This window comes from Neomonachus schauinslandi, chromosome 6, assembly GCF_002201575.2.
Source record: "Neomonachus schauinslandi chromosome 6, ASM220157v2, whole genome shotgun sequence".
Lineage (NCBI taxonomy): Eukaryota > Metazoa > Chordata > Mammalia > Carnivora > Phocidae > Neomonachus > Neomonachus schauinslandi.
Genome location: NC_058408.1, coordinates 78,950,916 through 79,023,004, shown reverse-complemented (window position 1 = coordinate 79,023,004; position 72,089 = coordinate 78,950,916).

Below are 72,089 nucleotides of genomic sequence, written 5' to 3'. Positions count from 1 at the left end.
TTCCTGATGAGCAGGGAGCCTGATGTGGGGCTAGATCCCAGGACCCTGAGATCATGACCTGAGCCAAAGGCAGACATTTAACCAACTGAGCCACCCAGGCGCCCCTGAAATGGTCACATTTAAAGGAACAAAGAAACTGATAAAGGATGAGTTGATGTGTAATTTGGGAGAAAGGACATTATAGGCAATGTTGGTCCCATGTATGAAGACCCTGCATAGGACAAAAGTGGGACCAGTTCAAGGAACAAAAGGAAACTCTGAGTGGGTGAGGGACAGGGGCACCTTATGAGAAGCCAGTTAGATAGCTGGGTGTATGTTCAAGCAGGGCCTTCTCAGCTGGAAAAGCATTTCAGTTTACTGGAGAACTTTAGGAAAATCCCGTGGTCTTCTTTAGATTTTTAAGAACATTAATCTTGCTGCTGGGTGAAAAAGACCATGATCCCATCACAGAAGTGATGAGAGTAAGTGAAAGGAGGCCTGGAAGCAATCCCTGAAGAGTGACATCACTTAGCAGTTGGCTGGAAAAGAGAACAAAGAAGTTTTAGAAAGAGCAGGAAAAGGAAGTGATATGAATGAACAAAAAGTTAAGACTATTTCAAGAAGGAGAGAGTGGCCGTCCCTGTAAGAGTACACTGAAGTCACATTATTTGAAGACAAAAAAATTAGATCATGAACAGCACTGATCATATTGAAAAGTTTTAGAAGAGGTAGGGGAGGGGCACCTGGGTGGCACAGTCAGTTGAGTGTCCAACTCTTGGTTTCCACTCAGGTCATGATCTCAGGGTCGTGGGATCGAGCCTCTTATCCGGCTCCTCGCTCAGCGTGAGGTCTACTTGGGATTCTCTCTCCCCCTCCCTCCCCCTCTGCCCCTCCCCCTGCTCACGCTTAGGGCACTTTCTCTCTCTCTAAAATAAATAAATAAATAAAATCTTTTTTAAAAAAGAAGAAGAATAGGGGATGTGGAGGATGTCAATACCATCTGCTCTCAGTAGGATGGGGTCCTCTTTACCAGCCCTGGTATGTGATCTGATCCCCAAACTCTATACCACCCCTTGCTTTCTTGGACCACTCCTGGAACGAACTGTGCAGTGTTGAGTTCTCTGGGAAGTAGAAGTGGAGATGAAGCTCTGAGCCCAAAAAGTACAGTGGGGATTCAAAACCTCACCCTCCTAAACTAAAGAGACCACTGAGGAAATGAGAATCAATAAGAAAAGAAGAGAACAAGTTTACTTCTCCATCACTGGTATAATCCAAATCATTCTTTCTTTGCTAGTGCATCATTTCCATTAGTCTAACAGATACTGTAATTTCTACCAATATATATATTTTTTACATTTGGCCCTACATATATGTTGCTTCCTCCACTTTCTCTACTTACACTTCCTTTTGGAAAAATGTCTTTACATGTGTCATGTACTTTTTTTTAAAGATTTATTTATTTTAATGAGAGAGAGCACGTGTGGTGGGGTGGGGGGGTGGGGGTAGGGGGAGAGGGAGAGAGAACCTTAAGCAGACTCCACGCTGAGTGCAGAGCCCATGGAGCCCCACATGGGGCTTGATCCTGCGACCCTGAGATCATGACGGCAGCTGAAACCAAGAGTCGTATGGTTAACTGACTGCATCACCCAGGTGCCCCTATGTGTACTTTTGATTTTCCTCCTGCCTTCCTGAATCTTCCAACTCTCCTTTGCTGGGTCTCCCTCCCCTTCCATCCCTCCAAACTTGAAGTGTCCAATATGGTAGCCACTAACCACATGTGTCCAATTGGACTTAAATTAATTAAAATGATTAAAATTTTAGTTTCCCCAGTCACATGTAAGTCACATTTTAAGTGCTTAATAACCACATATGGTTAATGGTACCCTGCTAGTCATTTCTGTTATCATACAAAGTTTTACTCGGCAGCCCAGAATAGAAGTGACTCAAAACTTTCACTCGTATGTCTACTAAGTATCCCACACCTAATACATCAAAATCAGAATTCTGTTTCCTCCTTCAGTCTGATTCTCATAGTCATCTCTATCTCATTAAATGGCACGGGTAGAAACCCAGTTACTCAAGCCAAAAATGTATGTGTTATTTTTGCCTCAAAATACCTGGTATTTTGCTTACCATCTGGTATTAAATTTATCAGCCGATCCTATGAGCTCTACCTTAAAAATGTGTCCAGCATCCAACTGCATCTCACTGCCTCCATTGCCAAAATTCTAGACTTACCTACCTTCATTCTCACCTACTGAAATTCTAATTTGTGTTCATCCCTCTGCACTTCCCTTCTACACTCAGTATACACCTAGCAACAGAGTGATCTTTTAAAAATGTAAATCAGACCACATCATTTGCTTTTCAAACCCTCTGATGGCTTGCCAGCACATTTGGGATACAATCCAAACTTTTTGCCTTGCTTGTTAAGTCCTGCATGGAATTATCCCTTCCTAAATCTCAAGTGCTGCATGCACCATCCTTCTCCCTCTACCCACCACAACCCCTTCTGCTCAGCCCCACCAGTTTTCTTGGTTTCTCTAACGCTTTCCTGCCTTAGGGCCTTTCCACTGGCCGTCCTCACTCTCTGAACTCCCTTCCCCACGACAGTTATTTCCTTTATGCGTTCACTTCAATTGGGTCTCTGTTTAAATATTGTGACTTCAGAGTGGTCTTCCATGAAAACACTATAAAAAGTAACATTTTCTCCATCCTGGTGGGACACTTCTTATCCATTTATTTTTCTCCTTAGAACTCTTCACTGCTTTAAGTTATATTTCTTTACTTACTACCTATCTCTCCAACTAGAATGTCAGCTCAGTGACGGCTGTACCTTTCTCTTTCCCATTCACAGTGTTGACACAGAGTGTGTGCTCAATAAATATCTGTGGAATTAATAAGTGAATGATGGCATTATCAAGGGATTTCAGGATGTGAATCAAAGGGAAGATGGTCCAAGGAGAGTTGCATCTTTGGGATTTGCTAGACCAGTGAGAGGAAATGAAAAGAAGAATTATTCTGATTCATGCTAAAAGAGATAAAATCCGGCTCCTGTCCTGTTTGCTTGGAACAGCTTTGTGGTTCGCTTTCTAAAATGACGCTGTGCGTGCTGTGGACTCAAGGCTGTGTAAAAAGTGCTGTTTTAAACAACACACTAGGATGTAAGCAGTTGTTGTAACTGACAGCTACTGCATGTTATATTTCTCACTGGCCCCATAGAACCAGGAACAAAGGTATAACTGTGTTTGATTACTTCAAGCCGTACCTGGCTGGTCTACCCGTGAAAGGTAACCTCTATGGATCTCTCTGTAGATGGCAAATTCTTAAATGTACGAACCTGCTAACATTACAGGGAGCTATTTAAAAAATATTTTATTTTCTTGCAATAAATGTGATGATGATGTCTATACATAACTTTATGTGTTATTAGTTGTTTAATAAAGAGCTTTGTGTTCGTAGCACTTAATGGTCAAGTTGGTTATTTAAAATGGTACAAATAATCTAAAACCATGTAATTAGATGGAACCCTACATTGTATCACCTATAGGAAAGTTAACTATATCCATTCATTTCACGTATTTTTATTGGCTGGTAAAAAGGAAATGGAGAGGGGTGTCTGGGTGGCTCATTGGGTTAAGCATCTGCCTTCGGCTCAGGTCGTGATCCCGGGGTCCCGGGACGGAGTCCTGCATTGGGCTCCTTGCGCAGCAGGGAGTCTCCCTCTCCCTCTGTCCTTTCCCCTTGCTTGTGCACACTGTCTCTCACTTTTAAATAAATAAATAAAATCTTCTTTTAAAAAAGGAAATGGAGAAAGGAAAACTGATTTTTAATGCATGAATGATTAGTATTTATGTAGCTGAGGGATGTAAGACTTAGACTCTCATTTACAGTTTTTTCTTCTCTCTTCCTATTTTACCCAATTTCAGAATTCTAGAATAGCTCATTCTCCTTCAATTACATTTAATGAAAGAATATGGGTCTGAGTAATCATTTATATTCACATAGCTCATTTGATAAAGTGGACTTTAAGTATTACAAAAGTCTACTCCCCAGTAAAGCAAAGCAAAGCAAAACAAAAAACAAAACAAAACATGGAGACAGTCTACAGATTCTATAATGTCAATTTTTGAAATTAAGTTTGGAAGATGCTTTGGTATTTACTGCCTGGAAACCTCGTTACCACTTGTTCAGTATGTATGAACTTTTCTTCTGTGTGAGAAAAATCACTCATTTCGTTTAGAGCTGGTTTAATGTAAGGCTTTGACAGTCTATCTACATGATAAAACTTGGTGAAAATAATCCATTTAATATTTTTTAACTGAGAAAATGGATATGAAAATGCAGGGCCAGAAATATTTTAGCTTTGAAATTTAAAATTGGAAAATAAGGATGTTTGTTTTTCTTCCTAAAGGTGATGGTTTAGGGCTTCCATTGTAACAGATGACTCACTGCCTTAGCCATTGGTTCTCAATTTTCCTCCCCAGAATTACACATCTTGAATTATATTAAGAGTTTTATGACTCCCAGTGTTTTTTTTTATTAAGATTTTATTTATTTATTTGAGAGAGAAAGAATGAGACAGAGAGAGCAGGAGAGGGGGGAGGGTCAGAGGGAGAAGGAGACTCCCCGCCGAGCAGGGAGCCCGATGCGGGACTCGATCCCAGGACTCCAGGATCAGGACCTGAGCTGAAGGCAGTCGCTTAACCACCTGAGCCACCCAGGCGTCCAATGACTCCCACTGTTTTAATCTTTGTTTTTAGCTGCACCGTGCTTAGAATATTGAGTTATTGTGATCCAGAATATGAATCTCCAGTAGTAAATCATCCCAGGGCACCTGGGATGTTTGTTATCTATGGTTTACTTACTACCCATGCATGGGTAGCAACTAGAATTGTAAACTAGCAACTTTACCTGTCAACTCTTCCATTTCAGCTTTAAAAACTGAATGATGATGCCGCCTAAGAAGTACAGAAATAAAGCCCAGTGAGAACCACACATAAGAATGCCATTGTCAAGGTTTTCCCCCCTTAACCCTACAGGAAGTGCATAAAGCTTATGGAATGCATTAATTTCATACTTTGGTATGATGAGCAGCATAGTATGTAGGAAAGAGTCCCAAAGAGAAGTCAGGCACCCTGGAGTTCAGTTCCATACCTGCTTCTGAAAGCCTGTGTGATCTGGGTAACATGCTAACCCTGTCTTGCCATTAACTTACACGTGAGAAAAAATGAAGGGGATAACGAGATTTCTTTAACAGTTGTGGTGATTTCTGAAGTCCAGTGTGTACATTTATCTGAGCCTAGAGGCTGTGTCTGCATTATCAGGAACAAATACATATGGCGGAAAGAAGAAAATGAATAGGATAAAGGATACATGAAACAAACATGTATCCCACACTTGGGGAGAGACAAGATGTGTGTTCTGTCAAGGTCACGCATGTACTAGGAAGTCTGCTTGAATCTCATCAGAAATTTATTGTGATGGTTAATTTGGCCAACCATCCTCAGCCAATACATCCTCCAAGGTTAGAATTTAATTTGCAAAACTTTGAAAGATGCTGTGATTTCATGACCATAAGAAGTTAGCCAGTCTTCTAACTAATTTAGCAATCTTATTTAGGTATCCCTTTCAAAACTGCCTATATAAATCTCCACTTTTCAAATCCCTTTTAAAGTAGCTCCTTAATCTCCCTGCTGGTCCATTCATTACTGAGCTAAATAAAATATTGACAGGCACAAACAAATAATGTTTGAGAACTGCACTATCATATTCTTGATCCACTTAGCATGAAATGTCATTCGGAGGCTATTCACCAAATAAATTAAGCTGTTGTTTTAGTGTAATGATGCTTTGGCAAGATGATGCTTGCCTTATTTTTATTGTTTTTTTTTTTTTTAAGTACATAACCTTTGTTAAAATATTTCAGAATCTCAATGTTGCCCCCTAAACACATCAGCATAGCCCAGATGCCAGGGTCACTCTGTGGTTCCCTCAGGCTATGCACTTGACTTGTCTCTTTCAAAGTTGCTTCCTCAGTGCCAGGAACTTGTCTTGGGAGCTTGGCCATGGTTTTGCTGTCGGTACATCAGCATCTGATTTGCAAATGGCATAAGTCCTGTTTTGTTCTCCAGCATTGCTGGAGAAGGACGGAGGTACAGACTTCAAGCGAATCCCTCCTACATGAAGGGGAAGGAGTTAGCTTAGTTTTATGATAATTCCTGCCATGCTTAGCCATCTGTGAAAAGCATTCTTTTGCTGGGTTGTGAAGTGTGCATTTATTATCTGCTTCCCCACTACTGAATCACTTAACTTGATTATACACCAGCAATTCAAGTGCTTTGTAGTAGTCATATGGAGAAGAAATGTTTTGCTTCGAATGTTGGCCTCTTGACATTGGTTTCTGCTCCACAGAATCAGAGCCGGCAACCCTGTTCTGGAAAGTGCATTAGCCTGTGCTCAAAAACATCGTATCTTTGAGAACACGTGTCTCTCTGGCTTCCTCAAAGCTTGACTTGAATTGCCATATGGTCAGTGTGACAGATTGAGTGATCATTGAATATTGACGGGGCCTTGACTCCAAAATCTATGGTGCCCCTGCCAATTTGGTGTCATTCTAATGACATCCTAATGGCACTCCATTCCAGTGTATTTCCAGGCCAATCAGTTTTTGTCTGCCCATCTATAATCACATGGCTGTTTAAAATGTCAAAGGTATGTTCTATCTGGAGCTTCCTATCTTATCTGCCTTATTTCTTCTTACCACCCAATGCTGATTCATCATCCAAGCAAAAATGCTTGCAATATCCTGAGTTGGGCAAATTTCCTCTCTTTCCTTTATACAGTACAATTCATGTTGGCATTCCTACTACCTAGCTGAATGCCTGGTGCATACTGTGTACCTGATAAGGGTGAGTTATGTTGAATTTAACACTCTTTTGTAGACCAATGGTTTTCATTTCCTTACTTCAAAATATACATCAATATCAGATTTCTCTAATTATTCTCTCTCCAGTCTTAGATCTCTTTACCCAGGCACTGTCTGCATGGACTGCAGGCCTGGAAATGTTTTATTATTTTTCTACTTGTTTCTATATTTCCGAAAATATTGCCAAACTTTGCAGTATAGGATGTTTTATACTCAGACCTCTCATTACTTAGTATAGTGCACATCTCATGTATTCTCTGACAGCAAGACATACCGAACCCAACAAGAAATGAAACGCTCAGGAGTTTTCCATATTCTAACTAGGAAATGGAGTGACCTTTATTTTCTACTTTCTACTTCCATTTCCTTTCTGATCGATTTTCAATCCGTAGGATACTCCCAATTCCCAGGTACTATTTTCTGAGGCTGTGGACTTAGTAAGCATCATTCTTCTCTGAATAGAGCTAATTTGATGTGGCCAGAACAGCATGATTAACCGTGGAATGCGCTGCTTTGTATTCGGTTGGTTAATGAGTTTAGTTTTTCAATGCAGAGGAATGGTGCCAGCAAGCAAACTTTAGGAAGCGGTCACATGCTTTTCTATTTGCTGGGTTCTACTGATTCATCAGAATAAGGCATTTTCCTGCAATTCTTCCTGCAGGCTCAAAGCAGATCAACATTCCATAGCTTACTCATTTCAAATTGCCAATTTATCGTTAAGTTCAAAAACTTTCTCTGTGTTACTTTAAAAATGAATTAGAATCTTTAATGTGCCAACATTTGGATGCTTTTGAAGTTGCTAGAAACTTGACAGCATGTTTTCTACAACTCCTAACAGGATTTCTAGAGTCCGGCGTGGTATTGGCACACAGAGCCATTTAACATTCTAACACTTTGTAGCTAATTGAAAGAAGGGGATTTGATTTTGCAAGGAAATACCCAGAAAAGACACCACGCATCAGAAGATAAGCAAGGTTTGGTTGAAAGCATTCCATACAACTAACTGTTAATGGAGAAGTTAGAAGCAAAACTACTGAGCTGATCTCTTAAAGCAGATTTCTAAATTACAAGATATAAAAGTTTAATACCGTGTGAAAGAATAGCGTTATGTTGTATGCATGCAATCAGAAGGCAAACCCCACACTAATGGATTTTGTAGAGAAACTTTTTTAGTTAGGAGATTTTTCTAGAAGTTCCAATTGTGTTCTTTTCTAGTGGTTGCATATCGGTTACGCCGGATCACCCACAGTTGATGGAAATATCTCTTCCCCCCCCCAGACAAGGCATAGAGCGAGCTCCATCCAGGGCTGATGTGAGGGTTCTAGTTCTGCTTAGAGCCCAGACAATTCTCCATCTGCCAGTTTACTAACACATTCACAGAAATGAAATCTTCAGACACAAAGGTATGATGAAGTCGACCTATTTACTAATCCAAGGAATACACAGTATTTCAAAAGTCAGTGAATATTCCTGCCTGAGGAAAATTCTTTCTCATTTTTCCCCTTCTCCCTCTGCTAACCAAACAGAGAATCCAGATCCGAGTAACTGCAGGGCATCCTTACAATTAAACCTTTTCATAGCCTTGACATTTGGCAGAATTATTCTGATGGATTGCTTCTTTGCATTTTTTAGAAGTTATCAATAGCAAATTAAATATCAACAAGTCCAGTTCTTCCTACCACAGGTGAGAAAACGAAATGGGGGAGTTTTGACTTTCCAGAAGACTTAAAAGAAATCTTTTGTACCTTGACCTCCTCCACTGCTGAGTTCTCTGACAATTTTCTAAGGACACAAAGAACTCATAGTTGCACTGAGAAGGGGGTCTACTGTGTGCTCCTGAAATCACAACTTTAATAAAAGAGTTCAGAAGATTGGCCATTTGTAGAGAGTAGGTCCCCCTGCTGCCCAGGGAGGGGGAGGAAAAGCTCACGTGTGCCTCTAGCTGGTACAGAGTCTGATGCAAGGGAGCACCTTCAGATGTCCTCATCCTAAGTGTGTAAAGCTGGCCTTTTTATGGCACAAAGCAGAGTGACAAAGATTTGCATTCTTTCTGTGCTTAGACTCAAAGGCCAAGGGGAGAATTCTGGATCATGTCATGTCACAAAGCTATAGCAGGAAGACTCTTAGAGATAATTCTGTGCCATATTTCTCAAATAGAGAATTAGAATCGCTTGGTTCTAGGAGACTTTCCCCTGGTCACACAATTAGGGACTGTTGAGATCAGTATCCATATTCTCATCTCTCACGCAAGGGTCCTTCACTCTGCCATGTGCTTTTCTTGTCCCGGGAGATAGTCTCATGCATTTTAAGGGAAAAGTCCATTCCAACAATGCTTGTCTGCCAAAGTTACCCACTTCCTCGGGTCAGGCACCTGTAGAGTTCTGTCCACAATGTTTTGGGGGATCCCAGAGGTAAGAGTTGACTTAACTTTAGAGTAGATCCAAGGCCGCCGTATCTCACGCCTACCGGTGATCACAACAGAGTCTTTGCCTGTACAGCCAGCAAATCGGGATCAGGGTTCTCTCTCACACAGCACTTCCTTGTACCCAAATCTTCACCAAATCCCTATGCCTACTGAACAAAGCAGCAAAAGTCTTAAGCTAATTTTTGTTTTTTAAGCTGATTTTTAAGGTCTTCTAGCCTAAAAGGCCTCTCCAATTCCTTTCTTAACTGAACCCTCTTTTCATGAATTGTTTGTTGTACCCCATCTCACCTTACCATCTACGTTCTCCTCTCTGTAAATCCTGTAAAAACAGTAAGGATATATAGTATAAATGGACACACAGGCAGAGAGAGGAGGAGAGAGGGGAGACAGAGACAGACATACAGAGAGCAGGAAAAGCTGCTATAAAATTGTGGGAGGATACTTACACTCCCCTAAACAAAGGGCCTGGCAGGCATGAATGCTTCCTATTTCTCTTACCTTTGTTAATTTCCCTTGAATTTGCACTGCATATTTTCTGAAACATGTAAATATTAACACAAAAATCTTATCCCCAATACACTAAAACTAACAAATATAAAAATGCTGATATATAGGAGCCATAACTAACTGGACAAAATATATAGATGCTCATTTTTGCAATGAATAAATAAATTAAAACTTAACTGAACTTATTACCCAGGAAAAAAGTTGTGACCTACCTAGTTGTTTTTGTTGTTGTTTTACTTTATGGTACAAACAACAAATTGATTTATTTTTTGCATAATTAATAGGTTGTTTGGCATCATGTAAACTGAATATTAGAGCAAATATAACATTTGGGCATTGCTGTGAAAATAACACTGAATTCATTATCTCGCTCTTGGGCTTCAAATTATAAACAACAGCACCAACACTATTCCAAATCCTGCTATGTTCTTATTATCTCTCTTACTGTTAATATTATTAAAAATTAGCAATGATGTAAAAACTCTTAGTATTAGGAATATATCACCATAATTTCTTGGGTGAGATAAAAGTTCCTTGCATTAATTTTGTTAATCTTAGGGGCCTGTGGTACTTTAATATCGAAGTTTTGAGAGAAGTAAGAAAGAGAAGATTTTTTATTAAATCCTTAATTAGACAATTTCTAGACATATCTGAGAATTAAGGAATGCATTGAGCTTAAAACATTGCTACATTTTTTTATTTATCCAATGGTGGAAATCACCGCAATCTTGAGGTGCTATATGTGAGTATAGCAGCTGAACATTACGGGGTCCACTATGCTTTTTTTCTTATTGTCTTCAAACAGCCTCCCAGAAAAGAACAAAGGCAACCCAGTGAAATGTCTAACAGATGGGAACCCAGGTGCAAAACCAAGCCACAGAGGAGTCAAGATTTCAATGGAGATGAATTTGGCTGTGCTCCTGGGGATAGAGATTAAACCACTCAATCACCGCACTTGAGTGCCGAGAAAAAGGAATCAGATTAATTTCAGTTCCACAGAGATGGAGACAAAATTTCAGAATCTACAAAACAGACAGGCATAGAATCAATAAAGAAATCAGATGTAAATGTAATATGCTAAATGCTCTAAATACCTAACTATGAAATTAAAATTTGCTCCTATTTGGAATATATACAAAATATTTTTGTATCATTGTTCTCAAAGGAAAGTAAATGTTCAAAATAGTTTTGTTCAAATTCAATTTCTTCATCATTCTCTACTTCACCATTTGTGAAATGTCTCCCCTATTTATATGTTCCGTAATGTATAAGAAAATGATAGGAACTGTAATATCAACATCCACACCAAGGATCTTTCAATCTCAAATTGAAACAAGTGTTGATTTTTATCATTTAATAGGACCTGAACAATTTCTTTTTGTCTGAAGAAAATGTCTTAGGGGCACCTGGGTGGCTCAGTCAGCTAAGCATCTGCCTTCAGCTCAGGTCATGATCCCAGGGTCCTGGGATCAAATCCCGAATTGGGCTCCCTGCTCACTGGGGAGTCTACTTCTCCCTCTGTCCCTCCCCTTCTACTCCTGTACTCTCTCTCTCTCTCTCTCACAAAAAATAAAATCTTAAAAAAAAAACAGAAAAAATCTCTTAAACTTTCTTTTCTTCCTTTCTTCTTTCCTTGCTTCCTTCCTTTCCTCCTTCCTTCCTTTCCTTTTTTCTCTTTCTTTTAGAAACTAGTACCAGGAGTAAAATATACTTGAAGTATTTAATTCATGACTAGATTTATCATCTCCTGGCATTTCAACACAATGAGGTATTTACTTAGTAATAAATAAGTTGGTCCTACAATTTTTGAGTACCTATTTTAAATTATGTGTAGAAAATGGAGCCCTGCAATGTTTTCATTTAGTTGCATTTAATGATCTCAAGCTAGAGTTGGAGAAAACTCTGGTTTCCTTAAAAGGCCTTAAAATTTAACTTTAGTCAAAATACAACATGAATAAATACAATCTCTGAATAAACATGCTCATTCCAAATGCCCATCACAGTACCTGCTGTGATGTGATAGGTACCTGCTCAGGTATGTGCTCACAGGTGCCTATTAAAGTGGAATTATGGCCTAGGAGTGAGACAAATATGGAGAAGGGTGGGCAATTAGGAAAATACTGGTTACAGAGACGTATGAATTTGTGTGCATATTGATTAATACGCCAATGGGTAAAGCATTTCAGACAGCTGTCTAAAGCCAAAAGAGATATTAGTTGGGGAGCAAGGAGGTGAGTCTTAAGTCTCATAAAAGGAAAGAGTAAAACTCAGGTCTCAGGGACCATAAACTCACATTTAACTAACAAACATCCCTTTTTATGTCGTGTGTGGGTGTGTGTGTGTGTGTGTGTGGGTGGGTGGGTGTATACATGTATAAAAGAGTCCTTGTGCATACAGTTCCCTGATACAAATAATTTAAAATTTATATGCATATATACTGTCCTACTCCTAAATCATAGGGATAGCTTCCCAAGGACTTTTATTTACTACTTATTTCTTTAACAAATTTCATATTATAAATTCCCACTTTCTGCCTTGTTTATATATTACTCAACTTCTCCGAGGGGGAAAAAAAAAGATTATTCTTTAGCTGTGAGCTTAGGATTGCTTCTTTCTCCAGGACTTAGAAGAACTGGAGCTGCACTAAATCTCTCTGAATAAATATCTTGTATCAATTCAGGAATAAATAATGCTGTAAAACTTCTTAAATCCTGTGTAACTGTTTGAAGAGTCACATTAGCATATTACACATTCTCCAAGTGCATCTCTTCTTTGTTGTTCTTTACTGAGAAATAAATGGACCCCAGGCAGAGAACAAAAGGTGTCTCCTTCACCCATCCCTTTCGTATTAGCAAAACCCACCCCCCATGTTTTCAGGACTGGATGTTTCACATCTGTTCTCTTTAATTTTCTGTAAACTAGAGTTCACCATTGCAGGAAGGGGAAGAATTTTAGAAAGGCATTCTGTGACACAAGACAAATTGACATGGGTAATGTGGAGAACCATAAGAGCAGTAGAAAATTAACACAGATATGATTTGATTCTACTAACGTGCAAAGCATTATCGAGTGTTTCCAATTCATTCGTGTACAAAGTAATTCTAGTTCATGCTGTACATTTGCCTCCCTTAGGAACTTCATTATTAGACAACATAAGGTGTCAAATGAAATCAGCATGATAAGAATCATAGATCTAACCACTACCAAATTTTACCATTAATGCAAAGGATACAGGCAATTGTAAGAAACAGGAAGAAACATGGAGAAGCCCGAGACCAACAATGCAGGATTCCTCTCTTCTTCCATTACCACTTGCTCTATTTAAAAATTAACGTGTGAAAGTCTAATAGATGCATCAGGGCATCACTTGCACAATGCGAACCCTTTAGTATGGACCATCTCCTTTTAATGTTCCATTAACCTTGGGGTCCTTGGGTGGCTCAGTCGGTTAAGTGTCCAACTCTTAATTTCAGCTCCAGTCGTGATCTGAGAGTTGTGAGATTGAGCCCCGTGTCAGGCTCCGCACTAGGCATGGAGCCTGCTTAAGATTCTCTCTCCCCCTCTCCCTCCATCCCTATGCCCCCCCACCCTGCTCTTGAGCATGCTCTGTCTCTCTCTCTGTCTTTATATTTATTCTACTAAAAGCATTCCATAGATAAGGATTTTCCCATGGACTCTCCCCTGTCTAATTAATGGTAGAAATACCAACAGTGCCCCATTCACCTCTTTGTAAGGGGATATGACCCTATCATCTCTTCTTTTTTTCTTTTCTGGGCATTCCCTGTAAGGAAGAAATAGACTGCAAACCCTCCACTAATACTTTTCTTTCCAACCATAAAATACCCCTTCCTTCTCAAAACTTTGAATATTCGAATTTTTTATTGTAAAATAAGTGTACAGACATAGCAATTTTGAAAATCGCAAAAAACATTGAAAAACAAAAAGTGAAAACATTTACATGTCTGCGTCTAGTGATAACCTGCATGGGGCTCCTTGCTTTGCAGGGAGCCTGCTTCTCCTTCTGCCTGCCACTCCCCCTGCTGTGTGCTCGCTCGCTCTCTCTGACAAATGAATAAATAAATAAAATCTTTAAAAAAATTATTTTAAAAATCGAGAGTCCATCAATTTGCAACAAGTTGTACATCCCTAAAGGAAAGACTTTGCAAAGGGGAAATGAATAAACCAGAAGTTACCCCTTTAACATGCTTGACTCTCACAAACATAACTTTTGAAAAGAAAAAAAACTGAGATTGCATGTAATATTATCCTCTTTATACAAGAATTAAAACAAAAAATCATATTAAATATAAAAGTATTGTTTCGGACTCATTTCATTTTTTAGTACAAGTTCTTACTTCAACTAAACGCGTAACCCATAGTGGTTACTCGCAAGGGAGGTGATGGAAGGCGGTGGGAAAGCGAACACACAACGAACATATTATTGTGGTGCCATATATTTATTCTTAAGTTCTAAATTTTGGTATAGAATGAGTTTTCCTGACTATCTGGAATCTCTCTGTTCTGATAACATTCTCCTCGGGCTCGATTCACACCGGCTGGAAAGTTCCACTTGGCCTCATCAGAGTTAAATCATTGAGGAATAACTTCCTGTGTGTTTCTCAGGGGAACCACAGAAGTGCCATTTTGTCCATTGTCATGCCAACCAACAATCTGATTTGCTGGAAAGTTGAATGTCACAGTGCTTGAAAAGTAGTTTGCATTCCCAGAACCTCTGCTACATGTCCTCAGTGTCTCCATTCCGCCCCCGCCCCCAAATCCTCTAAAAACCCTTCCCTGCTTGTTTCAAAGCACTTTCTTTAGAGACTCTCTTCTCTGCCAGTTTATAAAGAGAAAACTTCCTTTCCTTCAGGTTTCCTTGTCTGAAACAACTCCTTATACATTTTTTGTGTCTTAATTATTTCAAAATAAATAAATACAGCTTTTTAACTAAAAGAGTCCATTGGCAGTTCCTTCAGGTGCAATACTTTTTTGGGGGGGGGAGGGATGTTAATCATGGATAGATTATAATTCCCTGCTCCTTGTTTACCATCAGGTTTTTCCAAAGCCCTTCCCTCCCTCGCCTCCAGGTAGCCACCTTTGTTTCTCTCCCTCCCTCAGCAAACTGTCACAACCTTCTCCAACTTTGATTCTAGGCCCCAGAAAGCTTTTGATCTATGACTCTGATATGAAGGCTGCAGATGCTCCCCCTTAGGCTTGGACTTGGGTAGATGCTTTAGTGGCTATAAATTCTATCGCTTTCTTAGGGGGATACGCTTCTCTTTCAGTTTTCTTATTCACCCCCCACCAGCTGTTTTCTGTGATCTGCTAGCAGTGGAAGAGTAATGTAGACGAGACAGTCGGAATTGGGGGCCGATTTCTGTAGCTTGACAATGTGGGAGTGGGGAAAATGCGTAATCCTTAATAATCCAAGTATCCGCAGTAGAACTGTTACTGACCAGACCAGTGTGCGAGAGAGAAAATGCATTAATGCCCATGCAGTGTGCATTCTGTCCCTAGATTTCGTTCTAAGAACGTTTCCTACAGGGCTATTCACTGCATTTTATTGTTGAATACTTTCAGCTCCGGATGAAACATATTGAAGTGTGAAATGGTCAATTATAACTGGATAAACAAAATCGCTTGGATAAAATATTGTTGAACTGTGTGGCTGGCTGTTTACAGTTCATTTCTCTTTATCTCAGGACAGGGTGTAGAGAGAGTACAATGATTTGGCACTTTAGGAAGATGATTTTATGAACAAATTCATAGTTGCCAAGACCAAAAGACCTCATAGGTTAATTTCATGCTGAGTTGTTTAAAACCATTTTCACATCAAACATTTCATAACTTTCCTACTTTGCAAATACCTTCCAAAGTTTGAATTCCCGTGAGGTAGACCTTGCATGATTTATTTCTCCTTTAATCCCTTTGGGGAATTAATTTAACCTGTAGAAATACTCTCAAACATTCATACTGATGAAGATAGAGTCAGGAGGGGATATCAGGAATATAATATTAAATGCCTTTCAATACATAACCCTGAACCTTGAAATACATATCACACTTTGATGCATATCCTGTGTTTGCTGAAATATCATTTATAAAATCTGGGATTCCTGCATTGACTGAGGGTTTCACTAAGTTTCTTATTTGAGATTCTCTAGCTGATGGACGTATTAAAAAGTACCTCTCTCACATTGTATTAGAAATAGTTCTGGAGTATTTTGTTCCTTTTAGGTCATAGGAGATCTGCATTCCTGACAGTGTAGGCTGGTATTTTCTGGAACATCTGTTCTGCAATTAGAATTTTGTTTGGGGCTAGTTTCACCCAAGATTGAGAAGCAAATGAACTTTCTTCTTATAAATCTATTCATTCTTCAAGTATAATCTGTCAACCTTCACATATCCTCAGTAACCTTTGTAGGGTTTATTTTTTTAAGATGTTGTTTATTTATTTGTCAGAGAGAGAGAGAGAGAGCACAAGCAGGGGGAGCTGCAGGCAGAGGGAGAAACAGGCTCCCCGCTGAGCAAAGAGCCTGATGTGGGGCTCCATCCAAGGACCCCAGGACCATGACCTGAGCCGAAGGCAGACGCTTAACCAGCTGAGCCACCCAGGCGTCCCCTTTGTGAAGTTTTGTAGAGCTTAATGCCTAGGAGGTCTAGGAATGTAAAAACTTGATGCAAACCATGGCTATTATCTCTTTGATGTTTCAAAAGAAATCGGTGAGCAAGCAGCAGTGGCAAATAGAATTACCTTTCCCACGTGTTGGCTGGTCCGCCTAAACTCCAAAACCCTGGATCTACTACCGTGGCTGGCAGAAACATGGTGAAGATTATTGTGTCTAGCTCAGGCAGAGATGAGAACCAGAGGGTGGAAGAGAGGGGGAGAAAGGAAGAGAGAAAGAGGACACAGAAGCAGAGACAAAGACATAAAATGACCAATGGGGAGAAAGAGAGAGAGAGTGAGAGAGGGAGGGAGAACAATTAGAATTGGAGCTGTTTGTGAAATAAGCAGAAAAGATATTAGTCATTAGTCATACTCATGGTCCATCGCCTAGAATTTTCTTTTTTTTTTAAATTAGTTTATTTATTTGAGAGAGAGAGAACGGGGGAGGGGTAGAGGGAGAAGCAGACTCCTCACTGAGCAGGGGCTCAAACCCAGGACCCTGAGATCATGACCTGAGCCGAAGGCAGACGCTTAACCGACTGAGCCACCCAGACGCCCCACACACCTACAATTTTCTTGAGGTGAAGCCTAGAAAAGGATGAGAAGGACCCTACATGTCCTTTTCCTTAGCTGTCAAAGAAGATCTGTTGAGGATTGTTCAGATGCTAAGATGTTGAGGTAATCTCAGGACTCTGTGTTTATATATGGTGACTTCAAGTACACTAAAAAAGCTTGTGATGAAATGTTTTAAGTATTGAAAAGAAAATGTCTTTTTTTAAAACAAGTTAACTTAGATTGAAAATAAAATCTAGTCCTGAATTTTATGTGATTATTCACCCAGGAACATTTCTGATTTTCAGCCAGCAGCCAGTGTATTATACTTCCATTAACTTGTCACCAAGAGAATTACTTCTGCAAATATTGTGCGCAAAACGTGTGTATGCGTACATTTGCTGTGTGTGTGTACATGAGCAAATACGGTTTGGAAGGGAGAAGAAGAACATTTTGTCTTTTTTTTTCCTGTATCATTTGCTTGCACAGGAAAAAAGGAGATATGTAAGACTGGCCTCCTTAAAGTCTGAAATTGTCTCCCTGGAAATTATCTTTGCTTTTTAAATAGTTGCTTATGCCTTGGTGACTTAACCTTTCTTTAGCTCAGAAAAAATAAAATATGTCAAAATATAAAAAGACTAAAGCTTGGTTTATGAAAAGCTGAAAATTTTATTTAAAAACATAAGATTTTAGAGTTAAATCAATAATTTTTAAAAATAAAAGTTGGATTGAGGTCTGGTTTTCATTCTTTTTTTCCTGTTTCTGGAAATAAGTCTACCATTTACTATTATTTTTCATTCATAAACAAATTTGGTATATTTTAGTAAACTACAAATTTAGAACTTTAACAAATCTGTGTTGAACACAAAGATATTAGTTTTGTCCAACCACAAAGTTAGCTTTGCACTGATTAAGAGCATTCTGGTGTAACAAGTTTAGGGAAATTTTAAAGTTGAAAAATTGTACTTGACAGTACAATTTGACAACTCAGTTTGAGGGGGTTCTAGTTCAACAGAAAGGTAATAAGTTTTCCTGATAGCTAATTGGACAAATTTGGATAATGTACCTCTCCAGATCAAGTAATTTGGCCAAGGCATTACAAATTTCAATGAATATCCAGTTCTGGATCTCTGGGTAGAATTAAGAAACCCGTGTACTATGGAATAAAGTGTTGGAAGGAAGGTTTTATCAAAGAAAAATGTGTGTGCTGCTATCCAAAGAAAGTAAATGAATAGTAGATGGCAAATAAAGCAAATATTCTAAAAAGCATTGATAAAATCTTTTTCATAGCTTCTCCATTTGCTCTTGCTAAAATCAGCAAAATAAAAAATATCACATTTCTTTGTTTGCTGTGGCATGAGGGTGAAGAATGTGCCAGGAGAAATCACAGCAGACTTTACCTGTGTCTCTCCCTGCTTTGATCCAACCTTCCTCCATTTGCCTTAGAAGTAGTACAATTCTGAAATACAGTGCAAAACACATAAGCAGTCGATTGAAAACCAGCGCTTCTGAAGAGCAACTGGAATGAATGAATAGCAAATCTTCTTTTGACATTTCTATTACCTTTCTGTCTTCTGTTAATTTTACTCTTCCTCAGTGTGAGATGATAAATATTGATGTCAACAAGTTGCCATCTATTTCCATCTCCAAAGATGTGCCATTCATCAACCTACTGCTTATGATCCAACTGATGTGAGATCTACACACAAAGAAAAGGATAATTTATCATAAAAATAAAGAATGGAGATCATTCAAAGTAAAACTTTGGGTCTAGTGACTAAGGACTGTTCCCTTAAATGTCTTCAAATAGCTTTTGTCGACCAGAGACTAATATTCTAACAGTTTTAATTTTGAGGACTTTGAAATAAAGTGACAATTCATTGGCAAAATATTTCGAGACACATAGCTGAGGATCCTGAGCAAAAATATAAACTTTGGTTTTATAAGAGAAAGGTTAAGAAAGTAGTAAATTAGAATTTTTTTTTGCTGATTAATTGATCATTAATTCTTTCTTTTTTAATTCTTGAGTACCCTTCCATCTGATTCTGCAAAATTTTTCTAATTTTTGTGTCTTTTTTATGATAAATAGCATGTGATCTCTACTTTTATGGCCCAGAGCCCAGCTGAATGATAGCTGAATGGGGTGGAGCTATCCATATGAATAATGTTCAGAAGAAAAATCCAGAGAAAGCTGGTGAAATAAAATGTACTGGGTCTATAGTATTTTATAACTGAGTTTATCAGACCTTCAGGGAATATTTAGTCCTCATTTGATGTAACCGTTTTAAGAAACAGGGAAATTAGTGAGAGTTTGAGTTTCCAGGGTGGTTCCTTAACGAAACCCTCTAACTATGGCAATTTCTGTTGTATTCTGTTGTATTCTTCCTTATGAAGCCTTTTTAGATTGTAAGGGGGAAAAAAAGGTTGCGGTATGAGTTCTAACTCCCCTAGACTCTAGTGTGGAACAGTCTATACAGACATTTCCTCACATCTTCCAGGACCTGCCCGTGTTCCTCTTTTTATGACCTAGTCAAGGGTGTGTTTACAGCTTTAAGAATTATGTCATTTCCTCTTAGACAAATCTGTTTTTTTGCCTAAAGTCTGAGAAGGCCTATGTTGGGTCCCAGTATCTTGCTTCATTTGGTTCAAAGATAACAGCATTTGGGGGATATGCTTCATAAGTGGATGGTTTCAAGTCATGTTTTCAGCCTTGTTTCATTGAAGAAGGAGGAAGCCTTTTTTTTTTTTTTTTGGAATTTTTAAAAAATTTTATTTTTTTATGTTATGTTTTTTTTTTTTTTTTTTTTTTTATTTATTTATTTGAGACAGAGAGAATGAGAGACAGAGAGCATGAGAGGGAGGAGGGTCAGAGGGAGAAGCAGACTCCCTGCCGAGCAGGGAGCCTGATGCGGGACTCGATCCCGGGACTCCAGGATCATGACCTGAGCCGAAGGCAGTCGCTTAACCAACTGAGCCACCCAGGCGCCCTTTTTATGTTATGTTAATCACCATACATTACATCATTAGTGGTAGCCTCCATTTTAATCAGTTTTGCTGTTTTCGGTGACTTTTTAAAAGGGAAGGCTCTGGAAATCCATAGCAATAGTTTCTCAGTTGGTCTCGATGCTGCCAATTGATTTTTCATTACAGAATTTTCCTTGTCTTGTAAACTTGTATACCAACTCTGCAGTCACTTCTGAGACGTACCCCACACCTCTCAGCTGCTGACAACTTTCATCACTTTGCTCTAGGGATTCTTTCTATTTGTCTTTATCATTTCCTTTAATGTGGCACTGTGACAGTCCATTCACACAATTTTCTTCATCTGTTGGTTAAATTTTCCATTTTTGCCTGGGACTCACTTGCATCTCTAGGAATTAGCATAATGCCTAAAAGAAAAAAAAAACCCAGGAGATCTATGGGAGGAACTCAATGATTTTATGAATTGTTTGAGTGAATAAATTAATTGCAGGGATGACCATGAGAACATAATCATGTAACTTTGCAGTAAATATTTAACAAGTGGCTATTATATGCCAGAGATTTTTCTAGTGGCCAGAGATAGAGTAGTGACCAGAACAAATGTGGTGCCCATCCTCATGGAGCTTGAATATTATGTAGGTATAAGAAAAAATAGGGTGACTGGGTGGCTCAGTTGGTGAAGCATCTGCCTTTGGCTCAGGTCATGATCTCAGGGTCCTGGGATTGAGTCCCACATCGGGCTACCTGCTCAGCGAGGAGTCTGCTTCTCCCTCTACCCTTCCCCCACTGTTCGTGATCTCACTCTCTCTCCGCCCTTCATATTCAGAGGTCTGATTTTGCATCTAAACATTTCTGTCCATTGAAAAGACTAAGGCTGATTGTCTAGGTAGAGTTTATTTTTAAACCTGAGTCAGCTTATCACTGAAATGAACATCAACAACAGGATTCTAGTCACCACATCTAGTTTGACAGGTTAAGAACCAATCCTGCAGTTTTGTTTCAAACATCTCTGGGGCTTAAAACACTTTCATCTGGATTCATGGCCTGAGGAATAGATAACTTTTGTTAGAGGAAGTGACCAGGACAGGCCATCCTGATAGCACCAAATCCCCAGAACCTTCTAATCTTAGTATCATGAACTTTCCACTGCTACTGAAATTATCTTCTTTTAATCATTAAATTGATTTGAAGACTTGAAGACCAAGTTCATGTATGCAGAGGTTTTCTTGGAGGTAATATACAAGTCATTATCTCCCATTGACATGATTATGAATATTCTAAAGTAAGTCCATTCATTATAAATTCCAGAACCACAAAGAACAGTGGAGAAAAAGCTTTCAGTGGGTGGTTGTAGTTTATCATCAAAATTCTGGCTTAGATGGGCTCCTCAGGTAAACTGAGAAAGACCTAGAAGGCTCTGGGCAACTAGACACATTTGGTGCCAGAAATCAGTGAGAAAAGGGATATGGTCACGAGGAAATGATCCAGAAAGTACATCTAGGTGACGTCATAATCCTGTTTCGTCTAGCTCAGCTGTGGCTTTACGTGTATTTTTTACCCTGGTAAAGATGTGATGTATAAACTTAGGTAAATTGAAAACCTGTGGTTTTCATTATTTGTGAGTAATGCAGAAGTTCAGTAACCATAGTAATTTGTAATGTTCCTGAGTCAAGTGGGCATGGGACTGAGACATTGAGAGAGACTTAAGAGACATCCATGCAGCCATCCACATTCTCATGTCTGGGTGGTCACTATTTCCCTTCATCATCTTGTGAGCAGTGACTCTTCTGAAATGGTATTTAGACAACAGTCAGGATTAAAAAAAAAGTTTGAGAAAAGGAGTGATTCTTAGCTGGAACAAAGAAGTATGAGATCAGTTAAAAAGGGAATGCACAGTGGTGATTCAGATCTGTTTTGTGAACTAAACCAATATACGCTCCATAATGAAAGAATAAATTTTAAAAATCCAAAGCATTATGGTCAAGGCAATTTGCTGAAAGTCAAGTAACATGTTTGTTTTTGGTATTAGGTTACATGCAGAAACATAGAACAGTTGCCAGAAATGTAACTGAATGCAGGTCAGAGATCTGAAGAGAGCCTTTGGAGATATTCTGGGCAAAGGTCTGAAATTTTTCTATTCTTACATCAAACTATATTATGTAGGGTGTCTTTTTTCTCCATAAATCCATTTGTGAAGATGAATGCAAATACGTAGGTAGATAATAATTTTTTGTTTTATCTTGACCTGGAATGAAAATAGCTTTGGTCAAAAAGATATTCATAACATTGGCCCTTGGAGTGTTGAATTGGGTGGATGGGGTACTGCTTCTGCAAATCAGAAGCTCATTCTACTCTTCTCCACTAAGTTGGCAAGCACGCCCCCAACGCTGTTCTCAATGCAACACTGTATCCCGAGGGAGAAAAATGATGCAGTGAAAAAGGGGCTGACACTTTATGAATTGCAATACACAGAAGTCACTGCAATCCTAATTAGTCCCTCCACTAATTTCACAGAAAATAAACTGAGCAACTCTCTATGTAGAAACTTCAATCCAGTAATGATTAAATCATATGAATTTGGAAAAGTAAATCAAATCCTTTTTCAGTCAGAGCAAAACCATCCTCAGATAAAAGGAAAATCACCTCCTAAAATAATAGTAAGATTAGTTAGTTATGCCAAATGCAAAACCCTAAAGTATTTGCAAATATGACACCTTCTAAATGTGAAATGAAAGGCAAAGCAATCCCTAAGTGGCCTGGGCTCTTTCTGACTTATTTTTCTCACGGCAGTTTTAATTAACACAATTCCCTGTTATTGTCTGCCTTACGAAAAGAAAAAGGTTACTTTACCAGCTCTCCTTTTTTTTTTTAAAGGTTTTATTTATTTATTTATTTGACAGAGAGAGAGAGCACGAACAGGGGGAGCGGGAGAGGAAGAAGCAGGCTCCCCGCTAAGCAGGGAGCCCGATGCAGGGCTTGATCCCAGGACCTTGGGATCATGACCTGAGCTGAAGGCAGATGCTTAACCATCTGAGCCACCCAGGCGCCCACTTTACCAGCTCTCCTACCCTAATTCGGAACATATGAAAAGTTTTACTCCATAGCAGTAACCATTTAAAGAATTCATTTCACTTTTAAAAACTTATTTACTACTTTGGCCAGTGAGACTCTTATTTACTGACATTTAATTACTGGTATTTAATTTTTTCTTCTCTTTGGAAGCATACTTTAAAAGAGCTTACATAAAACTAGTTTTTAGGTATGATTACCACCGGAATCTAGTATGCTGTTTTTGTACTTAAAATACAAAATAAGGATTAGTAAAGCAAATGCAATATGGTTTTCTCCATCATCTCTTTTGTCTTAAGCATTTATTATGTGTTTATTTACATACATAGTTTGTTAGTAAAAGTCTTCTTTCCCTTGCCTATTCCCTGCAATTGGGTATAATTAATAAATAATGGAGAGAATTTTTAATTTAAATTCTTTTTAATTTTTTTAAAGATTTTATTTATTTATTTGAGAGAGAGATAGAGAGAGCACAAGCAGGGCGGAGAGGGAGAAGCAGGTTCCCTGCGAGCAGGGAGCCCAATGTGCGACTCCATCCCAGGACTCTGAGATCATGACCTGAGCTGAAGGCAGACACTTAATTGACTGAGCCACCTAGGCACCCTTAAATTATTTTTGGTAGACATCAGGGAGGGTATGTGCTATGGTGAGCACTGTGAATTGTGTAAGACTGTTGAATCACAGACCTGTACCTCTGAAACAAATAATACATTATATGTTAAAAAAAAAAAAAAAGAAGAAGATAGTAGGAAGGGAAAAAAAAGGGGGTGAGGAACTCGGAGGGGGAGACAAACCATGAGAAACTATGGACTCTGAGAAACAAAGTGAGGGTTCTAGAGGGGAGGTGGTTGGGGGGATGGAGTAGCCCGGTGATGGGTATTAAAGAGGGCACGTTCTGCATGGAGCACTGGGTGTTATACGCAAACAATGAATCATGGAACACTACATCAAAAACTAATGATGTAATGTATGGTGATTAACATAACATAATAAAATAAAATAAAATAACTTAAGGTTGAGTAACAAATGCATGAAATTAAATAGTTTCTTTTACACTTTAGCCCAACACCACTTAATCTAGGGATATTTTCTCAACGGGAGATAGTGTTATCTTAATGTTTAAACAAATGTTCTAGAAATCCCTTAACATGTCATTTTTTAGAAATAAGAATATTAAAAATAATAGTCCTCATTACTTTTTATTAGATGGTTGAATCCCTATGATGTCCAAAAGCTTTATATAGTTCCTCCAGTTCTGAGTGTTCTAGTTACAGTATTGCATGAGAATTAAAAGCACAGGTTGAAATTCTGTGTGCACCATGCACACTCGTGGACAAGTTACTTCCCTCACTTTTCTTTACACCCATACCTGCAGCCTCCCCACAGGCCATGATGTTACCACCAACACTCTCTTCAAGGTCTGTTTGCTGCTCATTCTGTCTTCATCATCCTCTTCAAAGTTTACCCAACTTTCGCTGTTGCCCAGGGTCAAAACAATGCCAACATTTCATGAGTTTTTTTATGGCAGCACCCAATTTCTGGCTTCTAAGCTCTGTATTAGTTAGCGATCACTGAATAAAAATTACCCTCCAAATTTAGCAGCTTAGAACAATAAACATGAATGGTCTCATAGATTCTGTGAATCAGGAATTGGGGCATGACTCAGCTGGAGGTTCTGGACCAGAGTTTCTCAGGGCTGCAATCATCTGATAGCTTGATTGAGGCCAGAGGATTGTCTTCTAAGTTCACACACGTGGCTGGAAGCCAAAGGCTGCAGATCCTCACCATGTGCACATTTCCATGGGTCTGCTTGAATGTCCCCACAGCACAGCATCTAGCTTTCCCCAGAAAAAGTAATCTGAGAGACAGAGACAAGAGAGACTGAGAGAGAGAGAGAGAGAGCCCAAAGAGGAATCTGTAACCTTTTACATTCTGGACTGGGGAATTATGCATCACCACTTCTACCATGATTTATTTATGAGAAATGAATCACCAAGTACAGACCATACTCAAGAGGACAGGAGTTAAGCTCTACTTCTTTGAAGGAATCAGAATCAAAGAATTTGTGGACAGACTTGAAAGCACTAGAGAAGGATTAAAAAAATGGTATGAACTTTAAGAAAGACAGTTTGGCATACGTATGAAAAATAAAATGTACTTTCTTTTGACCCACCATTCCACTTCTAAAAATTTTCACATGGAGATCATGAAAAAAAAAAGGAAAAAATGAAACATATATATTTTCCATAATATACTGTTATGTAAAAACATGAAAATCAGCATTTTAAGTAGAATCTTATTTAAATATGTATGGAGTATGTATATATACAAAAAGATTTCTGGAAGAACGTTTACAAATGCATTTACGTTTATGAATTTTAAGGTAAAAAAGGGAGGATTTTAGGTAATTTTTTTACCTCTTCTTACATGCTTATTTTTTAAAATATTTTATTTATTTATTAAGGAGAGACAAAGAGCATGAGCGGAGAGTGGGGCAGATGGAGAGGGAGAAGCAGGGAGCCTGATGTGGGGCTCGATCCCAGGACCCTGGGATCATGACCTGAGCCAAAGACAGCCACTTAACTGACTGAGCCACCCAGGTGCCCCCACATTTATTATTTTTTAATTTTTAATTTAAAGTGTTAAACACTAAAATTTTAATTTAAGTGTTAACCATTATAGTCAGAAGATAAAACCAGTTTCATTTTGTTAAAAACAAAACAAAATCAAAATGGCAAATAATCTGTATGTCTACAATGAAAAGTTTCATGTATGTCAGTAAAACAATGTAAAGATAGAATAGTGAATTGTTAAAATTACAACAAGGATTTAGTATTTCTAATTAATAAATAAAATTAATTAGGAGAATCAAGGCATTAGACCTCAAAATAAATACAAACAGGCAAGTAAAAAATATTTATAGTCAAGGACTTACAAGTTGCTAACCTCAATGAACATATATAGGTCTTATTTTAATGATCAATCAGCTGCATGTGACAGAGTTCATAATGCCTTCATCCTTGAAATTGTTTTTCCCACTGATTTCCGATGCATCATATTCTTGTGGTTTTGGTTTTGTGTTTTCCTACCAAACTGGTAGCTCCTTTTTCTTACATGGGAACTTTTTTTTTTTTAATTTATTTTTCATTTTAAACAAGATCAAGTTTCTCCAAAACCAGTGTGCTTAATAATGCCCACAGTGGTGTGAGGGGAGATGTTAAGGGTTTAATTTGTCCAAGAGGTAAAGAGATGACAGAGATAGGAGCTTTATTTATTTTTTTATTTTTTAAAAGATTTTATTTATTTATTTATTTGAGAGAAAGAGAGAGCATGAGTGGGGGAGAGGGGTGGGGGAGAGGGAGAAGCAGACTCCCCACTGAGCAGGGAGCCCCCGACACGGGGCTGGATCCCAGGATCCTGAGATCGTGACCTGAGCTGAAGGCAAACACTTAACCAAGTAAGCCCCACCAGGTGCCCTGAGACAGGAACTTTAAGTGGAATGGTTCAGGTGGGTTCACTGTCTAATTCTTAATTCAGCAGTGTTCCTTTGGCAAGTCACTTTTCTCACGTGAGAAGTATTTGATATAACGCTTGAGAAGATAGGTTTGAATGATCAATTTTCAAACTTCAGGTACATCACAATTATTTTGGGATCCTAGAAAAAAGACCTATTATTTGATTTCACCACCCAGAGATCTGATTTAATATATTTGAAGTGTTGCCTGGGGATGTTCACCCTTGGCAGGCTTGGGCACCCAGATGGCTCTCCCTATGATTCTGAGCTATTCATGTGCCTGAAGGTCAAGTTTATCATGACTGGCAGAGCTGTTTCAGAAGATGTAGCTTAAATGGCCCTAGCCCTCCACATGGCAGGAGAGCCTGTTATAGCAGGGAATGAAGATTAGATGGAAAGGAAGGTGAATATGACAACTTCTTTTCCAGTAGGGGGTAGGTAGAGCAGAACTGACGTAGATCTCTCAGCGCTCTCAACTGGGAAAAGAAGGAAGAAGAAAGCTAGTATATACTAGCTTTCTGGCTGTTAAGATTTATGAAAATCCATGACTCAAGGAGCCAGACAGCGAAAGCAAGAACAAGCAGAAACAACAGAAGACACCAAAACACTTCACTTGTTGGAATTCCGAGATAGAGTTTATTCCATTTGCTTACTTGTTTTAAAGATATAAATGAAAGTTGTGAACTCACTGAATACATGTGTATATAACCAGATGAGAAGGAGATGACAGAGATAATAGGGAAAAGAAAATATTTCACCGATGATGACAAAGGATTTTCCACTTGATTTAAAAAGTAGGCAGGCAAACGAAATCCAAAGCAGGGCAAGCATGGAGAAATCCACATGTAGAAACATCTTGGTGAAATAAGAATTTTACAGTAACAACAACAAAACCTTAAACTGCCTTTTTTCACTCTTTTTTTATAATTGAGATATAAATGGCATACATTATATTAGTTTCTGTTGCACAACATAATGATTTGGTATATGCATACATTGGCAAATGATCACCACAATAAGTCTAGTTAACACGCATCACCACACATAGTCACACATTTTTTTTCTTGTAAGAACTTTTTTTTTTAATTAACATATAATGTATTATTTGTTTCAGGGGTACAGGTCTGTGATTCATCAGTCTTACACAATTCATAGCACTCACCATAGCACATACCCTCCCCAGTGTCTATCACCCAATCACCCCATCCCTCCCACCCCACCCCCCACTCCAGCAACCCTCAGTTTGTTTCTCAGAGTCCATAGTCTCTCATGGTTCGTCTCCCCCTCCGATTTGCCCCCCTTCATTTTTCCCTTCCTACTTTTTTTTTTTAGACATATAGTGTATTATTTGTTTCAGAGGTACACGTCTATGATTCATCAGTCTTACACAATTCACAGCGCTCACCATAGCACATACCCTCCCCAATGTCCCATCACCCAGCCACCCCATCCCTCCCAACCCCCACCACTCCAGCAACCCTCAGTTTGTTTCCTGGGATTAAGAGTCTCTTATGGTTTGTCTCCCTCTCTGGTTTCGTCTTGTTTCATTTTTCCCTCCCTTCCCCTATGATCCTCGGTCTTGTTTCTCAAATTCCTCATATCAGTGAGATCATATGATACATGTCTTTCTCTGATTGACTTATTTCACTTAGCATAATACCCTCTAGTTCCATCAACATCGTTGCAAATGGCAAGATTTCATTTTTTGATGGCTGCATAGTATTCCATTGTATATATATATACCCCATCTTCTTTACCCATTCATCTTTTGATGGACATCTAGGCTCTTTTCATAGTTTGGCTATTGTGGACATTGCTGCTATAAACATCGGGGTGCACGTGCCCCTTTGGATCACTGCATTTGTATCTTTGGGGTAAATACCCAGTAGTGCAATTGCTGGGTCATAGGGTCTTGTGAGAACTTTTAAGATCTACTCTTCCAGCAACTTTCAAATATACAATACAGTATCATTAAGTATAGTCACCATGGTGCTGCATGTTACATCCCCAGGACTAATTCATCTTGTAACTGGGAGTTTGTACTTTATGACCACCTTTTTTTTTTTTTTTAATTAGATTTTCTCTACTTAAAATAGTCCCCAGTGGTCTATTAATTTCCAAAACACCAGTGTTTGCAATGAATTCTCAGAAACATTTTTCGAGAGTGCTCATGACCTTACAATTTAGCACTAAGCCATCATTATGTAATTACTCCAAGACAGTTGTTTCCTGCTGAGTTACAGCTATGTCCACTTTCAAAAAGTCAGGCAGTCTCTGAGATGGTAGGAAATAAAGATTGGCTAGCTTTCGAATAGCTAATCAGATGCTGTCTTGCAAAACAGGCTTTTTTCTTAACCTAGCTCACGATATTATATATCTAATTATTACATTTCTAGGTGGTGTATTTTTGATTGAGAGGTACATACTTTAAAATGTCTAGCTGTGTGAACATCGTTCAGACTCTTGGCAGAGAGATGCATATTTATTTTACCCTGGATTCCTGTGCTTAGCATGCCCACCACTCAGTTTCCAGGTGATTTGAAAAATACCCTGTGGAATTTTATTTTCCCTTTATTTACACAACAAATTCAGGATGTCGATCTTTTGGTATTGTATACAGATTATTACTAACATGTACGTGAATATCAGCCAGTCACAATAAAAGGAGTATTATGCTCTAAATGCTGTGGATATTACATTTTCTGATTAAAAATAGTCTGATTAAAAATGCCATTGAGATAATTTCTTTAAATTAAACCATGGCCTGAATCATGAAGTCTTCGGAACACAGCTGTTGTTACGTGTGAACACTGGGGCAAAACTTTTCCTGACTTTTGAAAATTTTTTTAAAGATTTTACTTATTTATTTGAGAGAGTGAGAGAGAGCATGAGAGGGGAGAGGGTCAGAGGGAGAAGCAGACTCCCCACTGAGCAGGGAGCCCGATCCTGGGCTTAATCCTGGGACTCCAGGATCATGACCTGAGCCGAAGGCAGTCGCTTAACCAACTGAATCACCCAGGCGCCCTGACTTTTGAAATTTTTATACAGTTACATTGACTATAACTTTACATGTCACTTTTCTATTTTTTTTTTTTTTTAAGTTCTGAATATAAACTTTTGATTACAAGCCTCCTCTTTAAAGCTCTCCTCTTTGGGAGCTCTAAAGGCTAAGAGGCCCTGCCAGTCTTGCTGAAGGGCCTCCAAGGGTAGCTTCAGGGGTAGAAAAATCACAGGCTTGTGGAGTTTGGGGACTGGTACCATTTCTTTAATACTTAATAGGTTTCCAGGAAATTCATTTCCAGTAGTAATATGGTAAATCAAGTTATTTACCAGTTGAAAACAACTCATTGTTAAATGTTGATAAAAGCATCAACAAATGAACTTGTTTGGATAATAAGAGTCATCATGCCTGAGGTTAAGGTACCCCCAGAAGGGGTGAGCTCCTCCAGGCAATTAAGAAAAAAATTACCCTGGTAATGAATAGGAAACAAGAAAAAGATCCATCCAGTGGGCTCTTATGTGAATTCATATCACCTGGATTTTGCATGACCTTCGATATCTGTCAGAAACAAATGTAAATCCTCATTGGAAGAATACAAATAATTCTTCTTTGGTTCTAAAAATATACTATAAATAATTGTACAAGGAGGCTAGTCAGTTGTAGATGCTGATTGGTCCAATTGTGCCTGCTAGCTGGCAATTAATGAAGTTAGGATTCCATCTTCTCACAGAGGCCCCTTTGCTGATGGTTACATTCCAAAGGAATGGTTTTCAGGTCCTCGAGAAAAAACTACTGAGTGGTGGGAGATACAGCCCAGAGAGATGAAGGAGTCACAAATGCAAGTCCTTTTTAGAAAATGCTCTAACAAGCAGTGATCAGAGGGGCCTATCCTTAGGTGTTGGCTAGAGCAAACAGTAAATTCTTTTGACAACCTTGAGCTTTCTGGGGCAGGCACTTTAAGAGGGGCTGGGTCATGTGCAATGTTAAGCTATTGGAAACTATGTATTATTTTTAAGTCTTTTAATGGGGGAAGAAGGGAATGGATAAAATCACTTGTGGTTTTTTTCCCAAATCATTTTGCCTTTTTATTAGGCCCTTGTTGGACCCTAGGTGAGAAGATTCAGAGGACCCTGGTTATAGAGTTTGTTAAACAGAGAATCTCTGCCAGTGTATTTCAACAGTTATAGTAGGTCCACTATATATCTTTGTTTATGTTTATGTTATAAATAATCTATCTTTAAATAATAAATCTATCTTTAAAACATAACTTTTAAAGTATTTTTGATGGTTCCTAAGACCTCTCTTAAAATCTTTTGTATTTTAATATGCTGTGCAGACCTTGTGGATGGTACACGTCACGGAGCCCTGTCAAGGTTTCTTCATAAACTTTAGGATTCTGGCGGCCCCTGCGGAAATCTACTCCTCCTGAGTCTACTCCAAGGAAGACAGGCCTCCTAATTCCACTTATGGGATTCCATCCTAAAGAAACAAAATCAGAGGTGTACACAAAGATGTATGTATTTGCGTATTTACCATGAGCTTTCTTATAATTATATAAAATTAAGAAAAAAGCCCTGGGGGCGGAGCAAGATGGCGGAGGAGTAGGAGACCTGGATTTCGTCTCCTCTCAGGAATTCAGCTGGATAGGGATCAAACCATTCTGAACACCTACAAACTCAACAGGAGATCGAAGAAAAGAAGAGCAACAACTCTCTCATCAGAAAAGAGACCACTTTCTGGAAGGTAGGACGTGCGGAGAAGTGAATCCGAGGCGATATTCGGGAGGATAGACGGCGGGGGAGGGGCCTCCGTCGGCCGCTTCTGGCAAGTGATAGAGCCGCGGAGCACAAAATCGGAACTTTTAAGTCTGCTCCGCCGAGGGACGTCACTCTGGTGGCTAAGCGGGGGGTGGAACCCTCCGGGACAGTGTGGTCTCAGGACCCTCGGGGTCACAGAAAGACTGGGGGTGCCTGAGTGTGGCAGAGCTCCCAGGTATCGGAGCAGGGAAGCCAGCTGCAGAAACAGAGCCCAGGCGCGGGCTCTCAGCTCGGGGTTGCCATAAAGCGTGATCCGCGGCACAGTCAGGCCCCTGCTCCTCCAGCAGGGACCCAACAAGCGACAGATCCGGGGAGACTCACCTTCCTCCCCTGGGAGGAGCCGCGCGGGAGTGCACCGCAGGGATCTGCTGGGTTTGGAGACTCCACCCGGGGTCGGGTGCCGGAGATAGAAACGCGCGGTCACAGGCCGGGTGAGCACGGAGTGCGGCCGGAGACCGGGGAGACGGGAGTGACGGACGGCTTTTCTCTGGGGGCTCACTGAGGAGCGGGGCCCCGAGTTCTCGGCTCCTCCGGGGCAGAGATTGGGAGGCCGCCATTTTCACTCTCCGCCTCCAAAGCTGTACGGAAAGCTCGCAGGGAACAAAAGCCCCGGAGAGCAAACCCGAGCAGATTACTTAGCCGGGAGGGGGCAAGGGCGGGGCAATTCCACCTCCAGCAAAGACATTTGGAAACCACGGCAACAGGCCCCTCCCCAGAAGATCAGCGAGAACAGCCAGCCAAGACCAAATTTACCGATCCATGAGAACGGCAGAACTCCAGCGCTAGGGGAATACTGCACATAGAATTCATGGCTTTTTTACCATGATTCTTTAGTCTTTCAAAGTTAATTTTTTTTAACTGTCTTTTTTTCTTTTTTTTTCTTTTTGAAATTTTCTTTTTCCCTTTTTCAACCAACGTTTTATCAATCCCTTTTTTTAAAAAAAACATTTTTATTTTTCATTTTTAGAGTCATATTCTATCCCTTCATAGTAGTTACCTGTATTTTTGGCTTATATATATAAGTTGTTCTCTCTTTAAAATTTTGAGATAGTTTCTTCTAACAGATTAAAATATACCCTAAATCTCTAGTATATGGTGTTTTCTATTCCCCTGCCTGATCACATCCTCTCCCTTTTTTATTTCTTTTTTTAAATCCTCTTCTTTCTTTTTTCAAACAACTTCTTATCAATTCCTTTTATAAAATTTTTTATAATTTCCATCTTTACAGTCATATTCCATCCCTTCATCATATCAACCCTTATTTTTGTACATATATAAGTTTTTCTTTCTTTAAAATTTTGGGAGGCACTTTCTTCTAAAAGACCAAAATACACCCCAAATCTAGTGTGTGGCACTGATCTATATACCAGCCTGATCATATTGATCACATTCTGGTTTTTTTGTTCTTGTTGTTTTGTTTTGTTTGTTTTTGTTTTTATCTTTATCTTTTTCTTTTTATTCTTTTTCTTTTTTCTCTCTTTCCCTTTCTTTTCCCACTGCTTCAGGTCTTTTCTGATTTGTTTAGAGTATATTTTCTGGGGACGTTGTTACTCTGCTAGCATTTTGTTCTCTCATTAATCTATTCTCCTCTGCACAAAATGACAAGATGGAAAAAATCACCTCAACAAAAAGAACAAAGGTAGTACAGACTGCCAGGGACCTACTCAATACGGACATTAGTATGGTGTCGGATCTAGAGTTCAGAATCATCACTTTAAAGATACTAGCTGGGCTTGAAAAAAATATGGAAGTTATTAGAGAAACCCTTTCTGGAGAAGTAAAAGAACTAAAATCTAACCAAGTAGAAATCAAAAAGGCTATTAATGAGGTGCAATCAAAAATGGGGGCGCTAACTGCTAGGATAAATGAGGCAGAAGAGAGAATCAGTAATATAGAAGACCAAATGATGGAAAATAAAGAAGCTGAGAAAAAGAGAGATAAACAACTACTGGATCACGAGGGCAGAATTCGAGAGATAAGCGATACCATACGACGAAACAACATTAGAATAATTAGGATCCCAGAAGAAGAAGAAAGAGAGAGAGGGGCAGAAGGTATAATGGAGCAAATTATAGCAGAGAACTTCCCTAATTTGGGGAAGGAAACAGGCATGAAAATCCAGGAAGCACACAGAACCCCTCTCAAAATCAATAAATATAGGTCAACACCCCGACATCTAATAGTAAAACTTACGAGTCTCATAGACAAAGAGAAAATCCTGAAAGCAGCTCGGGAGAAGAGATATGTAACCTACAAGGGTAGAAACATTAGACTGGCAACAGACCTATCCACAGAGACCTGGCAGGCCAGAAAGGACTGGCAGGATATATTCAGAGCACTAAATGAGAAAAATATGCAGCCAAGACTACTATATACAGCTAGGCTGTCATTGAAAATTGAAGGAGAGATAAAAAGCTTCCAGGACAAACAAAAACTAAAGGAATTTGCAAACACAAAACCAGCCCTATAGGAAATCTTGAAAGGGGTCCTCTAAGCAGAGAGAGAGCCTAAAAACAATATAGACCAGAAAGGAACACAGACAATATATGGTAACAGTCACCTTACAGGCAATACAATGGCACTAAATTCCTATCTTTCAATAGTTACCCTGAATGTAAATGGGCTAAATGCCCCAATCAAAAGACACAGGCTATCAGACTGGATTAAAAAACAACACCCATCGATATGCTGTCTGCAAGAGACTCATTTTAGACCCAAAGACACCCCCAGATTGAAAGTGAGGGGGTGGAAAACCATTTACCATGCTAATGGACACCAAAAGAAAGCTGGGGTGGCAATCCTTATATCAGACAAATTAGATTTTAAACCAAAGACTGTAATAAGAGATGAGAAAGGACACTATATCCTACTTAAAGGGTCTATCCAACAAGAAGATCTAACAATTGTAAAAAAAAAAAAGAAGATCTAACAATTGTAAATATCTATGCCCCTAACATGGGAGCAGCCAATTATATAAGGCAATTAATAACAAAAGCAAAGAAACACATCGACAACAATACAATAATAGTGGGGGACTTTAACACCCCCCTCACTGAAATGGACAGATCGTCTAAACAAAAGATCAACAAGGAAATAAAGACTTTAAATGACACACTGGACCAAATGGACTTCACAGACATATTCAGAACATTCCACCCCAAAGCAACGGAATAGACATTCTTCTCTAGTGCCCATGGAACATTCTCCAGAATAGATCACATCCTTGGTCATAAATCAGGTCTCAACTGGTACCAAAAGATTGGAATCATTCCCTGCCTATTTTCAGACCACAGTGCTTTGAAACTAGAACTCAATCACAAGAGGAAAGTCGGAAAGAACTCAAATACATGGAGGCTAAAGAGCATCCTACTGAAGAATGAATGGGTCAACCAGGAAATTAAAGAAGAATTAAAAAAATACATGGAAACCAATGAAAATGAAAACACAACTATTCAAAATCTTTGGGATGCAGCAAAGGCAGTCCTAAAAGGAAAGTATATAGCAATACAAGCCTTTCTCAAGAAACAAGAAAGGTCTCAAGTACACAACCTAAGCCTACACCTAAAGGAGCTGGAGAAAGAACAGCAAATAAAGCCTAAACGCAGCAGGAGAAGAGAAATAATAAAGATCAGAGCAGAAATCAATGAAATAGAAACTAAAAGAACAGTAGAACAGATCAACAAAACTAGGAGCTGGTTCTTTGAAAGAATTAACAAGATTGATAAACCCCTGGCCAGACTTATCAAAAAGAAAAGAGAAATGACCCAAATCAACAAAATCATGAATGAAAGAGGAGAGATCACAACCAACACCAAAGAAATAGAAACAATCATAACAACATATTATGAGCAACTCTATGCCAGCAAATTAGATAACCTGGAAGAAATGGATGCATTCCTAGAGATGTATCAACTACCAAAACTGAACCAGGATGAAATAGAAAACCTGAACAGACCTATAACCACTAAGGAAATTGAAGCAGTCATCAAAAATCTCCCAACAAACAAAAGCCCAGGGCCAGATGGCTTCCCAGGGGAATTCTACCAAACGTTTCAAGAAGAATTAATACCTATTCTTCTGAAACTGTTCCAAAAAATAGAAATGGAAGGAAAACTTCCAACTCATTTTATGAGGCCAGCATTACCTTGATCCCAAAACCAGACAAAGACCCCATCAAAAAGGAGAATTACAGACCAATATCCCTGATGAACATGGATGCAAAAATTCTCACCAAAATACTAGCCAATAGGATCCAACAGTACATTAAAAGGATTATTCACCATGACCAAGTGGGATTTATCCCTGGGCTGCAAGGTTTGTTCAACATCCGCAAATCAATCAATGTGATACAATACATTAACAAAAGAAAGAACAAGAATGATATGATCCTCTCAATAGATGCAGAAAAAGCATTTGACAAAGTACAGCATCCTTTCTTGATCAAAACTCTTCAGAGTATAGGGATCGAGGGTACATACCTCAATATCATAAAAGCCATCTATGAAAAACCTACAGCGAATATCATTCTCAATGGGGAAAAACTGAGAGCTTTCCCCCTAAGGTCAGGAACGCGGCAGGGATGTCCACAATCACCACTGCTATTCAACATAGTATTGGAAGTCCTAGCCACAGCAATCAGACAACAAAAAGAAATCAAAGGCATCCAAATTGGCAAAGAAGAAGTCAAACTCTCACTCTTTGCAGATGTTATGATACTTTATGTGGAAAACCCAAAAGACTCCACCCCAAAACTGCTAGAACTCATACAGGAATTCAGTCAAGTGGCAGGATATAAAATCAATGCACAGAAGTCAGTGGCATTCCTATACACCAACAACAAGACAGAAGAAAGAGAAATTAAGGAGTCGATCCCATTTACAATTGCACCCAAAACCATAAGATACCTAGGAATAAATCTAACCAAAGAGACAAAGGATCTATACTCAGAAAACTATAAAATACTCATGAAAGAAATTGAGGAAGACACAAAGAAATGGACAAACGTTCCATGCTCATGGATTGGAAGAACAAATACTGTGAAGATGTCAATGCTACCTAGAGCAATCTACACATTCAATGCAATCCCCATCAAAATACCATCCACTTTTTTCAAAGAAATGGAACAAATAATCCTAAAATTTATATGGAACCAGAAAAGACCCCGCATAGCCAGAGGAATGTTGAAAAAGAAAAGCAAAGCTGGCGGCATCACAATTCCGGACTTCCAGCTCTATTACAAAGCTGTCATCATCAAGACAGTATGGTACTGGCACAAAAACAGACACATACATCAATGGAACAGAATAGAGAGCCCAGAAATGGACCCTCAACTCTATGGTCAACTCATCTTTGACAAAGCAGGAAAGAATGTCCAATGGAACAAAGACAGTCTCTTCAACAAATGGTGTTGGGAAAATTGGATAGCCACATGCAGAAGAATGAAACTGGACCATTTCCTTACACCACACACAAAAATAGACTCCAAATGGTTGAAAGACCTCAATGTGAGACAGGAGTCCATCCAAATCCTAAAGGAGAACACAGGCAGCAACCTCTTCAACCTCAGCCACAGCAACTTCTTCCTAGAAACATCGCCAAAGGCAAGGGAAGCAAGGGCAAAAATGAACTATTGGGACTTCATCAAGATAAAAAGCTTTTTCAAAGCAAAGGAAACAGTCAACAAAACCAAAAGACAACCGACAGAATGGGAGAAGATATTTGCAAATGAGATATCAGATAAAGGGCTAGTATCCAAAATCTATAAAGAACTCATCAAACTCAACACCCAAAGAACAAATGATCCAATCAAGAAATGGGCAGAAGACATGAACAGACATTTTTCCAAAGAAAACATCCAAATGGCCAACAGACACATGAAAAAGTGCTCAATATCGCTCGGCATCAGGGAAATCCAAATCAAAACCTCAATGAGATACCACCTCACACCAGTCAGAATGGCTAAAATTAACAAGTCAGGAAACGACAGATGTTGGCAGGGATGCGGAGAAAGGGGAACCCTCCTACACTGTTGGTGGGAATGCAAGCTGGTGCAGCCACTCTGGAAAACTGTAGGGAGGTTCCTCAAAAAGTTGAAAATAGAGCTACCATATGATCCAGCAATTGCACTAGTGGGTATTTACCCCAAAGATACAAACGTAGGGATCCGAAGGGGTTCGTGCACCCCGATGTTTATAGCAGCAATGTCCACAATAGCCAAACTGTGGAAAGAGCCAAGATGTCCATCGACAGATGAATGGATAAAGAAGAAGTGGTATATATACACAGTGGAATATTATGCAGCCATCAAAAGGAATGAGATCTTGCCATTTGCAACGACGTGGATGGAACTGGAGGGTATCATGTTGAGCAAAGTAAGTCAAACAGAGAAAGACATGTATGATATGACCTCACTGATATGAGGAATTCTTAATCGCAGGAAACAAACTGAGGGTTGCTGGAGTGGGGGGTGGGGTGGGAAGGATGGGGTGACTGGGTGATAGACACTGGGGAGGGTATGTGCTCTGGTAAGCGCTGTGAATTTTGCAAGACTGTTGAATCTCAGATCTGTACCTCTGAAACAAATAATGCAATATATGTTAAGAAAAAAAAAAAGAAGAAGAAGAAGGTAGCGGGAGGGGAAGAATGAAGCGGGGGAAATGGGAGGGGTAGACGAACCATGAGAGACGATGGACTCTGAAAAACAAACAGGGTTCTAGAGGGGAGGGGGGTGGGAGGATGGGTTAGCCTGGTGGTGGGTATTGAGGAGGGCACATTCTGCATGGAGCACTGGGTGTTATGCAAAAACAATGAATCATGGAACACTTCATCTAAAACTAATGATGTAATGTATGGGGATTAACATAAGAATAAAAAAAATTTTTAAAAAAATCTTTTGTCTTTTGGGGTGCCTGGGTGGCTCAGTCAGTTGAGCATCTGACTCTTGGTTTTGGCTCAGGTCATGATCTCAGGGTTGTGAGATCGAGCCTTGTGTCAGGCTCCATGCTCAGTATGGAATCCGCTTGAGCTTTTCTCCCTCTCCCTGTCCCTTGTCCCTCCCCCCACCCCACACCCAGGCTCTCTCTTTCTCTAAAATAAATAAGTAAATCTTAAAAAAAAAAAAAAGCTTTTTGTCTTTTATATTCTCTTATTTCACCAACGATGACTAAGGAATTTCCACTTAATTTAAAAAGCAAGCAGGCAAATAAATGAAATCCAAAACAGGGCAGGCATGAAGAAATCCACATGCAGAAACATCTTGGTGAAATATTTTCTTTTCTCTATTATCTTTGTCATCTCCTTCTCATCTGGTTATATACCCGTCCATTCAGTGAGTTTATAACTTTCATTTATATCTTTAAAACAAGTAAGCAAATGGAATAAACTCTATCTCGGAATTCCAACAAGTGAAGTGTTTTGGTGTCTTCTGTTGTTTCTGCTTGTTCTTGCTTTCGCTGTCTGGCTCCTTGAGTCATGGATTTTCATAAATCTTAACAGCCAGAAAGCTAGTACACGTTTTGTGGGCTTTCAGAGTGGTAAACTTTCATTATAAGATATCGATGGTTACCTGTAACTAAAAATGTTAAGATTTTTACAAAAGTAAAACCTACGAATACCTGATATGTATGTATATGTGTATCTGTGTGTATCATACGTGCGTAACAGAGCAGAGTGTATTCTGTACATTACAGAGCCACTTCCAAAATAAAAATCCAACTTTCCCATTTGAATTCATTGCAGCATAAACGTTGAGAGCATAAGAGAAAACTCTTTTGCTTGGGAGTTTTATGATTTGCAAACTCTTCTACTCTGACATTCCATGAAACTATTAAAATAATTATCTCCACGTTGTTGATGATAAAATCAAAGCTCATGGAGGTTTAGTGTTTATCTATGTGCAATAACATGAATGATCAATCCCATTGTTGCACAGAGAACCAGCTCGTCTATACAAGAGAACTGCATGGGTTACAGTAATGAAGCAATGATAGTCTATTATATCGGAGGGGTGCTTTCTCCTTCTGTGATACTTGTAAATTTCCACCCCAAACTGCCAGAGATTATAAGACATTTTAGCCTTCTAAACATACTATTGAACCAGTCTTGTGTACCTTGCTTAAACTGTGTTGGTTACAAGACCTTTCAAAGTGCCTATAACTGAGATCACTTACATTGTCTCACCCCCAACGGCTCTGCTCAGCTCTTCTTCCAGTGCATCATCCCGGGTTGCTCTGTCTCCTAGGAATTGCACCAAAGTCATTTTCCCCACCTAGTTTCTTACCATAATTGTTTTCTAGCCCCAGAACTGTCAGGAGTCATTGAAGTGTCAAGGGGAAGAACACGGAGTGATAAATGTGTAAATCTCCACTCTGTCACCTGCAGCAGGGGTATTATAAGGGAGACCTGTGGGCAGGTCAGATCCATTCCAATGACTAAGAACACATAGATTCGTCAAGGAGATGCTGAAAAGGAAATAGTTCTGGCCGTGAATAACTGAGATGCTTTGTGAAAATATTTAGTAATGCCCTAGAGATGTATTGGCCTGACTTTAATAAGTAAGAGGCTCAGCTTTTTAAACTGATATTTGTTTGCAGTAAAATGTATCATACCATCCTGTCCTTGAATTTACAGTTTATTGGGCCTCTCTTCTTTCTGAAGAAAAATCTGAAAATGCTGACAAAAGCCTCTGTCTCAGAGCAATTTACATAAGAGAAAAATAAATATTCTTCGGTTTTATTTAGGGATTCCTTAATTAAATTGCATTTGATAAAATTGACTCGAAAACCAGAAATTCTTAAAATGCTAATATTTTTTTACAGGTGTCTTTTTCTACTGGGCTGTATTTTTTTAGCGGTTTTAGGTTTATAACAAAGTTGAGGGGAAGGTACAGAAATTTCCCACTTATTCCTGCCTCTACATATGCATAGCCACCCTGAATGGTACATTTTTTGTAACAAGGATGAACCTACATTAACACACCACAATCACCACTGTCTGTAGTTTACCTTTGAGTTCACGCTTGGTGTTGTACATTCTGTGGGTTTGAACAAAGCGTAATGACATGGATCCCTCATGAATCCTCTGTGTTCTGCCCATTTATCTCCACACCACCTCACCCCCACAACTACTGATCATTTTATTGTCTCCATAGCTTTGCCTTTTCCAGAATGTTCTATAGTTGGAATCATGTGACATATAGGCTCTTTAGACTGGCTTCTTTCACTTAGTAAAATGCATTTCAGTCTCTTCGATGTCTTTTCATGGCTTTAACAGTTCATTTCCTTTTAGTGCTGAAGGAAATTCCATGGTCTAGAAGTATCTACCACAGCTTATTAATCCATTCACCTACTGAAGGACATCTGGTTGCTTCCAAGTTTTGGAAAAATATGAATAAAGCCTTTTATAAATATCCACTTGCAGGTTTTTGGTGGATGTAAGTTTTCAACTTCTTTGGGTAAATACTAAGAAGTGTGACTTCTATATTGTCTAGTAAGAATATGTTTAGCTTTGTGAGAAACCACCAAACTGTCTTCCAAAGTGTCTGTGCTATTTTGCATTCCCACCAGCAATGTATGAGAGCCCCCATTGCTCCATATCCTTGCTGGTGTTTGGTGTTATCATTGTTCTAGATTTTGGGCATTCAAACAGGTGTGTAGTGGTATCTCATTGTTTTAATTTTCATTTCCTTGATGACATATGATGGGGAGCATCATATGCTTATATGCCATCTGTATATATTCTTTGTGAAGTACCTGTTAAGATCTTTGGCCCAATTTTTTGAGTTTTTGTTTTCTTATTGTTGAGTTTTAAGAGTTCGTTGTGTATTTTTGATAATGGTCCTTTACCAGATGTGTCTTTTGCAAATATTTTCTTCCATTCTATGGCTTGTCTTCTCTTTCAATTGATACTGCCTTTTGCAAAGCAGTTTTTAATTTTAATTTTAATGGAGTCCAGCTTGTCAATTATTTCTTTCATGGATTTATCCTGTCTTTGTTGTAACTGAAAAGACATCACCATACCCAAGGTCATCTCTGTTTTCCTTATGGTATCTTCTAGGAGTTTTACAATTTGTTTTTTATATTTAGGAGTGTGATACATTTATATTACTTTCTGTTAAGGGTATAAGATCAGTGTCTATATTTATGTTTTTGCATGCAGATGTCCAGTTGTTCCTACACCATTTGTTGAAGAGACTGTCTTTGCTCCATTGTATCGTTTTTGCTTCTTTGCCATAGAGTAGTTAACTATATTTATGTGAATCTATTTCTTTATTATACTCTAGTGACCTATTTGTCTATTCATTTGCTAATAACATTTGCTTGAGTACTTGATTACTATATTCAAATATTGACAAACTAGAATTAATACTATCCTAATTCTTCAATTGTTAGCTGTCTTAACATTGGAGATTGCAAAAGTATGCTGTGCCACCTATTCTCTCTTTTTTTTTTTTCTGAGAGAGAGAGAGAGAAAGGGGGAGTGCATGTGCAATTTAGGGGGTGGGAGGGACACAGGGAGAGGGAATGAGAATTCTGAGCAGGCTCCACACCCAGCATGGAGCCCAACATGGGGCTTGATCTCACAACCCTGAGATCATGACCTGAGCGGAAACCAGGAATCAGACACTTAACCTACTCAGCCACCCAGGCACCCCTGTACTACCTCTTTTCTGTATAACAAAGATGCCTTAGAGTATTTAGCAAAAAGCTTTGCATAGAGGAGGTTGATACTTTGGTACTTGAATTGGAGACATCAGGTGGATGTGCTTGATAACATTTAATTCCCAGATTATTTGGTAATTTCTCAGTATTCCCCTTCTCTTTCTAGCAGTAAATAACTTCACTGGCCTGTAGACCAGGTAAAAATTTGATCTAAGATAGAGGCCCTCCTCAAGAAATGCCACCGTCTCACTTCCTTTAATCTAGACCAATAACTAAGGTCAGGTCTCAGCATGATCCACCAGCAGAAGTACTATCCCTGCTTGTCTCAGGCACACTATGAAGGCACACACCATGAGCTGTGTCTTTCCACAATGTCAGCTTTATTCAGTCATAAAGTTAACCTAATTGTAAAGCAGATTCAGAATTCCAAACTCAATGACATATCACTACACATTGAACTTGGCTCTGTCCACATCACACATAGCAAAGTACAATACAAAGCCACACAACAGATGAGATACAACAAAGGGTAAGTTAACAAACCAAACATGAAGTCAGTCAATGGATGTGCAGTTGAGATGAAGACTTGGTCCCATTGGCTCAGCTCTTGGAGTGTGCGCTGCTTCTCATGCTCAAGCAGTGGAGGATCTCCGTTCTGTTCAGAGATCAGCTGGGCAGAGCCTTTGGTGGCACTTGCCTTTCTGATGCACTCAGACATGGAAGGGTCAGCGTCCGGAGAGTCCGACGGTTTGCTGGAGAAGTCCTCCCTTTTTAAAGGAGTTTAATCAGTCTTGCGCAAAGGCCTCTGGTTAGCAGATCTGAGTGTCATTAACCAGTGCTACTACCAGCAGTATGTGGTCTTGGGTGCAATGTCCTTGTCTGCTTACATGACTGCTTGACATGAAGGACTCCATCTTGCTCTCTGCACTGCTACAAGAGAGAAAAAAATGTTCACCAAAACAACTGCAAATTCGAGCAGATAGATGCCAGGAGGAATTGGGATCCTGGGAAGTACCTAGAGTGTGCTGCTTCAGGCGCAGTGATGAAATATCAAATTCTACGTGGGGTGGAACTAGGAACTAGGAAGTGTGGCGATGGCAGTAATGCACTGCTAGAATGGTTCCTTAAAGCTTGTGAAGACGATCCTCTACAAAAATGAGGTGGAGGGACAAGGGGTCCTGTAGCAGGGTACTGAGGGAGAGGTGAAAATGCTCAAAGATCGAGGCACTGTAGAATAGATCTATTATGTAATATCAGAGAACTTTCTAGATAATTCTTCCCCCCCGCAGAGGCTCAGAATATGCTTACTCAATAAAGCATTAAAGAATTCCCTAGCACAGGGAGCATATTACTGTTGAGAATCTCAGCGATAAGTATATTCTGTAGGCCAGGATGGCTGATGGGAGATTTTTCAATGAAACTGCTCTTCCAAATGTCAACAGGAATGATAGAATTCCACAATAGCAGCAAGTCACTGTCAGAAGAAGAGCGGGTACATTTGCTGTAAGAGGACATAAGACCAGAATGGAAACCAAGGTCCTGAGGTATAGGCTTGTCACTTCTCTTTGGACTGGGGAGAAAACATATATGCAATGCTTGAGCATATTGCTTTGAGTAAGCTTTATTGAAAGTGAGCTCTTCAGCAGGTTCAAGCTAGAGAAAAGCAGCCCTGCTGCTAGGACCATGTGAACAAGTACATCCCATGGTGCCAGAGCTATCTGGGATAGGTAAGGATGCTGTCTGGACTCTCTAGGAAGCCCCAGTAAGAGAGCCACAGCATAGATGGAGGAATCTGAAGCAAGGCCATGTCATCTACAGCACAAGACTGTTCACCATTCAGAAAGCAGCTCCTGGCTTTGGTGGCATCAAACACACCATTTCTGATCATGGACTTTCAGAAGACTATGCAACTACAGCTGCCCATCTTGCAAATGGTAGAGTCAGATCTATAAATTTATGACATTGGATAGACACAGCAACAATCCATCATGTGATGAAAATAGTACCTTTGGAATTGGCTCAAGTAGGTTCTAAAAGCACTAATGAGGACACAAACAGGTGGGCCTTGCCCTTATGTCACCTACCCCATTGCACAGACATCTCTCCCCTAGCTTACATTTAAGTCCCTTTGCAAGATTACAACAAATTGATCATGATGAAGAAGGAAACCTGGTTCATAGAAAGATAAGTTCTGTAGGTTGGTGTGATCAGAAAATGATTGTTACTATAAAATAGCCCAAATCAGAAATGCCCCTTACAGAAGGAAGTAAAGGGGAAATCCTATTGTGGGCAGAGATTTGAAATGGACACATAGTGTAAAGGGAGAAATGGCTTGAAGAAAGGAAATACCCCCTCGGGCAGGGGGAAATTGCTCTGGCTAGTTTATCAGGCTCTAAAAAGGCAAGATTGGGAGATTAGAGACAAGGAAGACTGGGGGAGAGTCCGGTAGATGGAGCCATGGAGTTGTTGGCACAAACTGTGTGGATCTTCCTACTTCCCATCAACGTCCACCAAAAGGTACCCTCCACAGTGGGGCAACTGAACAACCTTGTAGATAGAATGAACTGAGCAGAGGAAGTCATTCAACCTCTGTCCTCAGCCAGCTTCATGCTTGGTGTTTATTTAAATATTTATGATCCATGAATGATGTAACCTTGGGGGCAGAGTTGGAGGCTACAGATGGTACCTGAACACAAGTGTTAGCAGTGGAGACGATACTTAAATGGCTGGTAGAACATGGGGGGTGAGGACTATCAATTACATCCTGGGAACCTGTATCCTTTTTATTATAGGCCACTTTTTAAAGGAACTAAGACCAGCTATTAATAGGAAGACTTCTGGAGAGAAGAGAGTGGACTTACATGAATGGACCTGAGCTGTACAAGATGTGGCCTGGGGCAGATGCTGTGGGTGCTCAGTCCCGGGCTCCTCAGCATTTGTCTCTAAAGCTGAAGGCTCGACTGAAAACACCTCTGACTGAAGACATTTTGTTCTGGCCGCAGGAACAAGCTGAGCTTAAGTACAGGGTAAACGGTAAGTGCCAGAGATTTAAATGTAGTAATGGCCCTCAACTAAAGAAATACGGTGACTGGGTAGATAAAACCTGTTTCTTCATCACCCATTAAGGATCACTCCAAGGCATGAGCTCTCTGTTCCCCAGAACTCCCAGTGCTAGTGAGCTCCCATTGCTCAGAGTGGCTTGATAAGGCTTTTTCATGTTCTTCCCTTTCCTTCCTGGATCACTGACCAAATAAACCATGAAACCAGTCCCTCATCTCAAGGTCTTCTCACAGAATCTAACCCAAGACACATACTTGGGTACAAGTTACCCTTTATAATTTGAAGAAATATCTATTCTAAATTTTATGTAGAAAGCCTTATTTCATACCTGGGTAATTTATCTATGTCCTGATTTTCCCATCTAGATCCTTGTTTTCCACTACAACCCTCCTCAGTGACATTAGAATAAAAAAAGACTCAAAATACAAAATAACAGTGTAAGAATTACCAAAATCACTATAGTGTGTCAAACCTGCTGCATGGAAAGTGCAGATAATAAATATTTATATAAATTTTCCTCAGTTGTGCCCTTTCAAAGAATGACTTTTTTGACGCAGAAGTATTTGCAAGCCTACTAAGTACCATTCTCTAAAGCCATGTTCAATTACAAGGTAATGTAATTAGGTTTTGTGCACAGATATGGAAATGGATGCTTGAATGTATATATATTTATTTGAAAGCTAAAAAATAAAAAGTCTGTTAGATTACAAAAAGTGTCCATAGAGTTAATTTTTTTCTAGTTCAATCTTCCAAATTACATTTTCACCTCTTGAAAACTTTGAGAGAGAACTTGATAGTATTTATATGTGAGTGGCTCTTCAGTTTAATGCTTTTAAATGTGCATTTGCCCTCTGTAAAATGGAGTAGTTTATTTTATGGAGTAGCAATTAAAATACTGAACATGATTGAAAAACTCCTACTTTTCATGAATTTATGCAAAATTGGGATTGCAATTAGTTTCAGGACTGTAAAGTTAAGTGCCACAGTCCATTAAAACTTATGAAATCGTGTCAGCTTGACTAAAATTGAGCCACCAGGGACTAGAAATGAGGCGCTGATGAATTTCACACATAGCATTTGAGAAAAGTTATGAGCTATTAATTTTACATCATATTTTACTAAGCAAATAGAATTACTAATAATAAGGAATAAAAACCATTGATCTTTTGAGCATATGTTGGATTTTGTTAATGAAATCTGACAACTTCTTAGAAAAAGCAAAAACTTTGAAATACATGTCCACCAAGTAGTTCTTGTATGCTCAAAGTCAAAATCATTTTCTGCTAACCATAATAATTTGACTTTTGAAAGAAAACATCATCATAATAGTGTAGGGAAAAGTCTATTCTACATCATTTTCTGTTTGAACCTGTAAAAACTTCCATATGGGTACTTTTTAACATGAAGTCTTTCCATCTTGGGAGTTTATTTTATTTTATTTTTTTAAGATTTTATTTATTTGAGAGAGAGAGAGAGCGAGAGTGTGTGCCTGAGTGGGGAGAGGGTTAGAGGGAAAAGGAGAGAGAGAATCTCTCAAGCAAACTCTGCTGAGCGCGGAGCCTGATACGGGGCTTGATCACACAACCCTGAGATCATGAACGGAGCCAAAACCAAGAGTCGGACATTTAACGAACTGAGCCAACCAGGCACCCCATCTTGGGAGTTTAAATACAGTTTTTCTTTCCTATTTTCTTGTTTCCCTATACATTTCCATAGATTTTGCTTGCAAAGAAAGGTCAAGGTGGGGTTTTGCTCATCAAATGGCTCAAGTGGGTTTTTGCCCTCATTAAGACCTACAGAACATTTTCTCTTTCTCTCAATCCCCTCTTAATTTCACTTCTTCTTATAAATTATAGATTCCATGATTTATAACTTCAACTACTCTCCTGTTATTATCATCACCTCCCTTGCCTCATTGTTTCAATGGCGCAGGCACCTCGCAAAAGAAACCTGAGGAGAAAATTCAGACAACTGAATTAGATTGTATCTAAGCAGACTTGACATCCTTGCTGTCTCCTTAGTTAACTTCTTTCTCCATAATCAAACTCCCCTCTGATCATTGAATCTGTACCTCTGCTGCCTCTGTTATCTTCCTCAGAATGTGATCTTACCTAGACCCTCACACAGAAAAATAGAACACCATTTCTAATCATTTTCTAGTGGCTAGAACTGTTTGTTATTTAGAGGGAAAGTATATGTAACTCATATACAGAAGATGAAACTAAAGAAAAAATACAGTATTTTATATGTAGAATGTTCTTATCATGGACCCTTGTTATGACTTTAAAAATTAGTATTTCTTAAGGCAACCACTAGCAAAATGTGGCTTTTTTTTTAAGATTTATTGATTTATTTATTTTTGCAAGACAGAGAGAGAGCAAGAGCACATGAACTGGGGGGGAGGGGCAGAGGAAGAGGCAGACTCCCCGCTGAGCGGGGAGCCCGATGCGGGACTCGATCCCAAGACCCTGGAATCATGACCTGACCTGAAGGTAGATGATTAACTGACTGAGCCACCCAGGCACCCCAAAATGTGGCTCTTGAGATCCTGAAATGTGACTAGGTCAAGCTGAAGTATACTCTAAATGTAAACTAGACCATGGAGTCAGAAAATGTGATATAAGGAATACAAACTAGTTATGTGAATGACTGATCTCTAAATTATTTCAATGACCAATACTGGAAGTAAAATCTTCATTAACTCCATTCATATGCTTCAAAACGCACATGTTGATTTTGTTCAATATTCAAGAGGTAGCAGTAATGGTATGATTATAGGGAACATTCATTAAGTTGAGCTTCCTTCAGTATTTTTTAGATAGATTGGATTTGACCTTATTGAAGAGATTAGGATCCTTCGTACTAGCGATCATTCATAACCTCAGAAATTGATTTAGCATTCAGTCCTTTCTTTTCCCTAGAATATAGGCAGCTACATTTGAATTGTAATTTCACCTTTGAATATATTCTGCCAATAGTCCTAAGTAAAATGAAATAAACATAAACGTGTAGTCCAAAGTTATTTAAACTACAATTCAAGATTTTTTTATTAAATATATGCATGTGCACTTCTATTTGAACACCACCAACTTAAGGTGAAATTAATTATTACTTAATGGGAAGTCTCTTTGAGACATTCTAAAGAAAATTTATTTATATCTGCATGTCTCTGTGTGAGTGTGTGTATACAAACATTAATGTACGGGTATATACACCTACATGTGTTTTTATGAGATCACACTGAACATATTGCTTGCTCCAAGACTCGGTGTCTTCACTTTACAGTGGAATAGCATAAGCTATTTCAATGTCAGTACACCCACATTTACTTCATTCTGGAAAATGACAGCTTATATTTCCTGAGAGTATTCATGGGAAAATAACGCCAAGTGCAGTAACCCCCAAAGTTCAATAGCTCAAAGAAATAGAAACTTTGTGCTGGTCACAGAAAACCCAAATTTTTGTGAATGAGCAGGTGACCCTTCTCCAAATGTGATTCAGGGACTTACGCTCTCTCCACTTTGGGATTTTGCCATCCCTGGAGACTCACTGATATGTTGATGCCAATAAACATCTAGATTATCTTCAAGATGTAATATTGGGTTTTATAAAAGTGTTGAACATTGACACAATATTTACAAAAAAGTGTGAAGTAATACGAAGTTTAGAAAATTCATAAAGTATAATGGGGAATAAAACTATTATTATTTCTATAATTTACTTCCATATTTAAAGATACATTTTCTATGCCATTTTCAACAACATGTATAATGGGGCTCAAAGCATATTTAACATTTCATATATTTCTAGTACTCTGAATCTGCCTTTTTCACTTAAACTTACGATGGGAGCATTTTTTCTCTTAATATCATTTGCATTCATGATTTTATTTTTTTTATTTTTTTATCTTTTTTGAAGCAGACTCCCTGCTGAGCAGGGAGCCCGATGTGGGACTCGATCCCGGGACTCCAGGATCATGACCTGAGCCGAAGGCAGTCGCCCAACCAACCGAGCCACCCAGGTGCCCTGCATTCATGATTTTTTTTTTTAATATTTTATTTATTTATTTGAGAGAGAGAGAGAACACAAGCACGGGGAGCTGCAGACAGAGGGAGAAGGAGAAACACACTCCTTGCTGAGCAGGGAGCCCAATGCAGGGCTGGATCCCAGGACCCCGGGATCATGACCTGAGCCGAAGGCAGACGCTTAACCGACTGAGCCACCCAGGCGCCCCTGCATTCATGATTTTAATGCATGCTTAGCAATCCACTTTGTGGGAGCTAAAATGATTTATTTAATTAGTATCCTTTTGGTGGTGATTTAAATTTATTTTGGATTTATTTTCTAACACTGATAAGAGGAACATCATAAATAATACGCCATGTTCATCATTTATCACTAATGATAATTCTAAATAATTGTTCTATTGGTACGTCTGAGACAAAGCATATACATTTCTTTTCCAACCAAACAACTTCCCTCCCTCTCTCTTTTCTTCCCTCTTTCCCTCCCTCCCTCTTTTTTTCTGTCTCTCTCGCCTTTCACAGATATTTTAGTGCCTATTATATCCGAGGCACTGAGGATTAGATCGTGGAAAGACATACTTCCTCCTAGAACCGCAGATTTTGCAACCTAATTTTGGAAGCAAAATAAATGTTAACATCTCAAAGATTGGTCCACGTTTTAAGGTTGGCGAGAATGAAGGTGCAGGCACAACTGACGGTTGTTTGCCTTTTGTTTACTATCAATCTCGCAGTGGAGTGCAAGGGATATGTGTAATTTTAAGAACAGAGGGCGCCTGGGTGGCTCAGTTGGTTAAGCGACTGCCTTCGGCTCAGGTCATGATCCTGGAGTCCCGGGATCGAGTCCCGCATCGGGCTCCCTGCTCGGCAGGGAGTCTGCTTCTCCCTCTGACCCTCCCCCCTCTCATGTGCTCTCTCTCTCTCATTCTCTCTCTCAAATAAATAAATAAAATCTTTTAAAAAAAAAGAACAGAAATAAGTAGCTTGGCTTCCCCAGTTGCTCTCTTTCCCAGAGGCAAGTCTAAGACTGAGCTTCACTTCTGCTGCTGTGCGGAGGACAGACTGGAGGGTCTATCCGCTCTATCTAGACACAAAATGATAGCCATCTCTACAAACTCTCTAACAGCAGAGGTGTTGTAAAGAAAGAATATTGAACACATGTGTATTGAAGATAAACAATGGGCTTTGCAGAAGTTTGCTATGTGAGAAAAGGAAGAAAGCCAGGGCACTTCCCACATTTCCGGTTTGACATACTTGGTGGATGGTGGTTCCAACTGCAGAGATAATGAGGATTGACTTGTGAGTTTAGGAAAGAACACTGAAAGTTCCATTTGGACATTTTAAATTAAGGTGTCTTGGAGATAGTCAACTGCAGATGCAAAAGAAGTCGCTGGATATATGGATCTAGACCTCAGGTAAGTTGATACAATTGTGATAAAATTATGAGAATCATAGCAAGTTGTGGATGCTTGACATCATTTAGAGACTGAACATAGTAAAAAAAAGAGCTCGGGATTTCTCCAGGAGAAATTTCATGTTGTGAGAGAGAAAAGCATGGGGGAACTAACAAATGAAACAAGGAAGTAACCAGTAAGAAGAAAAAAAAACCCAGCAGGAATAAACGGTTTTATGGAAGTCAAGAGGAAGGAGTCATTGATATCAGTTTTACTAGAAAGTTGAGGAAAAGCAAAGAGACAAGCACTCACTGGTTGGGAGACAAAAATATATCACCTGTGATTGTGCAGTTGCATTTTCAGTGCTTCACTACAATGTGTGATGAAAACTACTAAGGACAGCTTTTCTGTAAGGAGACAAAAAAAAAAAAAAAAAAAAAAAAAGGCAACGCAAGACTTATACACACAAGAAGAAGGGGAAGGTAAGTTTTTGGACCATGAATCCAATAATTGTAGTAAGACCCAGATATTTGGGTGCATATTAATATTTCCTATGATATTACTGAGGCCATCTATCCTCGGAGAGTATGTGGCATTGTGCTTAGATACAAAGAATAGTTTTCTGACAAAAAAGATACCTACCACTGAAGTGGCAGAAAATTTTGAATTGGTTTATGGGTCAGTGAGGCAATTAGCTCCCATGATTTGATGTATAATGAACTACGTTAAGTTTCTTCTCCACCCCAAACCTCACCACCAGATGTTTGAAGATATTTGAGGAACACATTGGTGGGGGGGAATGTTAAAACATGGGAAATGGGGTTGCTGAGCAAAAACAACATTCTAGATATTCCCTAATATGGGGAGCAGGACTTAGGTTTACAAGAGAGCCATTTAGTTAGTTATTCAGAATACTAATGAATTTATCCTAATAACTTCACTAAAACACAGGATTTTTTTGAAATATTGTAATCTATGCAATTATCCAAATTGCAAGGAAATATCTAGCATTTTTGTCGAAATTTTTCTGCCATTTTTCAGGATTAGTCTCTAATAAAGAAATAAAGTAAAAAAAAAGTCAAGCAGGCCAACTCAAAATGAAGAAAGATCTATGTGTAATTTAGGGGAAAACATTATAAGGCACCTCTAATTTGGGCAATTTGAAAGTGTATGAAAACACCATCTACAGTATACCCATGTTTTGGTCTGCAATATGTCTCAGAACTTGACTTCAGTAATCCAGATGTCATTACATCCCCAGGGTTGTTGGTTTACTGTCCTTGAATCTGACACCATGAGTGAGTGATACAAAAAAGAATCTTAATTACAATCACTTCACACCTTGGACTCTTACCTACAGAGAGAAGAAATTAAAATCTCTTATTTGGAATTTCTTAAATAGGTGAAACCAGATTTCTATTTTTGTTCATATTTTCCTCCAGATATTATATATCATGTGACGTATTTAAAATTCATAGACCCCATAACAATCCCTTGGCCCAAGACTGGCCATTGCTTCCCCCACTCTACCAGAAGCTGCGTGACGAGAGCTCCACGCTCAGCTTAGCAGGGCACCCATTGTTAAGTGTTCTCTGGTAACTGAGAGCCTAGGAGAGTCATTCCTAGGGGAGTCTTTAAGCCATTTGATCTTGAAGAGCTTGGTTCTGTGGCTTTATAAGTGCTGTTAACCAATTGGTGAAAGCAGGTATTCTTTCTTGTGGAGAGAAACACAAATTTTTCTCACTACATGATTATCCTTGACCATTTCAAAACAAAGCCCACATTCTGCGGTAGAACAATAATAGCTTTGCGTATCAGGGAGTACTAAGACAAGTCATCACTGTAGCTTACCTCCCTTAGATTGAGAGAATTCTGTAATTTTTGGAAATCAGATCTGTATTAACACGGTTATAAAGACCTTGGGTCCTTTTATGATAAAACCCAGGGAAAAGTAACAATCCTGGAGCAAAAAAAAAAAAAAAACCTCCACTCAAATTGCTCTCATCACTGCCACTAGAAATGTCTTCGTGGATGAATCTCACAGTGCCTTTGTGCCTTTAACTCTCCTGGACTGCTTGATAGCATTTGACACTACTGTGCTCTTCAAAACTTCCTTTTCTCTCAAAAAATCTATACCTTGTCCCTTGTTCTCTATTTCAATTAATTATGTGGATTTCTCCATCGATAAAATAGGAGTTGCATGAATACCTTCCTCTCTCACATTTCCCATATCAATCATGTTCATTATACTGCCTAACTAGCTCTAAAATATATCTGCTACTCTCAATCGCTAGTATCATAGACTATACTATGATAATAACTGCCAAGTTGATCTTGTTGCATTTAATATGGTCTCCCATTAATCTGCCCTTCAGTCTGCTGCCAGAGAGATCTTTAACAAAATCACATCTGATGACCTTAGCGCCCGCTTATAACACTCTGATGGCTTTGCATTTCCTTTGGAAAGGAAATATCCTACACATGACCTTTACCGCTTCTATTTTCACCTCTGATTATCTGCTCAAATCCTCACCACTCCCCCTTTGTACTCTCTAGCATTCCATTTTGAAGTTCTTTGATTCTCCAAAATGTGATAAGCTCTATCTTGACTTTGAATGTATCGTTTCCCTGCCTACACCATTTTCATATCCATTTTTAAGTTTTTTTTTAAATAGTCAGATATCAGCTAATAAGCAGTAATATTCAGTTCCTTAGAGAGGGCTTATAAGATCACTCAGACAAGGTAAAATATTGTTTCTCTTGACTTGAACCCATCACACATGGCATTATTTGGCACTCTCTTCTCCATTGCAATAGCTAAAAGCTGGAAATAACTCAGATATCCTTCAATTGATGAAAGGAGAAACAAACTCTGGTATATCTACACCATCAAATACCACTAAGCAGTAATGAAAAAGAAAAATATGCAACATCTTTGTGATGATGGATATGTTCTGTATCTTGAGTATCTCAGTGTCATTATCCCAGTTTTGACATCGTACTATAGTCTTGTTAGGTGTTATCATTGGGGCAAATTGAGTAAAGACTACATGAAATCTCTCTGTATCATTTCTTACAACTGAATGTGAGTCCATAATTGTCTCAAAAAAAAAAAAGCTTAACTTAAAAAATCAATGACATTTTCAGACATGTATAAACCTTCCCACCCACAGAAAACCTATTAAGATAAACTGTAAGAAAAATAAAATTAAAAAACTATAATAGGTTGTGCTCCAGACAAGAGAAAAGAAATCTAGAAAAAAAAAAGTAAAATAAATAAAGGGTCAGAGCTTAGGACAGAATAAATTTTACCACATTCTAAAAATTATTCTTTAAAGCTAGCATGTTGTTTATACCAAATCAAGAAAAAGCAGTAATAAAAAAGGAAAGCTAATGAGCATATGGCAGTCTTATTTATCAAAGTATAGAGTATATCAACCCAAACTAAAGTATTAACAAATAAAATCTAGCAGTATATTAAAAGAATAATATACCAAGATTAAACATTCCAGGTGTGGAAGAAAAAAAACAGCATTAGAAAATTTAATTTAATTCATTATAGATATATGAAGAAGAAAAATCACATACGTATTTCATGCAAATGTCAGCACATTTTTGTTATACTTAAAAGTGATCTTAACAAGCAAAAAAATAGAAATGAACTAAAAAGAATTAATGATACCCATCTTCCAGAAACCAACACTAATGATTATATTAAATGATAAAATCATAGTTCTCATGTTTGATTCCTAGTTTTAATGCAACTAGCTTTACCCATTGTGCAAAATTATGGTAAAGTTTCAGTTAAAATTGCGAGATACTATATAATGATTAGAAAAAGAAGAGACGTGAATTGTTATTTGCAGATGATAGAATTTTCTACATGAAAAACAAAAGGATAAAATGACAATTCAAAATAATCATTGAAAAGTTTTCCTGAATAAAACTAAAAAATCAACAACTCTTCATAGATTTATCAGAGAACTGAGGTCATAGGGCAAATCACTGACCAAATATTAGAGAGACAGACAGGCAGATACTCGGAGAATCAAAACGTCCTGTAGTGGAAACTCATGAGCAGAAATCTTCATTGGAAACGCCAGCCTAAGAAAACCTTAATATAATTGATGAATTGCTAAAGGCTCAGATTGATCAAGTATGAGAATTAAAAATTGCAAATGATCACAGAAGACTGAGACCTAATCATAGGACCAAAGAACACTTTCCCTCTGCCCACACTTTACCATCTCTTTACTAAAGACCTATTTACCAGTTTCTCTTACCCAGTACATCACGTCTGCCTTTCAACAAAAAATTATAAGTCATGCTAACTGGCAAAAAACAGAGTTTGAAGAGATAGGAAGAAGCATCAGACCCAGATTTATTTATGGCAGGAATGTTGAAATTATTTGATCAGGTATTTAAAAAATAGCTCAAGACCTATGACTGTTATGCTAAGAGATTTAATGGAGAAAGTAGACAATATGCAAGAACAAATAAATAATTTAAGTAGAGAAATGGAAATTCTAAAAAAGGATCAAAAGAAAATGTTAGGAGATCAATAATACTCTATAAAATCAATAAACTGTAATACTGCTGATGGACTCTTTAGCTGATTATGACTGAGGAGAGAATCTCTGAATTTGAGGATATGACAGTAGAAACTTCTAAAACTGGAAAGCAATGAGAAAAAAGAGTGAAATAAATAGAACAGAAATATGCAAGAACTGTGAAACAACTACAAAAGTTTTAACATACACAGAAGGAGAACATCAGGGGAAGAAGGGGAGAAAGGAATAGAGCCAACATTTGAAGCAATAATGACTGAATTAATGTCAGACACCAAATCACAGATCCAGAAAGCTTAGGGAACACCAAACAGGAGAAATGCCAAAAAACACGACACCTAAATATACCATATTCAAACTTTAAAAAAGAAAAAGTAAGAAAAAAGAAAAAAAAAATCCTGAAATAAGCCCAAGGGGGAAAAATACCTTACATATACAGGTATTATAGTGGAGAAAAGGGAAAAATCATAGCTGACCAATGCTCAGAAACCACTCCAAGCAAGAGAGTGGAATAAAATGTTTAGTGTTGAGGGAAAAAAAAAAAAAAAAAACCTAGAATTCTGTACCTTGAAATCTGATCCTTCATAAGTGAAAGGAAATTGACTTTCTCGGAAAAAAAAATATTGTGGGAATTTGTTGTCAGTAGGCCTACCCTGCAAGATATATTAAAATAAGTTCTTTAGAAAAGAAAGATGTTATAAGTCAGAAATCTGGATTTACATAAAGAAAGGAAGATCATCAAAGAATAAATCAGTGAAGATAAAATAAAAAATTTATTTTTCTTATTCTTAATTGATCTCACAGATAACTATTTGTTCAAATAATAATAGCAATGATGGGTTCAGATAGATGATAGATAAATGGATAGATAGATGATAGATGATAGATGAGATGATAGATAGATGATGGATGATAGATAGATGATAGATAAATGGATAGATAGATGATAGATGAGGTGATAGATGATAGATAGATGATAGATGATAGATAGATGATAGATAAATGGATAGATGATAGATAGAGCTATACATACAAATATACATAGACACACACACATATACCTCCCTCTGCTCATCTGTAAGTGACATGAATGACAGCAACAGCACAAGGGATAGGAGGGAGGAGTTAGGGATAGTTTGCCATTGGAGGCCTGAGTGGTGCGGTCAGTTGAGTGTCCAACTCTTGATTTAGGCTCAGGTCATGATCTTGGGGTCATGGGATTGAGCCCCATGTCGGGGCCCCGTGCTCAGCAAGGAGTCTGAGGATTTTCTCTCTCTCTCTCTCTTTCTGTCTCCCTCTGTACCTCTCCCCTCTAAAATAAATAAATAAATCTTTAAATATATATAAAGAAATGGATTTTTTAAAGAAATAATTAAGATTAAATTAAGTCCTTAGAGTGGGTCCTAATCCACTATAACTGACATCCTTATCTGAAGAGGAACACAGAGGGAAGACCATCATGCAGGGAAACAGCCAGAAGGTGGCTATTTGTAAACCAAGGAAAGCGGCCTCAGAAAATAAACCTGCCCGCATCTTGACCTTCATCTTCTAGTCTCAGTTTGTGAGCAAATAAATTTCTGTTGTTTAAGCCACCCAATCTGTGGTATTTTATTTGGGCAGCCCTAGCAAACTAATACAAAAACTAAGATTGAAAAAAACTAAATTATAATATTTTTCAAATAAAAATCAGTATTTGCTAAAAAAGACACGAATAATATCTAAAGGAATTTATAGACTACTTATATAAATATTAAAAATTACTGTGTCATGAAAGAAAAATGTGAGAAAAAAAATCACAGAATTTTATACTAAAGCCACAAAGAATTAGTATGCTAATAATAAAAGAAGTCCTTAAAATCGCCAACATTGTTAAGACTAGCACTGAAATTACTTATGGTGTATGTATGGAAGAAATATTATTATGCAGGCAATTCAAAATCATATATATACACACATAATTTCCTTTTTTTAAAGATTTTATTTCTAGGGACAGAGAGAGAGAGAGCACAGGCAGGGGGAGTGGGACTGGGAGAGGGAAAAGCAGGCTCCCCGTGGAGCAGGGAGCCCAATGCGGGGCTCGATCCCAGGACCCTGGGATCATGACCTGAGCTGAAGGCAGACACTTAACGATTGAGCCACCCAGGCATCCCTATACACATAGTTTCCTAAACTTTGTGTATTTTATTATTTTTATGACCAGACTGGGTTCTATTTGATATGTTTTGTTTATATGTTCTGTTTTTGGTTTTTGTTTATGTGTTTAACAAGAACAGAAGTCAGTTATAATGAGTGTTTTGTACTGCTTCTACTAAGGAGTAGACACAGCAGCTTGGATAGGTCAACTATTAAGCCATCTATTTAATTTTCTTTTACTATCCAAGACTGAGAACTTTTTCCCCCTAATAACATGACAAATCAACATTTAAAACTTCTCCTCTTTTCCAGGTCATATATACCAATAGTAACTAGTAGTACAGATTTAACAACATCTATTTCAAATGATGTTTTATAATGAAAAATAACAATTTAGTTCTAATGAATAGTTACCAAAAGTAATGTTATATGCAAATTATTTTCTTTATAAAATATCAATATTATTTTATTTTTTATTTACTCAAGAATGAATTAAACACTATCCAGAGAGAATCATTAAGTTGAAAATTCTTTTTTTAATTTAATTTTATTATGTTATGTTAGTCACCATACAATACATCATTAGTTTTTGATGTGGTGATCCTCGATTCATTGTTTTCGTATAACACCCAGTGCTCCGTGCAGTACGTACCCTCCTTAATACCCATCACCGGGCTAACCAATCCCCCTCCCCCCTCCCCTCTAAAACCCTGTTTGTTTCTCAGAGTCCATAGTCTCTCATGGTTTGTCTCCCGCCTCTGATTTCCCTCCCTTCATTTTTCCCTTCCTTCTCCTAATGTCCTCCATGCTATTCCTTATGTCCAAATGACACTACAGATAAAGGGCTGGTATCCAAGATCTATAAAGAACTTCTCAAACTCAACACCCCCCAAAAAAATAAAGTCAAAAAATAAGTTGAAAATTTTTTACAGATACAACTTATTTTGGAATATTTTCAAATCTCAAATTGGCATAAGCAAAAGCATATGACTGGAAATTCCAGATTCCAAATTCTTAACCAGATGTAAGATTAAAACAAAATAACCAAAGAAAACACCAACCAAGTGAGCAAAACAAAAACCACATAAACCCAGAGATGGTCAAATTATTTATCTCTATATAAAGAGACTCCAACTCATCTCAAAGAAGGGTTTACTTTTATAAATTAAGATCTAAACCAAAACTTTCTAAACTTGCCCCAAAATATCTGATTGTTTCCACTATTACAATTGGATTATCCTTTGTACTATATGTTCAGATTAAAGGAAATAAAGCATTTGGTTCAGTATATTTTGTAAGGAACTAAATATATATATATATATATACACACACACACACACACGCACATACATACACATATATATGTAATTATAAGAAACTAATTTTATGTATATATATATACTATATATATAAGTAATATATATAATTGAATTTTCCTTAATACCATTTTCTCTCAATTTTTCTCTCCATGAAAACAATCCTGATCACCATTTCCTAGGATATGATAGTGCTATGTTTTTGTTTATCAATGTGTATAGGAAAAAATGGCATTGCCTTGAGACCTTTTTTTATAAAGCAGTTTAAAATAGTGAATATGTTTAATTATAAGATATTTATTATGCAACTTATTTTTCCTTCTTTCGTTTCCATTTCATATACTAATAAAGCAAATATATCCAGACAGCAAAAGGAAAATCCCTTATCATGGTGTATAAAATATGTGCAATATGATAAAAATGATCCAAATGATGTACAGATTTGGATATCACCAAGCATCAATAGGAATGAAAATATTTGATACTTGGATACAAAATTAAGACTAGATGAACCCCTCTTGGCTAAGAGATTGAAAAGGAGTTTTGAAAATTTGTGGCTGAAAAAGGAGTTTAGAATGTCTCCTAAGTCTTCAGATTACACAATCGGTTAGTTACTAGAGCCATTTACAAGATCAGAAGATGCGGGTCAGAGAAAAGGTGGCTATGCTTCTGCCAAGCTCAAAATTGGGTAATTGCTGGGCTCTCTAGGAGCACTCCATAATTTAAAAAAAAATTTTTCCTGAGGTTCTTGAGAACCTGCTCCCTGCTATGTGTATTCACACACTCACTCACTCAATCACACCCCAATTCCAAAATAATAAAAAGAAAACATTACATAGGGAAAAAGAAAGAAAGAATGAGAGAAAGGAATGAAAGAGAGAAAGAAAAGAAGGAAGAAAAGAGAGAAAGAAACCAAGAAGCAAAAACATAGTGAGAATTTTGACTGTGCCCTTAGAAAGATTAAATTTATTTCTCTTCCCAAGAGGGTATTTTCTATCTTGGGGGAAGTTGAGTGTCCCAGAAGGAAGATGATAATTCAAATAATAATTTAAAGGGTTTTTTTTCCTCCCTCTATCTCCTAGAATCCCAAATCATTCAGTACTGTGTTAAATCCATCTGTATTTACAGCTTCCAATAAAATATAAGCAGTATAAACATTTTATCTGCCACATCCCAAGATTTAGAGTGACTTCTAAAATGTATATGTCATGTCCTACAGTACACAAAAAAATGCCCATTCGCTCACAAGGAGAAATCTTCCCAATAAAAACTTAATAGAGTAAGTGGGTTTACTTTCCCCAAAAGTCATTTAAAGTTATTTTGGAAAGAATACTTCCTAATTAGCATTTCAATGGTTTCCCTTTGAAACAAAGCACTTCATAGCAACTTTCCTATTGAAAGCTGTAGGAATTCCTAATTTATATACAGACAGCTGAGACAAGGTTGTCATACCCGAACAATCTCAGTGGAGTTTGTGGGTTACAGGGCTGTCACTTGTGCTTTACTGAGATTTCAGAGTGCTACACCAGGTTGCAGTAAAACTGTCATGTGCAAGAGAGATGCTCTCTGAACCGGAGGAAAGACAAGGAAATAAGCTGATCTGCTCTCACTCCAAAACTCTCCTTTCTCTCCAGCTCATCTTTATTTTTTTTTTCAATTTTTTAAAAAAGATAGTTATTTATTTGACAGAGAGAAAGAGAGAGCACAAGCAGGGGGAGTGGCAGAGGGAGAGGGAGAAGCAGACTGCCCGCTGAGCAGGGAGCCCGATGTGGGGCTCGATCCCAGTACCCTGGGATCATGACCTGAGCCGAAGGCAGATGCTTAACCAACCGAGCCACCCAGGCGTCCCTCTGTAGCTCATCTTTATACATCTAGCACTTAGTACCTGAAACCAACAGGAGCTCCATAAATGAGATTGACTTGAAGAAGACTGAACTGAGCTGACGTATATAGAGACATGAAAAACCCAGAGATCCACCAAAACACGGAGACTGTAGGACTTTTGACTGCACACAGCATCAGTGGCTAAGAAGTTACATCTGGCAACATTTGATGAGGCAGTGTAGCCCTGGACTAAGAGTGCCCTGTTTTGAACCCCAGCTCCGTCACTCCTGTGACGTTTGGCAAATCATCTAAACTCTCTGACTCTCACTTTTCTCCCTGATGTGAGAGGAAGAAAAGGAAAGTTAATTTTCCAATTGACACCATTCAGGTATGACATTTTATTTCCAGACTTCTTGCTTATAAAAGTTATTTTTGCTAAATCATTGGAGAAATTGGGGGACTTGATGGAAACTGCACTTCAAAAATGTTAAAACATAATGACCATGGTAGAGGCTGCAAAATCTGTTATTCTGAAAATGCAAAAGTTGCTTTTGAATATGACTTTAGGGCAGAGTATCACTATTACTGTGTTCTTTTCTGAGTAGTTGTTCCCAAATTCAGAAACCAAGATCTTGGAAACTCTAAGAAGAATATACAGATATTCATCTCAACCCAATAATGGATAAAAATGTATGAAAATAAATTGGATCAGGTCAGAAATAGAAAAAAATATATATATATATACACATGCACATATGTGTATATATATTTTCAAAATGGGCTTGAAATCAGAAAGAGAAGCAGTATTAGTTTACTGTTCTGATGGGATTGCCTAGTAGGGTTGCAGTGTCAGAACACATGAAATGACATTGAACCCTAGCACAGAAAATGACAGTGAAGGTAATCATGAGAGTGTGTGAGGCAGGATTACATTCTTGGCCCACCCTGAGAAGCAGCATGAGGGTCTTCCTGAGTGGTACATATAGTTGAGAGCATGGTGGAGAAGTTGTCTCTATGTGGAGTAAGGATTATTAAAACCCTTCAAAACAGGTAGATTATGGCTGAGCCCTGAGGGATCTAAGATCAAATCTTTATCTGACTCTAAATTTATCTGGGCTCTAATGCAACTGTTATGTTTTCTTCAGATCTTTTGGAAAGTAAAGATTTTAGCCAGATATAATTTCTACTATGGTTAGTAGTTATCTTTGGGTCAAAGAGGTAAAAGAAAGTGAACCACTTCTTGCCTCATTGTTCTTCCCTACCCACTTCACTCCCATCCCAAGCAAGCGGTAACACAATAGAGGTTGAAGGTCCCAGAATGACAGATTATTGTAATATATGATGTCATAAGCAATTCTCACTCATATGAGCCAGGGAATTGACGAAGCATGATCTGATAAGATAGAAGATGTGAAGCCATCACATACTAAAGATGAGGAAACATCAAAATAAGGACTTTCAGTCATACTATGTATTCCCTTGTCTAAAACTTTTTATATGAATTTTATGCTACAATTAATCATCAAGTTATGTTCCCCAACATTCCTAGATTCTTTCCTGTAATTCCAGGGTAACTATTTTCTGCCACAATATCTTCAAATGCAGAATGAGGTGCCAGTCAGAGCCCCATTGTTTCTTAGCATTCCATTTAGAAGCCTCTTAGGTAAATTCTACTAAAAGTAACACAGATATTGTTTAATGAAACTGTTGTTTAGTTCTCCCCCCAAATGAAAACTTCAAGTATTCTATACAAAATTAACCTTCTTTTTTAAATTTTGGAATTAAATGAAAAATAGGTAAGGTTTTCCTCATGCTTGCACTCTGGCTCATGTTCTACTCACAAAAAACCTGGAATATAATGTTAGTATCCCAAATTTTCAGAATAATTGTCTTTTCCAGGTTTATGTACCTCACATATAGTATAAATACATTTTCAACCAAGGTTTGATGGACTCCTCTCAATCTTGTATGTTACACATATTCATTCATCAATTCCTTTCGAGTACTTATGTTCCCTTTCATTTGCTAAAAGTTGGAAAAGCATATGGACACATTAAAGGACTTCACTTTTGCAAGAATGACTATGGAATATCTTAAGATATTCTTTATCCAATGTCTTCCTAGGCTCCCTGATTTGTTTTACTAGATTGGTATCTCTATCTAAGCTGATAACCTCTAACAACAACAAAGTAAGGATCAATTTATTAGGTGACTCTGATATTTAAGGGTATTCTAGAAATGGCGCTAATTATTCTTGTTTCCATTTTCAACTCCCATCAAAATGCAGACAATACTTGGAGAATCTCCCTCAGTGGGATGGAAGCTTCACTCACCCCTCATGGACTATGAACTGGCACCTGTCAATCCCATTTTCTGCTGTTTCATTTGTTCCAGCTGGGAAAAAAAAAAATTACAATCAGCCTGGAACTCAAAGGAAGATAATTGCATTAAAGGGGTTTGGGAAATCAAAATTGAACCAAAAATGAGATACCACTACACACCCATCAAAATGACTAAAATTTTAAAATATAACAATTCCAAGTGTCATCTAAAATGAGAATTATAAGGAACAAATTATGAATACCTCTCAATTTGAAGATGAGAATGGAAAATAATATAACTCCTTTGGGAAAAATATTAATTACTTTAAAGATATGCATGCACTTACTGTATGTCCCAATAACTCCACCAATAGGTATGTACTCAGAGATACCATATGTCTGCACAAAGATACACACAATTGTTCATAGCAGTTTTATTCATAGTAACAAAAACTGGAAACAATTCAAATTTTCATCAGCAGATGAATGGATAAATGGTGTTGAAATACTATTCACAATAAAAATGAATAATACTTATATCCACTACAATGTGAATCTTGAAAAAAATCATGCTAAAAGATTTCTAGATACAAAATAGAACCTATGATAGATACCATTCATAAGAAATTTAGAGGAGAAATAATTTATAATGGCAGAAAGCAAATGTTTGGTTCCCTGTGCCTGGGGAGGTTAGGGGAATTAATAGACTTCAAAGAGGCCAAAAAAATCTTTTTGAAAGTAATAAGAGTGCTTTATATCTTTTTTGTGATGGTGATTGCGTGACTGTATACATATACATTGAAAATGGGGTACATGTTATGTATGTAATTTATGCCTAAAATATACATGCAATTATCTGATTTTCAAAGAAATAGCTGGTCTTTTTGTCTGAAATTTTTGTACTGCTTTTCCATCATCATCTCTAACAAAGAAATCAAGGAATCAAGAGCCAATCATGTCAACTCAACTTGAATTCACTTATCATTTGTAATTGGAAAACAACAACATTCTCAGGCATCATTAATTTGGAAAAAAATGAAACTTGTATGAAAATATCATCTACAGTTTATGCATAATTTGGTTTGTAATATGTGTTGGACTTTGACATCAGGACTCTAAATGTCCTTTAACCTTAGGTTTTTTGGTTTACTCTCTCTCGTTTTGGAATCATGAGTGACTACAAGCTAGAGGTTAAAAAAAAAAAGAAAAATGACAATCAATCACTTCAAAACTTAAGCTCTTTCCCCAGAGAAGAAATTAGAACTCTTTTTATGAAATTCTTACGTAAGTGAATCTGGGTTTTTTTTGTTGTTGTTCATATTTTCTCTAGGTGTTATTATAATTAAAAATATTTTAAAAGTGCATACCGCTTAGTAATCCCTAGGCCCAAGACTGGCCATTGGTTTCGACCCTCCCAGATACTGCAAGGTAGAGCTACATGTGCAATAGAAAACAAATGTAGAGGGGCGCCTGGGTGGCTCAGTCGTTAAGCGCCTGCCTTCGGCTCAGGTCATGATCCCAGAGTCCTGGAGGGTCCTGGGATCGGGCTCTCCGCTGTGCCGGAAGGCTGCTTCTCCCTCTCCCACTCCCCCTGCTTGTGTTCCCTCTCTTGCTATGTCTCTCTCTGTCAAATAAATAAATAAAATCTTTAAAAAAAAGAGAAAACAAATGTATAAAATACATATTCTAGGTGCAGAATTTCAAGAGGCTGTACATTTCCAAATTTATTAATTAATATTCTTAAATTTAATGTTTATTCAACTAAATCCACCTCCATAAATGTATGTATCACGTGTTTGCCCCCAATGCCAAGCTTCAGCTGGACAAATACGCTCTTGGTCTAACTGTCCCCATTCCTCTGAATCTTGGCTTTAACTCAAGCTGCTTCAACGACTCGAACAGTTAAGAAATCTGAAAGAATCCTATTTGACAGGAAACTACGATAATGAGACATCACAGATATCCAGTTTGCATTTTTATTTTTTTCCTGTCTTTTATTACCAGAAACATTTGCAAGAATATAGAAAAATTGTCTCAGAAAAATCATTTGTTCTTGCTGTTGCTTCACTAACTGCTTTTATGCAGAGTGGCAACATAATTGGTAGCTTGGAGGAGATTCATAAAGTCACGAATGGGATGTTACCACTTGTGAAGAGTTAAAAACCAAAAAAGCAGAAGTGAATGAAAAGAGCTAATTTGGCACACAAGTATGTGCATACACACACACACACACACACACACACACATTTCTCTGGTGTTCTGGGAAAGGAAGACCAGACAAACTAAACTAAAACTCCATGTTTTGGTAAAATTATCGTTTTAATAATGATGCCTTAGTTAAATTATTAGTGATGCCTTTAGTTAAATTATTTTTAAAGGCATATTAGTATTTTTGTTATAGCTGCATAGTGTTGTAATATGCTATTTTCTGAAGTGTATTAGAAGATATTTAAGTATTTCCTGATTGATTAATAATGTGCTAAATATTCTTATTATTGAAGTACAGTGGACCTACAATGTTATATCGATTTCCCATGTACTGGATGGTGACTTGACAATTCTATAAATATTCTTTCTTATAATCAATCTAAGATTATTTTTTAAAAATTTAAAAAAGATTTTATTTATTCATTTATTTGAGAGAGAGAGAGAATGGAGGGAGAAGCAGAGGGAGAGGGACAAGAAGACCCTTCACTGAGTGCAGAGAGGAGGTGGGTGGGGCAGGGCTCGATCCCACAACCCTGAGATCATGACCTGAGCCAAAATCAAGAGTCAGATGCTCAACCAAGGAGCCACCCAGGCACCCCATCCAATCTAAGATTATTTTTAAAGACATCTTTGTGGAGAAAAATACACATTTTTTTTCTTTTTTACTTTAGATATTTTCTTAATTAAATGAGATTTGGAAACTTGAAGAGATGATTAAACCAATACTTAAAAACAGCTCTTTTTTTTTAGTATAGAATTCTATCCTGATGGGTTCCAAAAGGTGTTTGGATCACTACCTTCAAATAGCATGAATTTAACTAGAAACTCAAACATGGTTATCATGGATAATGAGAAAAGTTTTTTAGTTGAGCAGCATGGTATTAGTAATTTATATATTCACTCAAGAAACGTTAGTTAAAATGAAAACAATAAATAAATAAATATTAAGCTGGAAAGATCTATTTCTAAAAAAGAAGCATTAATTGTAGGCAAATGTATTAAATATAAAGTATACCATTACTATCAACACATGTCATTAGTACAAACTCCCAGAAGATTATTAGGCCAGTGATTACACTACAGACTGAAAGATGGTAGATCCTTTTACTATCTTATTTATTGTTTTTTTTCCCACTGCCCAGCACAGATCCTACCTATAGTAGATAATCAACCAATATCTTGTGAATGAACAAATGGATGTAATGTAAGCTTTATGAGTCTACACATTTAAAATCTTAAGGCATGATATTTCCACGAAGAGTATGATTTAAAATTTTGCATATTTTCTGATAAACATTTTATGTTCCAAAGGACCCTTGGGTCTAGTAGATTTTATGTCAACACAACTAATTGTTGCATTTGACATATAGAATTTTCCTACATAAACAAATTGCAAAAGGGGGAAAGAAAAACAGAAAAAGAAATGTATAAAATAAATATATATGGTTTAAAGCATTCCAGTAAGATGACTGTCTTCACCATATGCCTTAAGACTCTCACCCATTTGCTTCTCCTTTCCCATACTTACTCTTTCTGGAAAACCAGTTTCCTAAATTTTTTGTTAACGGTTCCCATGAATCACTGTACAGCTATGTCACTTGTCTTGTATCCTTAAATAATATATTGTTAGGTTTTGTATGCTCTTCTGCTTTATTGGAATGGAATTATATTGGATTTTTCTTTATAAGATTTATCTACATTAATGCATTTTACTGTAGTTTATTCATTATCACTGCAATATAAAATTCCTTTGCAATGGGGTCCCTGGGTGGTGCAGTCGGTGAAGCGATGCGACTCTTGGTTTCGGCTCAGGGCTCAGGTCATGATCTCAGGATCTTGAGATCCAGCCCCATGCTGAGCTCCTTGCTGAGTGTGGGGTCTACTTGAGATTCTCTGCCTCTCCCTCTGCCCCTCCCCCCTTTAAAAAATAAATTTAAAAATTCCTCTGCATAATTATAAACAACTTTTATTCATTCTATTATGATGAACAATTACTTTGTTCCCAGGTTTTTGCTATTATAAATTATATTGTAATTTTGCTAGTGAGTACAGTGCTGGAACACTTTTTTTAAAAAAACACAAATATATATTAGTTTTATTAAACAAATATTAATTTGTCAAATATATATTCTAAGACGTAGAATTGCTGGTTCATTTGTAATGTCAATGTCCAAGTTTATTGGAATCTGCACAACTGTTTTCTGAAGTGACACAATTAACTTCTATGACCTCACTGGACAAGCATATCCCTGGCTCCACATCATTGTCAGTACACAGTATATAGGATTTCCGCATTTTTTTTATATGTTGAATGCTAAATGGTGTCTCATGGAAGTTTTCATTTATATCCCCAGTGATCTGTTTAGCTTTTAATTCCTATTGAATTTCCTTAAGTTTTCTGGATACTAAACATTTGGGAGCCATATAAAATGCAAATATCTCAGTATTTTGTTTTATCATACTTCCAATGTCCTTTTGATGAGTAGAAATTCTTAAACTGAATGCAATCAAATCTACCAGTCTTTCATTTCAGATTTTTTATCTTTTATAATTTTATGGTTATGCTTTCCACATTCAAGACTTAAAGCAACATGGAAGACTTGTGTGTGTGATAAGAAGTAGGAATTCAGGGCGCCTGGGTGGCTCAGTCGGTTAAGCGACTGCCTTCGGCTCAGGTCATGATCCTGGAGTCCCGGGATCGAGTCCCACATCGGGCTCCCTGCTCGGCAGGGAGTCTGCTTCTCCCTCTGACCCTCCCCCTTCTCATGCTCTCTCTCTCTCATTCTCTCTCTCAAATAAATAAATAAAATCTTTAAAAAATAAAAAAAATAAAAATAAAACATTCTTTATTAAAAAAAAAAAAAGAAGTAGGAATTCAGGGCCCCTGGGTGGCTCAGTTGGTTAAGTGTCTACCTTCGGCTCAGGTCATGATCTTGGGGTCCTGGGATTGAGCCCCGTGTCAGACTACCTGCTCATCGGGGAGTCTACATCTCCCTGTCCTTCTGCCACTACTTCCCCCTCCCACTCATGCTCTCTCTCTCTCTTTTTCTCTCAAAGGTGCATAAATAAAATCTTAAAAAAAAAATAAATAAAACCTGGCCTTCGGCTCAGGTCATGATTCCAGAGTCCTGGGATCGAGCCCCACATCGGGCTCCCTGCTCAGTGGAGAGCCTGTTTCTCCCTCTCCCTGTGCCTGCCTCTCTGCCTACTTGTGCTCTCTATCTCTCTGTCAAATAAATAAATAAAATCTTAAAAAAAAATACAAATTCAGTTTGATTTCTTTCCATATGAGTAATCAAATGTCTCAGGACAAATGAATAGTCCCTTGTCATCCTACTGATGATATTTAATGTTTGCTCTGGCAATCAGCTCTCCATATTTGTATGTATCTGCTGTGGGGTTCTGTCCTGTTACATGGATAAATTATCTCTACATTTATAACAAGAATGTTACTGTGGTAACATAAAAAGAAATTTAAAAAAAAGAAAAGATTCTGACTAATGTAGCAAAACTGCTAATTGCACATAGAAAAAAATTTAGGAAAAAGTTTGTATTTATCTAATGTAGTTATTTTTATCTGTAATATGTATGTCTGATATATATATTCACACACATATATGTATGCCTTTCAATGTGAACATGTGATATATGTTGATATGCAATTTGCTTCTATCATTTGAAAATATATATTGAAAGGACTTCCATCTTAAAATGTATAGATTTTTGGCATTTTTCTGAGTAGCTGCATGGTTTTTCATTGTATGGATTTTCTTTTTTTTAAGTTTTTATTTGAATTCCAATTACGTAACGTACAGTGTAATATTAGATTCAGGTGTACAATATAGTGATTCAACACTTCTGTACGACACCCAGTGCTCATCACAAGTGCCCGCCTTAATCCCCACCACCTCTTCCCCCATCCCCTACCCACCTCCCCTCTGTAACTATCGGTTTGTTCTCTACAGAGAACTGTTTCTTGGTTTCCTCTCTCTCTCTCTGTATTTCCCCTTTGCTCGTTTTTTGTTTGTTCTCTAAATTCCACATATGAGTGAAATCATATGGTATTTGTCTTTCTCTGACTGATTTATTTCATTTAGCATAATACTCTCTAGCTCCATCCACGTCGTTGCAAAAGGCAAGATTTCTTTCTTTTTTGCAGCTGAGTAATATTCCATTGCATATATATGTACCATATGTTCTTTATCAATTCATCGATCGATGGGCACTTAGGCTGTTTCCATAATTTGGCTATTGTAGATAATGCTGCTATAAACATTGGGGTGCATGTATCCCTTTGAATTAGTATTTTTGTATTCTTTGGGTAAATAACTAATAGTGCAATTGCTGAATGGTAGGGTAGTTCTATTTCTAACTTTTTTTAAAAAAAATCTTTTTGAGGAAACTCCATACTGTTTTCCAGAGTGGCTACACCAGTTTGCATTCCTACTAAGAGGGTTCTTCTTTTTCCACATCCTTGCCAACACCTGTTGTTTCTTTTGTTATTGATTTTAGCCATTCTGACAGGTGTGAGTTGATATCTCCTTGTAGTTTTGATTTGTATTTCCCATCAGTGATGTTGAGCATCTTTTCATGTGTCTGTTTCAGAATATGGATTTTCTATAATTTATTCAATCATTTGCTTGCTTATGTTTGTCTATTTTTGTTTGGAAGCTCTCTTACCAACTGTGATGCAGTGAGCATCTTTATACATACCTCTTTGTGCACAAATTAACATTTGTGGAGGCTGGATTCCTAGATATACAGAATTACTGTATTCAAAGCCATATTAGTTTCCTTTTCTGGTAATTCTAAATTGACTTCTAAAATATTTTACCGATTCACACAATCACCCACAAATTCTAATCTTTTGACAGACTCCCATTTTTAGTCTGTTTGGATACAATGAATCTCTCCATTTGGAATCAATTTCTATAGTTATTCCTGAATTGCTGTCTGTATTGTAGGTATTTATCAGTTCTTTATTGTACAGTATCCAAATGTGCTTCTCTAGGTTGCCACTTTATCTAATCTGTGTCTATATTTTGGTGGTCAATTCTACTGAAGATATGAGTATCTTTGTCAACAAGATGAGGCCCGAGGAGCAAAATGCCCCTATGAAGATTTGTATACAGGTTTTCATGTGGACATAGTTTACGTTGATCTGGGATAGACATTCGTGTGTGATTCCTGGGTTATATGGTAGGTACATATTTCTCTTTATAAAGAACTGCCAAATTGGTTCCCAGAGTGGCTGTACCTTTTTACATTCCCACCAACAAACAATGTGAGATCTAGCTTTTCTACATCCTCATCAGAAATTAGTGTTGTCACTGTTTTGTATTTTAGCCATTTTGGTAGGTATACAGTGATATCACTGCATTTTTTATTTTTATTTCCTCAATGACTAACGATGAGAAACAATATTTTCACATACTTATTTGCCATCAGGATATCCTCTTCGGAGAAATGTCTGTTCATGGTTTTTGGTTTTTCTGTTTTTTGCTCATTTTCTAATTGGTATGTTTTTATGTTGAGTTTTGAGTTTTAGAAAATATTCTAAATACAAGTCCTTTGTCAGATATGTGCTTTACCAATATTTCTCCCAGTTTAGAGATTATTTTTGAATCCCCTTCACATGGACTATCAGAGCAAAATAATTGAATTTTGATAGGGTGCTATTTATCAACATTTTGTTATAGGTTAAATGTCTTTTACATTCAAATATTCATGTTTGTTATGAAAATTTTACTAAGTATATAATGCTGACCTAAATGTATTTGCCATCAGTATTTTAAGATATTTTTTCATTGTTTTCTTGAATCTGTCCTTTTGTTCTTAGAAGCTCTTAGAAAGGGGCGCCTAGGTGGCTCAGTCATTAAGCGTCTGCCTTCAGCTCAGGTCATGATCCCAGGGTCCTGGGTGAGAGTCCCATGTTGGGCTCCCTGCTCCGCAGGAAGCCTGCTTCTCCCTCTCCCACTCCCCCTGCTTGTGTTCCTTCTCTCGCTATGTCTCTTGCTATCAAATAAATAAAATCTTAAAAAAAAAAAAAGAAGCTCTTAGAAATATCTCTTTATCCTTAATGTCCTTAAATATCCTTACAATTCATCTAGACATGCAGATCTTTTTTATTTAAAAAAACCTTGCTAAATACTTGATAATTAATCAAGAACTTATGAATTTATTGGGTTTTCTTGAATGTATGTCTCTCCTCTATTCACTCATTTCTTCTAGAATACTTAATGGAAATCTGTTTCAGGTTTGGGGTTTCATATTTATATTTCATTGTTTTTCATAGAGGAAACACTTCTCCACACAGTCTTCCTAGCAAATTTGTATTTCATTTTGTCCATTTGGCACATAAGTCCACTGATCATAGTTTTAACTTTCATGAACTCTTAGCGATTATGTCTCATGAATCTAAAATTTATTCTAAAGTCCCATCCTGCTCATCCTGCTGTTTCCTAGGATGTGGGATCATGTGCTTGTTTACTGGTTTTGTGATTATGCTTCTTAGAAAATAATTTGGGAAATTGTGCATTCATTTAAGGAAGGCACCATAACATCTCTGATGCTTACATTCCATTCTGTTTGAAGGATGATGAACATATAGTACCTGAACATACTAACAGCTGGCTGGGTACCTTGATTGCTAGATCTCCAATCTTTTTCTCCAGGTGTAAGGAGAACCACCCTGTCTATCTGACTCAAGCTCATGCACTCATGGCTCCTGTATCTGACAGCAGGTAGAATGTCCTGCCAGGGCCAACTGGCATCAAGCGTCGGATGTAAGCTGCACAGATAATGTGACTCCTTGTTTGCTCCTTCTATTGCACCTTGGCTGATCATCTGGCCTTGGCTTCAAGTCTCCGTCCTGCCTCCCTCACTGGTCCTTCACTTCTTGGTAAATACACATGAAAGCACTCTTATTGCCATTCCATGTTTTCCACGAGTACTTTCCTATGGGAAATAGTTTGGGGTTCCATTCCTTGAGCTAATTTCTTCTGATCTCGATTTTCCAGGAATATCTCAAAATTTCTGGTTCCTGAAGCTTCTCTTTTTATTTTCCAGCTTGGAGTGTGTGTGTGTGTGTGTGTGTGTGTGTGTCTAATTTATTATTATATTGGTTTGGAGAAGAAGCCAAAAA